The sequence below is a fragment of the Limanda limanda genome, chromosome 5 (genome assembly GCF_963576545.1).
Source record: "Limanda limanda chromosome 5, fLimLim1.1, whole genome shotgun sequence".
Lineage (NCBI taxonomy): Eukaryota > Metazoa > Chordata > Actinopteri > Pleuronectiformes > Pleuronectidae > Limanda > Limanda limanda.
Window position 1 is genome coordinate 8388131 of NC_083640.1, and position 61522 is coordinate 8449652.

Below are 61522 nucleotides of genomic sequence, written 5' to 3' on the forward strand. Positions count from 1 at the left end.
CTGACCTGGTAAACATTAAAATTGCATGGAAGTACTACACATGGCTGACAGTAAAAAAGACAGTAAGCGTACACACGCGGGCTCTCACGCTGGCATGGATATAAATTACTCACATGGCGTAAAAGCAACCAAATCTGAAAAGTGTGCTGGGATGTCATTAATAAAAAACAGGCAGGCTCCCATTTATTAGAATAGTGAAAAGTCATGTTTTCTCCAATGTGGCCTATTTTAAAAGTGCGTCTGTGGGAATAGAGGAAGCGCTCGGTGCTGGTGTCGGAGTGGGGGGGGGCACTCGGGTCCCTGCTGGGAGGAGGGACGGCTCGCGAGCAGCTGAACACACTCCTCATCCTAGTGGGACAGCGCTGGGACAAATAGCAGAGGGAATATTTTTGCAGACGCTTCGCTCCAGCTAGATTTCCTTTAAACTCTGTCTCCATTCTGCTTATCATGTAAAGATCTGGGGTTTTATTAGCCATGAAAATGTTCCGTATATTTTTATGCTTTAAGCTATAAAATGTAATGAAAGGGGAACACCCCACGGTGCATAAAAATGGTTCAGATTGTAGCACGCCACCGTAGGATCCAGCTGATACAAGGCCAAAGGGTCCATTTTTATCTTTTGATTCTTGCATTAACCTTCCATTAAAAATTATCTATGTTATCATCACCCGAGATTTAGGCTAATAAATTCCAGTTTTATGAGCCATCTTGGAGGAGAATTATCATGATGTTATAGTTTAAGCAACATATGTTCCAATTTACTGACATCTACTGGATTTGACGCGGCATCAGCCATCCATTCACATCATCATCATTTCATGGCATGAAATCCCCGGCAATAAGTCGCCTTTGGATTTTGGTGATCAAGCAGCACATGGAGCCAGAAATGAACCGGCTGCTGCCGAACCAGGAACAGGGGCCGCTGTAGATACTAATGGGCTTTTATGCTTATTATCATCATACAACATAATGTAGCCGAGTCTCTTTAAATAGGAAAAGAGACGCTGCCACTGCACTGAATAATCACCCAATTTTCTTTGTGAGAATCCAATTCATCTGTAATGCTGAATCCTTATATTTATATTTAAACTTCTTTATTGAGTGTAGCCCTATTAACAAAAAACACATTGGATTTGCAAGTGATTAATGTTGGAATAGTGTTAAAAATCCCTCCTCGTATCAGCGTTCTTTATTTCCTCTGCTGATGCATTTGGACGATGGGAGGCAAAGCACGATGTAGCCATTCATTTTGCACGAGTTGTAACTAATGGTTGAATTATAACCAGAGTCAAATATTTTCTGAGGTCACTGGAGATGTTTGAAGTCTTGAAGGTGTTTATTGCCAGGTTGACTCGAAGGAGGTCGGTAAACGCAGATGTAAATCTGATTTTTAAAGGTTAATGCTTTCGAGAGTTCAGGAGTCGTGTTCAGAAGTTTTCCTTTTTCCCTCTGCAGAGCTGATTATCTCTTCTCCATGCTTACTTGATTTTTATGAGGAAAGAAAACTGAGAAGGGATTTAATTATTGTATAACTAGTTTGAAAAGAGTCAGTAAATTTAATGACATTTGTCAAAAGAGAAATAGATTTTAAGATGAAATCAATAATTAGCCATATATCATGTGCACCCAGTGTTTAGCAATGTCCTCACCTTTCTTGCTCCGCTGAGAAATCTTACGCCCAAGTTTGATTAACTGACTGAAAAACAAGATCACAATACTCAACTTGTTTTTGAAAACACTGGAACAAAAGTCTGTATGTGTTTTTAAGTCCCTGTGTAATTAAAGTGTAAAGTGTGATTATTGGATTCTCTATTTTTGTGCTGTATTTTAAAATGTTTCTTTATTTTTACATTTTTATATTGACGCAGATCTAAGAGTCTGAAATTAACATTTACTGTACAGACGACGTTGTAGATGACATTTATAGTTTTTTTTTCTTTACAGTGCACTGACGTCGGTTCCACACTGTGCAGTCATGAGTCATACAAATGTCACAAAGTATAATTGGAGTGAAATCACTAAATGTCTCTCACCTCCACTTTCAGCAGGTCAGCTGGAGTCAGGTGGTTGAAGGGAGATGCTGGAACACAAAATTAAGCTTCCCATGGACAGAAGCTGCAATAACGTGAATAGATGTCTTCCCCTCTGCAATTAAACCCTCCCTGATTACGTCTCACCGGCTATCGATCGGAAACTTTCACTTAATAACCACTAACATGGTCTCTTATCTTAACCCCGAGGTCCGGCCTTCAAGCACTGACTGTGCAGAGATTTATGTCGGCTTCCTTAGCGACTCCTCCGGGACATTGTGTCATTTCTGTATTCCAAAGTGTGGAGAGGTCGGTTGATTACTTCTGAAATACAAGGGTATGAAATGACTCATTGTGCAATAGCACTATAACTTCCTCTCGTTGTAACCCACTATACGTTAAAGCAGAATTAAGGTCGTACGAGTGTATTACTGCACAAAATAATAACTCCAGTTAAGTATTTAAACTCCGTTGCTTCACTTATAATAGTATTTCTTTTAGTTTTGGTCATTGGTCCTGTCAGGAACTGGAGTGGCACTCAGTAGAGCTCCTCTCTGCCAAGGCCAAACACCATGCTGCATCAAATCACACAAATAGATATTTTAAAAGAATCCTGGATCTGCTCCTTGAGTCAGATTTAGGGTTGCAAAGGGCTGAAAGTTTCCGGTAAATTTATGGAATCTTTCCGGAAACTTTCCATGGGAAGTTAAGCTCGGGAATTTTGGGAATTTTGAAAAAACAAAAAAAATACGCAAATTAAACGCTGAGCAATAAAAACATCATTCAAAACTCTATCTTTAAGATGTATTGAATGCAGCACACGCTGCATTTTGAATTTCAACAGGACTAGTCAGGTAAGTTTCGATGATATTGCTGGGGAAAATATATTAGCATGCTGATTGAAGATTGTTCATCTGTTCATCTAGCCTATTTCCATTCATTTATCCATCAATTGTAAAATATGTTTCCGACGATTCCAATTGTTTGGCTAACTATTTACATCTCTGGCATTGCATTAGTGTTTTTTTACAAACTTTTTTCTCATCTTATTCTACAGAACAATGCCACGTGCACTATCTCATGTGTGGAGACATTTCACCCCATCCAATGTAGAAGGAAAGGATGTGTACATTTGCAAATACTGTGCAAAGACCTATGTTAACAATGAAAAAGATGCAGAAGCATATAGTCAAGTGCCCAAAGTTTCCTCAGGACTCAAATCAGCCTATGACAAAACAAAATGTTTATATTTATGTCTGTATATGACAAGGTAAATACAGTTAGTATAAATTACCCACAACATTTCCAGTTTATTCCCGTTAATTCCCGTATATTCCCGTTAATTCAAGTTAATTCCCCTTATTGCCATGGAAAGTTTCCAACTTTGAATATAACATGGAAATCTGTCCTGCAGTTTTTGCATAATCCTGCTAACTAACAAACACAGATGCAAACACAACCTGTGTGGCAGAGGCAACAATTACTTTGTATTTATGAAGATATTTGCTAATGAAGCAAGAGGCAAGACACACACAAGCAATTATATGATTTTAAAGTTTTTAAACAAAACCCTTACTCATGAAATAAAACTAGTTTTTAGTTAATTATTCAGTATTATTCACCCTTTTACCCAATCAAATTACTTATTTTATTTATACAGCTGTTAACATAACAATTATTCTTGTTCAGTGAAGGATTATTACCGACAGTATGAGCTGCTCAGTGCTCACATTCACCTGCAAATAAACTCTTCAGGTAAAGTATGTGGGAAATGTTCTACAGGCTTTGTTATGTAGAATAAAAAAGAGGTCAGTTAGCACAGGGTGTTAAACACAGCAGGGGGAGCAATGTCCATGTGCTCCAGATGTCAGTTATCTTTATGTGTATGTAATTGTATATTCATAAATATATTACTACAGTATTGCCCTTTAATCGCAGAGCTCCTGAAGCATCTAGCATCATTCCACTTGCCTCCATGTTGTTCTGAACTGTGTCCCAGAGTGAATGATAAACTGTGTTGCAGAACCGCTGTGCTGCAAGTTCACTTCTGGAGAAAATCCATCGGGTAAATACTGATCGGAAAATATGACTATGCGTAAAAGTAAAAATGTGTGACATAATAAAATAAATTAAAATTATTTCATTATTATTATGACACAATACCCCTCATTCATTGAGAATCCCTGCAGCGTATGAAAAGTTTCTTAGTATTGTAATGTGTTGGTCGTATCTTTTCAAAGAGTAATACACTGAAGTGATGACTTATTAACAACAACAGGGATGTCTATGAAAACTAATATATAGGCTTATATATTTATAATAAATATATAATAGAGGAGATGTTGTCTGTGTGTGAATGTAGACGGACTCCTACACAATCTGAGATCTTATCGAGAAAATTCACAGATTTCACACAACTCACATCACTGTTTAAAAACAGTCCATTTGATTTAAACCATAAAGCTCAATGCCATGATATCATTTATATATTTACTTGACATGTTGATGGATGTGTTTTTAACCAACATTTACTCTATTGACTTGAATCCCAGTGCATTACTAAAGTTACACAAGCAATGCAAAGTTCCTGTCTGTCTGTGCCATGAAACAATAGAAACCCATTCTGGCTTCGGAGAGGAACGAGTCACAATGCGTGTAAATGTTTCCTGGGACGGCTCCAAGCCGCTGTTTGCTCCAAAAGCAACATTGACTTGTATAAGAAATTCACCCTTCACAGCTCACGCCTCTGAATCATACACCTGTTTGGTTTCAGCGTGCCAGTCTTCCTCACTCGCTCTCTGCTCAGCCATGTGAACACGGCGCAGGTTGTCCACAGCACTACCCTCAGGCCCTGCAATGTGTTCACAGCCCGGCTGGCCGGCTGGCTGGCTGGGTGGGTGGATGGGTGGATGGGTGGATGGGTGGAGGTCTGGGTGGGTGGATGGGTGGATGGGTGGATGGGTGGATGGGTGGATGGGTGGAGGTCTGGGTGGGTGGATGCATGCAAGAGAAGGGAGAAGGAGGGATGGAGGACGACTTAAATAAATAATAGCATGGCCTTTCTGTGGGTGAGGAAGCAAAGAGAGAAGCTGAGTAGTCTAGTGGTAACATGGTTGCTAAATTCATTTGCCAGAGCTTATAGAGTCAGTGCTTAAACTTGTTAAGCAGCACCTCAATAAGCCTCAAACATTGTTATTTTCAGAACTGCCTCGTACCGATTCTTCCGATTCGACTGACGTAAACTATTTCAAGATCCACTCACCAAAGCCGGTACAATTAACATCTCAGTCAAGACACTAACACAAAAAAAACAATCACAAAGTCGACGTCACTCACCTAAGAAGCATCATATTAATCCACAGATCGATAACATTCCAACGAAAACAGTCTTGGTACATTGCCAAAGGTCCAGATGATCCAATCCAGTAACATAATCAGTCCAAAACACACTATTACATCAAAGAATAGCCACAGTCAGCTGTTGCGTAATCTCAGCGCAGCCAGCATCAAGATGTAAACAACATGAAAGATGCTTATTTACATTATATACAATATACATTTTAAACCATATGACCGGTTTTGCCTCCTTTATATAAAAGTATGATTTTGAGTGTAAAAGTAGCCTTTTTAGCCTAGTTGTTTACCATAGTTCCAAATGGCCTTTGTGGAAAACGCCTAGACACGCCCTTAGGAAAAAAATCTGTGAAATATTCATTTTCTGTGGTGTTGTTATCAAATTTGAACCACGGCTAGTCAAGGCTTCATGCTCGGGTCCCAGTGTGTTTTCCAGCTCATAAGTCTCAGCTAGAGTCATCTGTTTAACAAAAAATATTCAGGCGGAAATAAAAACCTTCTACTTCACTGTGTTCCAACTGCTATTACTCAATGTCAGTAGCACTAAGACTGATTCTGACTGTTGGGGGGGAAAGTTCAGAATGTTACCTTTCAAAGAGGCCAAGCTCATGCATGTACTTCAAATGGTTCAAGAACATCTTTCAATTTACTTTCGGTACTCCTCAGACAGGCATTTTAGGCGAATCTCACCCGCTGCTTAAGAGGCTACGATGATATAGTTTGTCTCACACTGTTTCCGATGCAGAAGAAGATCCACCTCAGCTACAGATGTGAATATATTGGATATTTTAAATAGGTAACAGTCATTTGTTGAACATAGTGATGCATAATCTTATGAGCTATAGATGGAATGATGGTTTTTTTTTTCCCTCTGCTCTCTCTGTTTGGTGTCTGATCCGCGGCTAACTGCTGCATTCATCAAAGGCCTAGTCAGACACACACAGACAATAGCTAATGAGTAGAAGCTCCCAGTTGGGCTGATCTGGGCTTTGGTGCTCCAGACAATGCAACAACATCTGTGCTGCCGAGTGCTGGTGTGTGCTGACAGAGGCGTCCCCAGAGAGAGAGAGGGGAGAGGGATGGAGAGAGAGAGAGAGAGAGAGAGAGAGAGAGAGAGAGAGAGAGATGGGGGTGTTTTCATTTGTCCAGGACACAGCCTTTTCTCTCCCACCCCCCCTCCATCCTAGCCCTTTCAACACCCATCTGTACAGGGTCTTGACACGCAAGAGGGGATGGGCGGCGTGCAAACCGCGATCCATTCCTCAGACCAGGTACGCCACGAAATTGCACAAAACTTGAAACCCCAACTAAAGAAGCATTTGAAACGTCAAGAGTTTTGAGTTACCACTGGCGGAGGGAGAAAGATGATTTTTTTTCCAGAGTGAGGGAAGAGGAGGGAAGAGGAGGGGAGGGTGGGTGAGGAAACAGGTGTGGACCTCCCTGTGGATAGAGCTCCTCAAGGGGAGGGTTAGCAATGACTGGGGCTGGATGGATGCCTCCCCACAGGGAGAGAGGGGCACATCATTCAGGGGAAGATGGCGCTCTCTCTCCCCCGTACACACAGAATTAGTTATGTTGAGTGGCGACAGGCCAAGCATGAACAATAGGATCCCCGTTTGCACTCGAGCGTTTTACGTTACAGTGTTTAAGGGAGTATCTCATTGTAAACATTACATTACATTACATTTAGCTGACGCTTTTATCCAAAGCGACTTACAATAAGTGCATTCAACCCCGAGGGTACAAACCAAGAACAACAAGAATCAAGAAAGTACTAGTTCTTCAAAAATAAAGCAAAACTACAAAATGCTATAAGTAAAGGCCGGCGCGTGCTTCTGCGTTTTCACGGGCCCGGAAGCGTAAGAGCCCTTCCAGGCCCCTTAAGTACTTACGTATCCCTTCTTATGTGCTTAAGTGCGTCGCCCAATTTTTTGAACTAGACGGCAAAGCTCCGCAAGCGTCACGTAGCCGGCAAGGCTGTGATTGGTCTGCTAACTACATCATTTCCGGAGTCGCATTTCCGGTCTATGCCCGAAACTACCGGCGGAAACCACGAAGATTTAGAAGAACGAATATGGACCAAATAGAAGAGCACGTGTTAGAAGAGATCCGAAACTATGACCACTAGTATAACCCGTCACTGACCGGCGGATTTGTCCGCCAGAAAAAGGCTCTGAGGAGCCGCCGTGGCGATGTAAATAAACCGCTCTTAAGAGGCGTAAATAAGAGCCGTCTTCGACAAAAAACATTACTCCGCCTAGTGTTCTGGCGGGGAATTGCATGGCAACACGCGCAACGCTTGGAAAACCATGAATGACGAGTCCTGCGTCACAACTGCTTGAAAAGCCACAGACGCCGTTCCAGAAGCATGCGCCGGCCTTAAGTGCCATTAAAGTGCTACTAAATTGTTAGTTTCAAAAATTGTTAGTGTTTTTTTTTAAATTTTTTTATTCAAGGTATAGTCTGAAGAGGTGTGTTTTTAGTTTGCGGCGGAAGATGTGTAAACTTTCTGATGTCCGGATGTCGATGGGGAGCTCATTCCACCAGCTAGGAGCCAGAACAGCAAACAGTTGTGATTTTGATGAGTGTTTCGCTCGCAGTGAAGGAGCCGGTCTGAGAACAGGCACGTCTGCCCGCTCTCTACTCCCACCAAGGCGGTGACCCATCAGGAGGACAAGGTGTACCTGGTAATTAAAATGCAATCTCTGCTGCTGCGCCCCCTGGAGTGGTGGTGGCAGCGGACTCACCCGGGAGCCTGAGGGCGAGAGGTGCCACCTGCACTGCCACGCCACCTGCGCCACCACTGCCTCCCTTCATTAAGCCTGGTATTTATACTAGTGTCTGAACCCCCCCCCCTTTCCACCACCACCTCTCTCCCTCTCCACAGCTCTGGTCTTCATGGGCCCTGGTAAGGCAGCGGCTTTATTAGAATTAATGTGGCACTTCAGAGGAGAGTGTCAGTGTGGCGCGTACCTGGGTGCCAGGAGAAAGAGTCCCCAGCTCTCCTCTGTCACATTGAATAAAGGCGGCGCGGCCGGCCCGGAGCCGAGATGAGCGTGGACAGCACATGACAGAAATGTTTTCCAGGGGCCGAGGGAAAGCAAAAAATATTCTTTATTCAATCTGGTCTCATGTTTACAGGATGAGCTATTATAGCGTACACAGAGAAGATCAAAGCCTGGAAGAGAAGGCGGCGGCGTGAGACAGAAGGCGGTGTCAAGTGTCAGACAAAAAATCGGACATTCGACAAAGCTCAACGGAGAACACGTGTGACAGTTGACGGATATTAATATCAAATGCCTCTTACACTCAGAGGGTTCAGTGGAGCCTCCCTGTCGTTCTGTTTTGAATGTTGTCACTGTCCACTGGGTCTAGATTTAATACATCATGGATTACAATTTTATTATTTTCTCACTTTACATGTTGGTTTTCATGTCTGCTACATGACCAGGACTGATGGAACACAAAATCCACACACCTTAATATGGCCAGTTATCAAAAAAGCTAAAATAATCTCAGACAAACATGATTTAATAAAGTTCTCACATGAGTCATGAGACTGTTTCCTTTGGCAGGAGCGTCTCGGACACGTCGGCACTTCCTCACGTGCCAGGAAACAAAAAAAGAACTGTGGCATTTAGATGAGAGCCTAATATCTGCATCTTGTGTTGCCACATTTAGCGGAGAGTTGGTGCGAGTGTGTTTTCAGACATTGTTAGCAGCATGTTTGGTCATTTCTGGGAGGATAGATGGAAAAGGAGGGGTGGCAACACTGATGCTACTTGTAGTCAGGCAGCAGGGGAGGGCATTAAAACCTAGTTTGCATCACTCAGCGCCTCCAATTAAACACGAATAATCAGATACAAGTTCCTGTCTTCAGATGTATTTTATGAGCCCGTGTGCAGCGGTGGGAATTCTCCAGATATACTGTACATCTCCCCGCCGTTGCCGATCTCCACTGCACGCCTCAGTTCATTAGCGTTAAAAATGGTAAGCATTTTAGAGCCAGATGTACTTTTTAAGTCTTATTAGCTTCAGATGATGTTGTTTAAGGGGCATGTGAGGCTTCCAATTAAAGTTGCAGCAAACTAAAACAGAAGTTTCTCCAATATATGTTTTTTTTTCCTAGAGTTCTGGTCCAACTTTTTCTAAGCCCTGGGCCTAACTGTTAGCACCCTCCTTATCAAAGGGAGACATCAAAGGACTTGTGCAGCTTCTGCACACACAGCCATATTAATCCTGCAGACAAAATCTCACAAGCTTGACTCTAAAAGAGAAATGAACAGTCGTCAGACATCACAGGCTGTTGATCTCGCCCGAACTCCCATACGCAAACGGGTCTTGAAGATAGCAGTGGTGTGGACATAAACAAATCTTAGCATTGGCAATACAGTAAACTATCTCAGCTTCTATTCACTAATACAAAGTTGATTTCTTTGCACACTACAGCCGCTGTCGTACAGCCGCTGAAATGTCTAATCTGAAAATTCCCTTTTGCGTGAGCTAGGTTAAAACCTGTTTAACTCAATTTGTCCGCCGGTCTTTTGGGAAAACGAATCAAACCGTTTCTTCCCCGAATACGTCCAACTTGACTTTGACCGAGACGCAGCTCTGTCTGTTTTCTAATTCCGTGTTCGGCCCAGTCTAATGAGTTCATCCTGAGCAGCGGCAGAGGCATGAACAAAGCCCTTTAGCATCTCCCAGTACGGGGAGGTGCGCCGAGGCCGGGGCCGCGCCGCACTCCCGATCCCCTCACAGTGCTGTCACTATTCATTCACCGTCTGCCCTTCCTCCTCGCGCCACAACCTCAATAGGGGCATCGCTCATGATAGAAAACAATGAGCATGATTTGTGAACTCTCGCCGTCTTTGTAATTTCATCAGTGTAATGGGATTATATTTCAAATCACCACTCCTTTGTTCATTACACATTTAAACTCCTCTGACAGACCAAAACTTAAATAAAATGTGCTTGTCAACCCTGGTTGACTTTGCCTGCTCCTGCACTTGATTAGACAAACAGTGTACCGGGGCCGTGGAACAGGGGGAAGTAATGTGCTCATTTATTCATTTTTCAGACAAGTCACAATAGATTTTTAACGACCAGTGTCTGACCTCCCTTAGGTACCTCTTGCTTAGGGGGGTTAATAAAGCCTAACGCTCTGGCGCTCAAGCAGCATGGCGAGGAGCGGGCTGAAGAGACGCCTGTGATGAAATAAAGACAGGACCGAATCAAGAGTCTCCAAATGCGCGATCCCAACCCCTGAGAGAGGAAGGGAGAGAAGGAGGGGTGGTGGGGGTGGTGTTGGCGGTGTCAAGGGGGGGGCGAGGCTGGAGAAAGAGACTGGTATTCCACTTAGACTCCAATTCCATAGGTCTCTAAGGGACAATTATACCAAGAGAGGAAGAAGTGCTCTCTTTTCTCAATGCACTGGGGCGTGCATATTAGACGCCGCAACCATGGTGATACACTCGCACACAGAGGAGTCTGCCAAGATTTAAACTGGGAAGCTTGTAAAAGCCACTCTGAAAAACTTCACGCTGACATTTTAGAACAGAGAGATCTCTCTGGATGTAGTCCCCAGATTTAAAGTGGAGCCGGGCGCAGTTAAAGGATCGTCTCTGAGTCCGGGGGGGGCCTCAAAAAGAAAAGTGTGTGTTTGCAAAGTGGGAACCTGCATAATTTCTTGAGTTTTAAATTGCATTCGCATGTACGCGGGGCTGGTGCTCGTGCATCCAGATTCCAGACGCCTTTAGATGTGGTGTTTCAGGGGGAAAATGTCAAAAGTTTGGACTCACCAAACACACACACACACACACATGCACACGCACACACACAGGGATACAGAGGGAGCCTGTGCAGATGTGCTGCCACTAGACATCCATCTTGTTTTTTCCGCTTAGCTCAGTGCTCTATTTGTCTGAATCTATGTCATTTTAGCTCACTCAGGTCAACGGCAATTCAACCTCCTCTTTCGTCTGAGGCACTTCAGAATCATAATGTGATGCATGTGGGATAGGAACCTGCTAAACACAGTCCCTGTCACTGCTCAGACATGGCTGGATATAAATGATGCACGCCCTGCACTCGCCTTCCCCGGTCGGGAGCCGCACACTACATCCTGTTTCCACCTGTCCGTGATCACTGCTCGGGCTCCGGCTCTCCCACACCTCCTCAGGTGGTGTTCGCCATGTGTCACATTATTAGTCTGTAATCACACCTCCAGAAATGACGGGAGAGGGGGGGTAGAAAACTCTTAGTGATCTGGAAGAAGAAATGGAAACAAAAGGATTTGTGCACACCAGTCTGTGTTTGGTACTTTTCTCGGGGATCAGCCTTGTTTTGCTCCTCTCAGCCGCCGCAGCTCTCTGCTGGGCGTCTCCAGGGAGCGGAGGGAAATTACATCCTACCTGATAATTAGCAAAGTTCAGAGCAAACTCAAAATCTGCCCGGCTCTCTTTGCTCCCCACCACTGGCAGCTTTCTCTTAGCAACTAATTAAGTCCGCCTCTGAGGTTTTCAGACAGCAATGGTGTTCTGGATGCTGCAACAGCAGAATTAAAAAACAGAAGGAAGAAGAAGAATGGAAATGTAGAAGGAGAGCTCCTTTTTTTATTATGTTTTTTTTTTTTTTTTTTTTTTCCTTCTCCCTGTTTCATCTTTTTCTACTGACAAATAAAATATGACAATGGTATTCCTGGAGGGAGTATTATTATTTCACACATGGATGCATTCTTCAAATAGAAATAACAGTGTTGGCCGCCATTACGCACAGTAGCAAACAGCAAAGCGCCCTCTGTCCATAATGTTCTTTAATTATTATAATGTCATCATCCATATCCGGCAATGTTGCATGAAAAAGGAGGAGCGGAGCACACCGGGTATTAAATGCAAATCACTAATGTCCCCACAGTTGAATGACATCACACTACACACACAGCGTTATTAGTGATGTTATCGTCCCCGTTGCAAATCACATTTGAGACTTCTCATATGAGACGTGTGTGGTCGCTGAACAGGCTTTGATACACGTGTTATTTATAGCTAATTTATTCATTTATGGTTTAAAAGTCAATTTATTTGACTTTTTTTTCAAGTTTTTTATTTTCCCGCGTCAGGTCATCAGAGGGATTCTAGCAAAGCAGGGAGTTAATAACAAATTCAAAAATAATAATAAAAAAAAAAAAAAAAAAGAAGAAGGGTTCAGACACTGATATTAATCTGTCATAAACTTCGACTCAGACAATACAAGTTGCTCATTAGAGACGCTTGAGCCACTGGGCCGCTGATGACTCGCAGTGTAAATGGAGTCAGCTTTAAAAAGGCAACCCGGCCGCCTCCCTGGTACGGGCGGCGGGTTGCACTGAGACTGTTTGTGATGTGCAAATCCATGAGAGACGGAGGCAGCGGGCAGGCAGACAGTCATTATTTTCTCCACAATTACCTGAAGTCCTTGATAACGAGCAAAAAAAATGCCATATAATTAGAAAAACACCAGCAACACCATTATTGTCAGGAGAACACAACAGTATAATGAAGCAATTATAAATGAGCAGCTTTGTGCTTGTCATTAATTTCTGCTTTTAAGGATGTGGAGATGAAGCATGGCTGAACGTCACAGGCGGAATAAGCTGAGAGGAGGTTTCCGGCGGGTTGGGGGGGGGTGTGCGAGCGGCGCACTCTGGGGTGTTGTGCGTGTGAGGGGCCGTGGCACAGACAGATCAGGCCTGCAGGACGGCTCATGATACGTCCACCAGGTCTCGGCGTGGACACAGCTTCCATTGGGGGATACTTTATTTTTTTTAGGAAATTCTCTTTATTTAGAAAGGCACATTTCCAAACTGCACAGAATGGGCTTTATGGGAAATAATTTATGTTGGAAATGTCAGAAGGATATAGGGACATTTTTGCATGTGATCTGGGGATGTAAGCTAGTGAACCCATTTTGGGAGAAAGTACTGGAACATGTGAGTAAATGGCTGGGGGGGGGGCGGTACCTGTATCACCAAGACTGTGTTTGTTAGGGGATCAAACAGAAACTCCAAATATATCTAAATACGATCGGGTAGTTTTAAAAGTCGGGACGGTCACAGCTGCTCGAACGATTCTTAGAGTATGGAAAAGTACAGTTGCCCCAGATGTTAAAAAATGGATGGAAATGATGTCAGAGGTTGCATCTTATGAACGCATGTTGGCTAGAATGAACAATGAAGAGGAAGATTTGAGGAGGGCCTGGGACCGTGTTTTTTTGTAGATAGGGCATATGGAAAAATTTGTAGACATGGTGCTGGATGTACATTCTGGTTGTTTCAAGAAAAAAAAAATGAAGAAAATATCGATTTGCAGGAGGCCTTTGTATATATGGTTGTATGATGGGTATACTGGCTGTTGATGCTGTTATAAATGTTGTTTTTTGAGTTTGATTGTATGTTTTTATATACATGAATAAGCAAAAAACTTTAATGACAAAAAAAAGAAAGGCACATTTCCATCACATACATTAAATACAGCTTTAGTCTGTCAAGGACATGAGAAAGGATGGATGTAGGAAGTTTGGGTGATTTTGTTCATACTTCCTTTCTGGGGTTTTGTTTTATGGACCTTAATAACTCCATGTAGGAACAATAACAGAGGTAAAGAGAACACAACCGGGGAGCGCACATCACATCAAAAAAAGGAGGATCACACAAAACACAAGTATATTCAAATAAAATCAGATCGAACTGGTTTTACATACTCAGTCCATTTGGTCCAGGTCTTATAAAAAAATGTCTTTCTCGACCTTGAAGGGAAAAAGAGATCTTTTCCATAACATAAATCATAAACACAATTTCAATCCACTCATCAATGGTGGGAGGGTCCACTTTGAACCATTTCCTCGTGACACATTTCTTACTAGCTGCCAACAGTATAGCGAGCAGTGTTTTTGTCTTTTATGTTCCACGTTTCAAACAATATATATCGCCCAAAAACAAAGTTTCACATTTGAATGGGACGTTCACATTAAATACATTGTTAATATGTTTGTGGATCTCTTCCCAGTAGGACCTCATTGCTTGGCAGTCTCTGGGGGGGACACTTTGAACACATTATAATAACCTTCGATCATGCAAGTGCAAGTTCACAGTCTGAGGCGTGTGCGGTTCCAGGTGTACACACAAGATGAGGACACGCAGTTGTCCAGGCAAAGTAGCGTTTTACGACCGACTAATTGTAAAAGAATTTTTTTCAGCATAGATCATTTGTATGAGGTGTCCAGAACAACATACTAAAAGTCCTATGAAATCGTAGTTGAGGAAATATGTTTAATTCTCATCAATGTGTGCCAATAAGGCCCGGCAACAATACACCCCAAAAAGACTATTTTTTTCCTTTACTCCAATCAAAATAAAACTTTACACAATGAAAGTAACCATGAAACGTAACATTTTTTGTATTACAAGTTTCTTTTTAAATGAATTTGACAAGCACATGAGCTCCACACTTATATGTCCTAATTTGCATAGGCAAACACCATTCATATGTATTACAAATACATACATAAATGCATTTTCAAAGAAACTTGTAATACAAAAATTTTTACGTTTCATGGCTACTTTCATTGTGTAAAGTTTCATTTTGATCAGGAGTAAAGGAAAAAAATAGTCTTTTTGGGGTGTATTGTTGCCGGGCCTTATATGCACACATTGATGAGAATTAAACATATTTCCTCAACTAGGATTTCTTAGGACTTTTAGTATGTTGTTCTGGACACCTCATAGAAATAATCTATGCTGAAAAAAATTCTTTTACAATTACTTCTATTTTTGGCTCCAAAATGGGCTACTTTTACTGGACTACAGGTTCCACCGCTGGCCACAGACGACAGAACATCATCCACACTGTTGTTTCAAGTTGCTTATTTTGTATCAAGTGGAAGATGCTTTGGTTGCCAAATGAAAGGTAATGAGGAGAAGTACATGCTGGGCTAGGAGCTTGCCCTTTTCACACATCATCACAAAGATTGATCTCTCCTTCCCTTTCCCTCTCAGTCCCAGCTCCCTCTCAATTGAGAGATACTGCATTTGAAATTCATGCATATATATAATCCTTTGAAATGTATACCGGGCTCCTGATGCAGATGCGCAATTAGGTAACATGTTGCATTTCATTAAAAAAAAAGTCGCCCCCACCTCCACCCTCCGCCCGCCCGCCCCCCCGACGACTGAGTGGATTAGATACACATATTTTTATTAATGAGCCTTTTTTCCCCCCCCTCTTTGATTTCTCCACATATTGAGATGAGTGGAGACAAGCTGAAATCCCAGTTTCCTCTTGATGCGTCGGGGGCTGAGCCGACACTCGGAGCAGTTGTTTGTTCGCCTCAAAGGCTTCAAACGGCAAAAAGGTGAACAAACGAGAGACGCAGAGTGAGTGAAGTCACTCCACTCTGTATCTATACGCCGAGAGTACAACTCCAAAGCATTGTCCTCCTCGGTTAGAGACGCCGTCTTATTAACACATCCTTCAGCTCACACTTCATCATATTGTCTCGAGAAGGCAATTGTACGGAAGGGGCAATTAGGACGGAGAAGCTGTGAGGTTGCCATTATTTTAGAATTTAATGACCACGCAATACGGAGCTAGATGTAGAAATGAGGGCTACAATACTACAATTATGCATAATCGGGGCAGATCTCACCGCACCCCCCACACTCCTCTTCCTTTTTCCCCTTGAATAAATTTACATGGAAAATGCATCCCGGGCCTAATTTATTCGGTAAAATTAGAATATACATTACAAATATTTCCATAGACGACATCAGCAACATGCGGTTATGAATTTAATGACTTATTTCTTTGTATTCATGCTTATGGATTAGGTCACCCACCACCTCCCTCCCTCCACCTACCTACCTCCCTCCCTCCCTCCTCCCCCAGGCGGGCAGGGTTTTTAAGCAAACACATAAATAATTAAGCTCAGACGTATACATTGATATTTATATTCACCTTTCATTCCCCCCCCCCCCCTTCAGCTGCCGTGCCATTCATTGTATAGGAGATGGAAGCTTTCCAGCCCATAACTCCAGAGAGAGTGAGGAAGTGTGTGTGTGTGTGTGTGTTTTTTTTTGGTGCTACTAAAAACCAAGTGTGTGTGTCACTCGTAGTGGCAAAGATGCACGAGTCTGGACACAGCCCAAAACCTGGGATTATTGACATGGACGCTCCTCCATTAATAAGCCGCCGTATCCTTTGTGTTTGGGGGTCGCCGGCGCCGCAGTTCACTCTGACTTGTCGAGTCGCTCCAGCCGCACAATGCGCACCTTGTGCATCTCCTGTCAGCAGGCATAATTCCTGGCTGCTGGCACGCCGCTGATTTCTGCATAAGTGATGCGAGCCTTCGAGCAGAGTTAGGAGCGTGAGTCTTTTGCCATTGAGAGATGTTCATCATTCTTGATCTGGCTCTGTCAAGGCCTGGTGTTTTAGTGCCTCTCACGATTAGGCAGAATTGACAGGCCAAGAAGGCAGTGAATAGCAAAAAATGTGAGGGGAACTAAGGGGGTGTGGCGTCGGCTGCAGGGTGAAGTGGAGTGTGGCCGCCATTTAATCTGCAATTTATCAGTTTAGGCTGCACCATGTAACATCAGGGAGATTACATTCCGAGGAGAAGGAGCTCTATCTCTCCTCCATTCCCCCTCCTCCTCCTCCTCCTCCTCCTCCTCCCCTATCTCCCCCTCGCACGCCTCCTAATGTGGTGTGATGGCAGAGCGCGGAGGACAAAGAGGGAGGACTGTCTTTATTGTCACCATTATTGTTCCTGAAACCCTTAATTAATATATAGCGTTGTGGACTCCTCTGTGGTGGAAGCGATGAGGTGCCAGCGACACGGAGACACGGCGTAGAAAAGGTTTGCTGCAGCGAGTCGGGCTGCGTCTTTTACAGAGGCACGTTTGTCGTGGAGGAAAAGTTGAACCAGACTTAAGATGCACAGGCACGCAGACTGCATGTGCACCCACACACACACACACACACACACAGACACACACACACACACACACGCTGCCATTGACATGTGCACATGACCTCTGACAACACTGATCACGTTGGCCCAATAAATGCTTAATTGCCATTTTTCCATCGGGCTGCTTTATTGATATCATTTCAGAAGTGATTAATATGAACTGTTAACTAGCTGTTGCACGTAGCACTGAACCCGACGGAAGTGGCACGTTGAATTATCGGGATTTCTTTGATTTTTTCTGACATTGTTCATCCGTAGAAATGAATTCGCAAACGTGTAACAATACACATTACGTTGATGTTAAACTGCGTGTCTTTGCAAATTAGAGCCAGTGTGGGGAAATTCATTCCAGGAAAAAAAAAAAAAAATTCAAATAATATTCTGTATGTGTAGTAATGCAGAGATGCCGTTTTTTAGGAAATCTAAATTTTAGCATTTTGCAATCGAATGGAGGTGCTCGTTTATTTAATATTTGCAGAAATATCGTCTTCAAGCGACTCCCAAAATATTGCCTTAACATTTGCACTGTCTGCACACATCAGCGTGGTGTTTTTAAAAGGTCCATTAACAGGGTCACTAACTGTTTTAATATACACTGGTAAAGAGGAGCAGCAGCACGCTCCCTCCATCCTCCAGGTTTTATCTCTGCTTGTGGGAGGGCAGAAACAGAAATATGAAGACACGGGCTCACAGGAAGGAAACCCGTGGCAGCCTGATATTAAAATGGTTCAGGAGTCAAGTAGAACAAGTCAAGTAGCTCCAAGGCAAACACAAGAGAAAGAGGAAGAGGAGCAGGTGAACAGATCATTCTTAAAAGCTAATGGACTGTCAATGCCCTTATTGTAATAGATCTAATATTATAAAATGTTTGCTCCATGTTGAAACCACACTATTAGTCATTGACTGGCCATTATTTAAATTAGACTATTAACTAACAGCAATGAAAACGATGATGTTGATTTGACAATTTGAGTTTATAAATGTAATATAGTGTTTTGTTTTCTAAAATATGATTTATATCTCTCACCAATCAGATTTTAACCTTTGATTTTACTTTCAGTTCCTGTTGTGTTCATATATAAAGTCCTATGAGGTATCTCTGCCTCTTTTCCTGAATCTAACCTCGGTTTTACTTTTAGCATTACTGAATACTTGGAGTAGGGAGGTAGTACATTAAAACACTAACTAGGTTGTGTAAATGCTTTGTTTGTTTTGATTGTGTTTATCTGCTCTCGCTGAGTAGTGAATGTTTATGTTTACTGATTGTGATTGAGCTGTTTATGATGAAAGCTGGAATATTGCAGCGTTGCATAACTTGGTTTGATGAAATGTGAAAAAGGAGGGAAGGACTCGATAAGCATTCACCTCTTCATAACTCTTCGGACATGATTTATTAATTTTGGACATTTCTTGTTTAAGTTCACTTGTTTGCTGCACCTTTCTCTTACATGCATAATGTATTTTTCTCTATTTTTTAAATGTTCGAACTAAACTTGCCTCCTATTCTGATTCTGAGTAGCATTTGCTTTTATTCTAATTATTCACGTGTTCATTTATGTCTTGTAAAGATAATTATTATTATATCCCTCTGTATTTGTCTACGTGTTGGTAACCTTTAGAGTCTGTGGAGAGGAGTCTGTCGGCCAGCGGCTCAGATCAGCGCTCGGCTCTGCTGCAGCTCACACTGATATCCAGCAGATGGACTCCAGCCTGAGTATCAGGCTCATACAAACCACACGTCTGTTCCTGGTCACTCAGGAAAATATCAAACTGCAAAAACTTGTGCAACAATACGCACTTCAACTCTCAAGCAGCGTGTGTTTGTACGTTTAAAATGTGGATGTTTGGACACAGGGAGCACACAAACACACACAATGGTGCAATTTATCATCTCATGATCGCCATTAAAGCGTCCTGTGTTACGTACGCCTGTATTCCTACAGTTATGTTGTAGACATTCCCAAGAGGAAGCATGAGCCGCTACACTTATCTGCACAGCCTCTCTCCAGCGACAGAGAGCTTGATCCGTCCTGAAAGGGGGATTGAACTCTCACAAGATGAAGACATGACATCTTGGGCTTACTTGATGTCAATGATAGGACAGCTCACTTGTAGATCGGGCACGTTGCCAGCCAGCTCTCCCTTGGTCCTGAGTGCCGCCGCCGAACAGAGGCCAACGACACAGACGACATCCGGGGAAAAGCCCGTCACCTGTTGCTTAAGGGACAGAATAATCAAAGTGGGTCATACCGGGACGCTGGCTGATGTGTTCATCTCAGTCATGTGTGTGTGTGTGTGTGTGTGTGTGTGTGTGTGTGTGTGTGTGTGTGTGTGTGTGTGTGTGTGTGTGTGTGTGTGTTGCCTAGAGTTATCAGGGCAGCAGCCAGAACTGAGATCCTGAAATCCACCCCAGTGACAGAGATCATCAGCATCAGCAGCAGATCTTCAGCCGGGATCATGTTCCCAGTGAGGGCCGTGCCAGCCGGGGACGCCGCTGCTCCGCGGAGTCGCACAAAAGAAAAAAAGCCGCCTACCAACACATCTCTGAACATTGATTTAGCAACATTCAAACACACAAGCAGCACCGGGCGTCTCTCCGGGCGATTACAAACAAAGGTCATTTTAATATAAACACATTACAACTTTATCGATGTACACGCATCCAGGTAAAATACATGTTATTATTGCCCTTAAGGGATTTCTCTCCCCCCCCCCCGTCGTACGATCCACTCCTGGCACTTCCCTTACAATATTGCTTAATTGCAACCTCAATGAAACACGCACGCTCAATCACAGGGGGAGTTTATTGTCGAATTTATGGAAATGTGCGAAAGAGGCCCGTGTTAGTTGCAGGGTACACCTGCACTTGTCAAGGTACTCAAGTACGCCGGGTAATTGGCTGTTGATTGCTGCCATTAACATGTGATGGCTAAGTGCATCTAATTCCTGTTCCATTTCCACGGTTCAATTTGATGTCACCACCCACTCTTTTTTCTCACAGGTGATTAGCCGAGCCTGCGAAAATTGTTCTTTTCTTTTTTTTTATGATATAAGCACAATACCAGGAAGGAGACACGTGCTGAGATTGACACTTCCTGCGTATGGTTGGGTTTGTGGAGCGCGGCATAGGAAACTGCCGTGCGTCCCAGCAGCTACTGTCTCCAGAGCCAATCTCATTGGTTTAATGTCCCAGTGAAAGTGCAAGAGGACGCATCAGGTCCACTGTGCTCTGAGACGAGGCTGCAGCCGAGACAGTTGTTAGTGTCTCCTCACACAGAGTATTTCTGTGGTTTAACATTGAGTCACAACAGCAAACACTGAACAAGAGCTGCTCTGTTATTTGTCACAAAAAAAATTAGACACAAATCTCCCCTTACGATCGTTTGTCTGTGATTGTTATTGTTGTTGCAGATTTTGAGATATAAATTATTAGAGAGACAGAGGAGGGAGGAGGGAGGAGGGGGGGGTGCTCACTATTACTATTTGCATTGATATCATATTTACAGTATCACCACCTCAGGGCACCGGGTCCTGGTGTCCCTCTGAGTTTTAATCTCCTCGTCCGCGCCTGCATCCTCGCGGCTATTTCATTTTAAGTTTTAATATTGACACCCCCCAGCCCTCCCTACACACACACACACACACACACACACACACACACACACACACACACACACACACACACACACACACACACACACACACACACACACACACACACACACACACACACACACACACACACACACACACTTAATTGAATTGACGAGCTGCTGCCTTGTGTTGTTTGTATTGTCCTTTGTGGAGATTTCCCGCCACTATCTGCGGATGAGTTCATGCAGTGGACCTGAAACATGCTGGTACCACGTGCACGTGAGCTGAGGAAACAGGACACATGCACTTTTTCACAAAATAGGAAAAAGGTCACAAGGAACTTTGCACAACAACAAACATCCTCACAGTGTAATTATTATTAAAAAAAAATAGTACTTTATTAACGTGTTTCTTGAGCTTTAAGTTTAATCTACTACTACTACTAACAATATCACTAATAATGATCATAATAATAATTTTCCTGTCCAGTGAATGCACAGTAACCAGTGGACAGACCTGGCTCCAGACTGCAGGTCCCTCTGGTCCTCTGCTGCTCTTCTTTGTCTCTCTCACATCAGCTCGGCACAGCGGCGTCAGGAATGGTGCGTCTGCCATCTGCCGGACACTAAGTGTATAACACACTCTTTGTACTAAAGATTGTAAGATAGCAGGCAGCGCTAATGTTGTTTATTCAGATGTTGCAGCTTTACTATGTGTTTAATATGAACATGGACAGACCAACAGATCCTCGGAATAAAGATGAAACAACCTCAATATTGCATTTAATGCTCTTTAGGAGGTTTATGTATTTTTTTGTGGTACATGATTGTGAACCTTTATGCATCTTATTGTACTTTATTATCTATACTTGGATTACTATACTTGTAGGATAGCTGACAGAATTATTTTTTTAATGTTTTATAATCATGGATCATTTGCTTATTGCACATGAATTTCCCATATATATTATATCGGTCACTGTATTTCCTTCAGGTTGCTTTTTATAAACTGGCGTGGGAAAACAGATGAAAATTATAAAACTCTGGCTCACTTACAGGAGTTTGCCTGTTGATTAATGAGCTCTTATAAACAAATGAAAATGAAAGAACCTTTATTTTCTTAAATCTAAAAGTGGTATGAATTTATTTTTCAGCAAGGCTCGACTGATCATTTCATTGTATCCCTATAATATCCACACTCTCCCATAATGGTTTTTCAACATGTTAAACCTGTATGAAGCCATTCTAAGGGGAATCTGTGTGTCTTCATGAGATCATTGTCTGCTTGTGATGAAGAGGAGGCCTCAGCTACATGTGGGAGGAGGGAGGCTCTCCTCCGCTGCTGCCCTACAGTCAGGAGGTACCAGACCAACAGTGTGAAGTCATGCACGAGCCCCTGGTGGACTGATCATCTGCTGTTCCGCAGCCATCTGGGTGAGAAGACCCCCAGGCCTGTTTGTATCTCCAAGCAACAGTATGGTATTAATATAAGGGTCAGATGCTACAAACAAACCATCCTCCTCCTCCTCTTCATCACTTGACCCCCCTGCACTCACGACACTAGAAGTTAAGAGCACACCTCATGTAAGTGAGCCTCGTGTTGCCTCTATTTATCAGCTGAAGCAGGTATTAGTTAATGCTTAGAGAGTACGTGCTGCGGTTTAATACAAAATCAAAACCCAGCCCCCTTGTATCTCACATCAGCAAAGTGCCACATAGTCAAAAGATCCAATCTCCAAATCTGGCCTATCTAGCCATTGGCTTACGCAACTAATTAACTTCACACACCAAAAATTTGAATTTAAATTAACGACTGGGAGATATCATCTGGGGACACAAAGCACCCCACCAAGAAGTTTATGATGAAAAAAAAAGATGAGTATTAGAGAGCAGGCGATCGGTGAAGTAAGGAGGGCTTTAGATGAGGGGATATCTCCAATTACAATCCACCGTACACTTGTCAGCAGTAATGAAATGTTTGCTGAGAGGTTGCTATTTGTGGCTGCTAGATTGGGTGATGCTGCTCCACTGCCCCCACTAACAATTATATTCCATGCATAAATTTCCCTACCATCTCTCTTATTGTGTGAACTGTCGGCCAGATATACCTACAACTGTCCGAGAAGCTGCGGAACAATGAAACGCTGGTGTGCGTGTACACCGGGCGTGACACAACTGTGGAGGAAACACTGCATAACGTGACACAGAAGAATCAAATAAAATAAAAAAGGGAAAAACTTCTGCTTCTTTTATTGTTTTTAAAGAATTACATAATGCATTAAATCACAGTAAAGACAAACCGGCTTTCCCCGCATGTCATAATTGTGCAAGCTTACAATTAAATGGAAAATTAGATGTAAGATGAAAAACTTTTTCTTTTCTTGTCTGCTGAGCCTTGAAACTGAAAATGTACAGGGAGCAGAGCATGAGAGCTCTGGACCAGCTCCTGTCTGCTCACTCCACGCCACTGTCCAGTGGTTTGCATACGATCACAGCTAAAAAAATCACAGGTGCTATATCACAGCCATATATATATATGTATATTTGTTTGTTTGTGTGTGTGTGTGTTATTTGTTGTTTTGATCAGTTCTTCACTGGGGTCGTTCGTAGCTGCTGCGACCGGCTGTTCGGGGAAACGCTGAAACATAAGCCAGGTCCAAATAATTTCATCAGATTTGTGCAGTATGTATTTCCAATTAAAGTGACATCACATAAACTTAATTAGTATAGATGCAACCTGCAACTGGATTTTCCAGTGCATGGTTTTCTCATCAAATTGATTAGAGTCTGCAAAGGAAATGTACTGCACATACGAATCTGCTGCACACGCTCCTGCAGACGGATGTATAAAATGCATTTGCTCATAAACCCGGGTGCTCATCAGCTTGAGAAAGTAACAGTCAGGTGCTTAACGTTTGCTACTCAAATGTTATTTTAATCACAATATGTTTATGTTCATGACTGTTAAGGCCAAAAGAAACGACATTTCCAAAATGCACTGCTCCCTGTCAAATCGGGAGAGCCATCTGCTTTGTGCAAAATAAAATCGAGTTCTGATATGCAAGTATCACAAAGAGAAGCTTTACGTCCTCTTGCAGGTTCAATTACTGGCCTGTGGCAGATCCTAATCCTATTCTACTGCTTATCATGACTGAGGATGTACAGACCATTCAATGACTTCATGCAAGAGGAGGCAGAGGGTGAACCAATCACGCAGTCGTCTCAAACACTCACTAGACGAAAAAAAAATAAAAAACACACTTCATGTACTACACCAACCACTTCAGCAGCAACTGCGAGTCAGTAACGAGTCCAAAGTGTTGATAACTTGCTCTTCTATCCTACTGTGTATTGTGCTGTCAGGGCATTAACCATGAAAAGAAAGGGATCATTATTGAAAACTATAATACACGTGGCACGTCCGTGCACAAAAATGAAGCAGAGGATTTCGAGAGAAAAGGAGTTTTAGTCGTTTCTGGATAATAAAAGACATGCTTCTACTATAATGGAAAGATACAATGACACTGGGATATCACAGCACGGCAAATTGGAAAAAAATAAAAATAAGTGCACATAAACACGAGTCCCTTTCTTGAACTTATGAGGAGGTAGAGCTAACATCCAATAGTTCACTAGTCTGCTCACACAGACACACGTGACATCTCAGCTAGAAGATGAGAAACGAAAACATCTTTGTTCGCTGACGAAGGCTTGTGTTCATTAAGGTGACGTGACCACAACAGGCATCACAGCAGCTCAAGATCCAACTTCTCCTTTCTTTCCCTTCATTGTTTTTACTATTTTATAACCAGTGCAAAAAAAAAAAAAAAATCCACTACTTTGTTGCCAACCAATGCAGGACAAGGTTAAAGTTTACAGACTGACATCAGGCTCGTTGGTTTCAACTGTGAGGTAAGATCCAGAAATCCAAAGGGGACAGAGGGCTGGACTAAGGTTCCTCAGTGAGACATGGTTGACCCATTGGTGTGAGAGAGAGTTTGTGTGTGTGTGTGTATGTGTGTATGTGTGTATGTGTGTGTGTGTGTGTGTGTGTGTGTGTGTGTGTGTGTGTGTGTGTGTGTGTGGGGTGGGGGGGGATAATGCCTAAGCTGGGTAAAGACAAAAACAAAAAAATTAAAAAACACCCTCATCAAAACCTGTTAAGAGTGCCCCCTACCAAAGGCACTGATTCCAGTATTCTCATAAATGCCACCACTACTCTACGCATGAATTGACCCTGTATCACGATGGCCCCCGAAGCCCCCCCCCCCGCCTGAGGGCGACTCATTGCTAAGGTGCCTTTCTTATCTCAAGCTTTTCTTGCAAGTTTATTATGACGCCGCCACAACTTGCCTCAGACATCTCGAATGGCCATAATGTGCATTTCCATTATGTTTGAAATTAGATCAACAAAGCATTAAATAGATTTACAGAAATAAATACATTTTATTTCATATAAATACGTGGGCCCTTATGTCCAAATTGTCACTGACACGTGTTTTTTGGGAATAGGATGAAGTAAACAGTTCATGAAATAAGCTGCCCTACTGTCTGATACACTAACCTGATGAGTATGGTTATTGTGAATTGATTTCAGTGTTTATGAGTCACCAAATCCCACCAGTATCACGCACTGTAAATCCCCACGTTACAAAGCATTTAATCAACATTATAATGTAATTTAATTGGAAGCCCTTCCCTCTCACTCTGGGGGGAAAAATAAGATCAGTGATCACATCAAGCAAGTCTGGTCCCTATATCCCTATATAGGATTATCTTTTATGTTGATTTAATGTCATACTGGTAACTGTGTGTATATAAAATTCCTAATACAGACCCCCAAAAGTGAAACATGACTGAAGAGAGAAAGGTAAAAGGAAAAATCCAAATCGGGTAACATCTTGCCAATTTTTTCCCCCAAGGCCATTTTTTTTTTCACCACAGCTAAAACCTGGATTTGTCCACATACATACAGTAATATATATTTTGTAATCTTTCAGTGTCTCTGGCTATGTACAAGCTATACAAATAAAGAGCAGGCTGAGGGCCAGGTTTTATAAACTGTGCAGAGGGAGCAGTTGGTTGGGAAGTCTCCCAGTCTCCCGGCTCCTTCCCCCGCAGTCTGCCCATACAGGTGGCTGTTCTGCTTCACTTGCGATCGTCGATGGTCTTAATGAATTCCACCGCCGCGGTGAACTGCATCCACCAATAGCACTCCTCCCCACTCAGCCGGCTGGCGTAGAAATTATTGATGTACTGAACGGTGGACAGCAGGCAGGGCGGGTTTGCCTGGAGGGGAGGAGACGCGGGGATGGGCCCACATTAACCGCTGAGAGAACCTCACGCAACGCCGTGCACATTGTAATCATAAATATGGAAATATGGAAAGTATAACTACACAGGTTAACAAAGAGAAGCCTTTATGGTGTTCTACAAATACAGTTGGATTGTGGATTATTCTCAATCTTCACGGAGAAGAAGTCAAAAAATGATCCATATGGAAGGTTCACATTCTTGGAAACAGTAGCAGCACAGTGTGAAGGAATGAAGTAAGAGCAGACTTACCCTTATGAGGACAAAGACGAGGACAGGGACAAAGTCGTCCGCTCCAGGGACGGAGTCTTCATTGGCCAAACTGAGGAGGTTCATGATGGTGGAGCACATGCGCAGTATACACTGGACTTTGTCCCGTGGCGTCTTGTATGCATTGATGGTCCTGATCTCAGACTGTGCAGACGGCCAGGGAGCCTCCCTCAAGTAAACCTGCCAACAGAAAAGTTAAACGCACGTGTTTTTAAACAACCTAAACTTTATAAGGATGTGTGTAATGACAAGTCACTTCCTAAATGTCTCTTTCAGTGCAAGAGGTCAAAATGTCAGATACCTCTGGGATTTGAAGAGCTTTGTGAGTGGCCGTCACTACTTTAGAGACCCGCTGGATGTGTTCATGGAGAAGCCTGTGTGAGACAAAACAACTCAGGACAGGAAATCAAGCAGAACACGGTAGAAAGCAACTTGGATTATTAGCCAAGGGAAAAAAATGTTTCCGTCATATACAGACGCAGATAGATAGAAATAACTTATTGTGGGTTAAACTGTCAACAAACAAAAGAAATTCATTGAAATTGTGTAATTGTCAAGATACAAGAGAAAATATTCTCTTAGAGTCAAGTCAAAAGAGAAGCAGTGCAAGCTGGGAAATCAGACCACCATCAGCATTGGCTGCTTTACAAATCACATTTACTCTATTTACTTTAATGATTTCTGCTAAGGGCCTCAACCATTACTGTATAATATTCAAATCTAACGTGTTATGATGACATAATTTTCAATATTTTCAATATTAACTTCCAGCATTTCTTTGTTGTCTCCACTATTTTACCAGTTCAATTCTTAATAAAGCAGCAGAGCACAGTCCAGCTCTTTGTTTGTTGCCACTCACTGGTCTCTGAGAATATCTCCATCCTGGTTGGGGTAGAAAGCCAGTTTGAAGATGCGGTTCATAACGCTGCGCTCGATGGCCATCTGGGCATCCTGCAGCTGGTCCTCGCTCGCATACTGCCAAATGGCATCACGGGCCATAGCACCGTACAAGTAGCGCAGAAAATCCTCCACGGCTGCCGTCTTGTCATCCGACGCTGTGCACCCCTGGAACGCTGAGGGGGAGGAAGAAAAACAACAGACTTAACGTCAGCTCAGGATACACAGTATACAGTAGCACTGCTTGTTTTTCTAAGTGAGGTGAGTTTTGCTTGTAAAAGACACTGTGTGTGAACACATATAATACTTGAAACAGATCTCTAATGTTGAATATGATAAAGACGACATCTTTTTGTGATTTAATGTGTTATTGCCACAGTATATTTACTCATTTTGTTTGTTTAGTAATCGCAAAACCATTATAAAATCATACATCTGCTCGGTTAGTACAACTTACGTACAAGTTAAATGAAAATGTAGACGTACCCTTTGTAAAGTCAAGCATCTTGGATTCCATGTGTTCAAGAAGGAGTCGAACACACACAGTGGTGAAGTAGCGGTTGGCCACCTCCTTGTCTCTGAGCACTCTCTGGAGGAGCCGCTCCAGATGAGCCTGAGAGGTCTGCAGGCCCTGACGACACCTGGTTAGATAAGCTATGTACGGTGCCCGCTTTCTAAAAGAAACACACAGAAGGAATTGTAATTTATCCTTGAATATGTTTTATGTTGTTATATACAAGAAAAACGTAGCAAAAATGATCCATTGGCTGTTCTAGATATTCATTTCTCCTGGCCTCCAGATTTACCTGTAATCCTCCGCGATGGCAGCCAGCAGCTTCCTGCAGGTGCGTGCATCGAAGCGGCCGACGCAGCGGGTGGTCTCCTGGATCTGGGCCATCTGGTTCTTATCCTGGAGGTTGATGGCTTCCGCGAGCTGGACCTTCAGGAAGCAGACGATGTCATTGTCTGAGAGAGGGCGACAGGGAGACAGTGTTAGATGACGACACTCGCAGCTCACCAAGGGACGCCTGGTCGCTGTAATCAGATCAACCTGCCGCCTCCACATGACAATGTGACTGATGGGCACGAAGACGGGGGTCTTAAGAGGTCTGTCTCGAGTTTGTGCAGCGTCATGGTTATATTGGCTTAAACAGGCCAATATTAATCTATGTGGTTACACAATTATTTTAAATACGTCTGACGGTTTAACAATTTAATATTTTACTGACACCATATGGACATTCTCTTTTAACAGGAGTTGCTCCTTCAACCTTGCCTTTAACCTCGGGAGGTGAAACAGAAGGTGAAGGTGGAACAGATTTGGTGTCTTGCTTAAGGACACTTTCAGGTAGTTGGATGCTTGCCAACATTAAGGTCTTGTACCGTGCTCCCCATGGAGATTTGTGACAAAGACACCTCAACTCTGGTGGATGAGCCTAAGTCGAACAGGCCAAGTACAAAGTTTTAGCACAAATGTACAAGAAACTTCTACCTTCAGAATCCATGTGATCAGGCAGCCCATTTCGTGTGGTGGCAAAAGCCATGATGGGCAGAGCCACAGAGTCTGCAGAGCACAGCGCTAACCTCAACTTCTTCTTTGCATCACTGGGAGACAGAAACAAAACAGATCTAATAAACAGCAATGGCTAGGCAGTATGTGCTAAGAACACAGGACAGTCTTGAGTGATTGTTGAAGGTGTTTGGCGGTTTCCTGCAGGATAATAAATGTTGGACCTGAAAGAGAACTTGGAGTCGTGCTGATTTGCTGACTGGCTGGCCGAGTCCGGGAGGTCATCCGTGGACATATTCTGCAATGCGTCGTCTCTTGGAGAGTCGTGAACGTTGTCTTCACCACAAAGATCTGTGGAAATATACAAAAATACAATATTAAAGGTTTTCACCTTGTCTAAAGCAAGTGCATGTAATATGCAGATGGCATTTTATTTTAAACTGACCTCCGGTACCGTCATAGGAAGCTCCAGTTGCTGCTCCTTCACTTGGGCTGGGCCTCTTGATGTTCCTGTACTTGTCGAGGATGTCTTCAGCTGCCTGTGCTTGACTGCTATGTCTGGGCAACAGCTCATCTGACAAAACCACCAACATACAGGTTCCATTAAAATTAAATCCACTGTGACGGATTAGTTTCAACTAATTGGGAATTAATGCAATTTAAGCGAGCCAGGACTGACCTTGTGAAACACGCTCCTGGACAATGTCATCCTTCTCTTGTTTGTCCCTTTTCCGAAATGCTGCGATTGGAGCTGTGGAGGAGAGGCTTGATGATTGACTGAGGCAAAGTCCCACTATATTTACTATCACGGGATGACAGGCTGATCATGAGTCAGCTGTTGACAGCCTCTTTAAATCTTTGGTTTTTTCATGGGTTTTATTGAGACTAAAAATCTCAATGTGGAATGCATGGCATCATACAAAACTGATAAAGTCGATTTGTAGAAGTTCACTGAGGGAAAAAAAGCAAATAAATAATGAAATGGTGAATGAAACCAGAATATCACAAAGATCCACTGTAGCTTATTAGAACAAGTGCAGTCTATAAGGATGTGAATAATCATACTGATGCGTATCCTGTTAACACAAGAGGGTGATAACAGAACAAACTAGAGACACACACGGTCTAAAATTTGATGATGCACACAAGAAACACTGGGTGGAGTAATTACACTGATATTCTGTATTCTCCATACAGTCAAATGAAACCGTACTATGGCGAAACAAAAAAAAAAGGGGGGTTGATCAAACAGATGCATGGGTGAGGAGTGGGGTCATGTGAGCTACACCATGATATATCACAGCTCTACCGCTCTAAGGCGACATCTACGAAGCAGCATGGGTACACAGCCGCTGGCTCCAGCAGTAAGCTAGCTCAATGAGGACAGCGCGGAAGCTTTACCTGGGACATCACTCTCAGCCGTCCAATACAGCACTGTGAGGAACACAACAGACAGGGTTGGCCTTTCACACACAGGCTGCCACTCTGCGGGACAACTGACTGCACGTCACCATGCAGAGCAACAACAACACAGTGGACTCTACACAGGTCTGGCTGGTCTTCGCGGCTAGGTTGCACACAGTCCTCCATTTTATGAATATCAATTTATTGTTTACTTAAGAAACATCATTAGCTCAAAGAGTAATAAGCCCTCATTCTGTGTGGGCACAGCTCATTATTTCCCAGACAGATGTATGAGAGATGGCTGTAGAGTAGAACTGCAACAAGAGATGTGTCATCTATCAGGGCTGATGACAGAGAGGTCTATCTAATGACCATTAGCCGCTGGCTGACAGCACTGCTGGGAGGGCTACAGCCATACAATCTACACAGCTAAAGCTCCTCTGATGACTGATTAGCTTTGAAAAGTCGATATAAATCTGCAGCCAGTGAGACGTGAGAGAAAAAGGTTCGGACACGTCTCTGGAGGAACTTCAAACAACAAGAAACATCATTTTCCAAATGGCGCATCAGCAATGGCGTGGACAACATGGATCATCATTCTCTTTCTCAGGTTATAAATTGCTTTTTCGCTCTGCTCTTTAAAGTGCGATGCTTCCTGCCAGTTGTGATTAAGATAACTTTTTTCCACCCCACAACAAAAAGTAAAGGAGCGCCGCAAACAAACAGATCACTTTTAAATGCACACAAGTTCATTTTTCAGATTTGAAGAGGTGAAATGTTTACAGTGACCAGTGCCCTGTTTCCTTACCTTTGGGAATGGCTGACACAAAACGTTTCTTCCACCAGGGTCTGTTGCGATCAGACTTCTCGTCGTCACTGTCTTTCCTGTCCTCAACCTTTGAATGGAAAGGAACTCGTCACAATTGGGCACTTGCAGATATGTTCATTAAATAAAACAGAGTTTCTCAAAAGCACCACATGTTTGTGGTACATTATTGACCCAGAGCACTACAACAGCTGGTTACCTCTCCTTTCAGGGAGTCCTTGCTGGGGGACGAGGACGGTCCTAAGGCGAAGGCCCCGGCAGGGTCGCGCTCTTCAACTGCTACCCGTCGGTTCAGGCCGGGGTCGCTGGTGGGCCGACGCCCTGGGCACACTATGTCAGAGCTGCGGCTGCGGACCAGCCTGTCAGGGAAGGAGTGGCGCTGCTTGGTGTGCTCCAGCTCAGCCTGGGCCAGGCAGTGGGGCATAAACAGAGAGTGGCGCGTCTCTGGCCCCAGGGCGCTGGCCTCGGGGATGGGGGGGTCAGGTGGAGGGTGAGCCGGCCTGGCGTAGTGCACTTTGGGCCGCACAATTGTTCCAGTGGAAGAGCCTGAGGTTAAACAAGTCATAGGCATATACAAAGATAAATTAGACATAATTTCATTACATTTTAGGGAATGAATTCGGACAATATTTAAATATCCATGGGCACTTTGTTCAAGTAGTTTTCATTATATTCTCTTAAATATTCTATGGGTCATTTACCAGCCCACAGCACACACATAACCGAGACTGAGTGACTTTTCCCCAAGTAGATACTTATATTTAAATGCTTTTAAAACCGTTTCATTAAATAAATTAATGAAATTCTACCAGTAGTTTTATTGAGAGGTAATGTTGGTCGGTACAGCAGCATCTCACCTAATCTCAACTAACATGACTGAAACTGCTGCCTAACAGTTGTAGGCGTAGTTGTAATAAATGTAGAGCAGACTGAAATATTGGAATATGGAATTTAATACAAGGAATGACAATTATATATATGTAATAGAGATATAAATTGATTAGACTTTTTGACTACTTTATTGTGCTTTTGTCCACTGTATAACCTGCATATACTATACACTGAGAAAAGGTAAATGATTGGCCAATAAAGCCAATTCTTATTGGAGACATTTCCTTTTCATTCAATTATAAAAAATAATTTATATCAATATTTATCTATTTTTTGTTAACCGTTTTGGCCTTTCCACCTTCCTCTCTATAAGCTCTGATATATTAACTATATTTGGGTGTGTGTGTTTCTATAGTAATGAGGACATTTTGTTACAACAACATTGTTTTTATGTATTTTTGTTGGTCCTCACGACTTTTAGGGGCTTTTTGGGGGTTGAGTCTTGGTTTTATTAGGTTTAGGTTAAGGTTGGAGAATTAGTTGGGGATAACCACTTAATTATGATTGTCAAGTTCTATAGAATACATGAAGTAAACTTAAGAAAAGAAAAGAATGTGCATGTGTAAGCATCAGCAGCAAGAAAGAGATAATAGTAATAATTTTAAAAGTTGTAGCCATTAAAGTAAACAATGATTAAAATATGGATGTTGCGGCAAAGAAGCTAATCTAAAAAAAAAAGGGTGGACACCAAAGATTAGTGTCAGCATTCAGTTTCCGATCAAATGTGAAATAAAGTCACTATCGCCCCCTACTACTCCTGAGATATGACGTTGAATAATGGCCAGAGAATTGTTTTTATTATTGTCGCAGTGAAGCTGACCCGTGTGTCCTTTCAATGTAAACGTAATAACGTCATCTTTTTTTCCTGTTAGAGATTGTTTAAAATGTTTTAAGTATTGCCCTCGACCTTAGACCACCAAATTCCAATGAATTCGTCCCTGAGTTCAAGATTCTGTCCCTATGTTCGCGACAATGGGATGAACAGAGAACCTGAAAACACAACACCCTCAGCCACGGCTACCGCAGGTATGAAGGCATAATAAAAACCAGTAGGAGAAAAAACAACACCTCAAAAGTGGGGAAGAGTGCTAAAGAGAGATGTTAGAGGGAGATGAGCCCTAGGTGTAGGTAGGCCACCTGTTCCAAGGGTAGACTCTCTCTCCTGAAAAGCTTCCAATGGCAGACTCGTGCCATGAGCACAGTGGGACAAAGGGACAGTGCCAAAGAGCCTGGGGTGAGGTCTTTCAACCTGTCATCCCTTCACCTTGCCACAGACACACAGCCACCACCATTGCTCTCGCAAACACCTCCACTTTCCACCTGCTCCGCAAAACTAAACACACAGAAGCAGGAACAAAGACTTTGGAGAATAAACTGCGATACTAAACGAGCCTAATCGAGAGGCGACATTTCACTTGCACTTTTAAGCTGAGGTAAGTAAGGCTCATGTGAGGGGTCCAGGCACTCTCTAGGTTAATTTTGCAGGGCTCCAGCTGTTCTGTGCGTCCATGACATTAGGGTGGGGGTTTAATGACACTCGTTTCTAGCTCTCATTGGCTGGAGAGCAGTCTGGAGGTGCAAATTACCTTCGCCAGAGGAGAGGGGATCGAACATGGCCAGTAAGGAATCGGTCTGTGAGGGTGGAGATGTCAGATGGTGCGCTCCTGCAAAAACACAAGAGGATACGAGATAATTAACAGTGATTACTAAATCAACTGTGAATACACACAGCACAGCGCTCATCGCTGTTAGTTTAAAAACTGCTTTACTTCATCGAGTTGAAAAGATAATAGCCTAGCCCTCTAATAGCGTGATTCCCACACCAGGCAGACAAAGAGTAGTTAAGGCTTCAGTATAACTTTATATAACGATTTGAAGTGTGGGGGGGGGGTAAAACAGCGATTTAGCTTGGTGCCAGCTGTAGAAGTGACAGGGACTGATCACTCTGGCTCATGTTGTTTTGACCACATAAGACACACAGGACTGATGGCGCCGCGGGCCTCGCTGGGATTTGACACTCTCCTACCGTGGCTTGACTCCTCCCCATCTGGACTGGTCACAGAGTCCTTCCCTCCAAAGTCTGAGCTGCACTCTGACCGCAAGTCCTCGATCTTGTTGGGGATGTCTTCGGAGGTTGCACTGATACCTGCGGCACAAAAAAGGATAAACAACCCAAAAACAGTTGTGCTGACATTCAGGACAAAGGCAACTTAGTATCACCTTCACAGCGAGTGTTTTAGGGAGTCAGGAAAAGGGGGAACGCATGTTCCATGTTGCTCAAACAAAAGAGGATATTTTTTCTTTAGACTATGCTGTATGTCCTCTCTCAGATGGGAGCCCAGTGGGAACTCTAAATTGGTAGCGTAAGCTCCCATGGGTTTGGGGAGAGACACAAATAAGAGTGATCATCTCACACAGACTATCCATTGGCCGGTTCCCGGGGGACGTTTTCTAGTGGGCTGAGCCAGGAACATCACCGCTGGCTTCCTAATCTAGCATACTACTTCATGCATGTCAACATTACATGTCCACCTGAGCCCAAGGAAAAGACAACCAGTATTAACCTCTGTGTCATACAGAAAAATTCCCGCTGACCCTCAGTATGCTGGTTAACAACCCTCCCAGCACCATGACCGCTCTTCACAAAAACAAGTAGACAAAGGTAGTTTTAGTACAGATATTTAACAATGCAGGTTAGGGGAGAGATGGAGAGGTTAAATTTGTACCTGAGACAACGCTGAGGCCTGGGGTGCTGGGTCTCGAGCTGACCTCTCTGACCTCTGTGTCGTCCGAGGTGCTGCCGACCCCTGAGCAGCTCTCCAGCTCCTGCAGACGCTCCTCCTGTTTCAGGTCTGGGGCCTCTGCAAACAAACCCAAAAGCCAAAAATACGTATGAAAAATCAGTGATGAGATGTCTCAGGTGTCACTTGAGGTAGAGATGAATCAGAATCTACATCCACTTTAATTTTGGCAGTTTGCTACACATGATTGTCATGTTCTCACTCCACCTCTTCCTCTGTTATGATTATTGGGAAACCAAGTCAAACAAAGCATACATTATCATGTCTTCAAACTGCCAAACTAAACCATAAAGCTTGTACGGCCAATTGTATGGCTACCCAACGGAGCTGTTGGGTCGAACCCAGAGGCTCCATACTAACAGCAGTACTCATTTGCATGCTCGTTAGTAATAATGTGTTGGTGAAGTGCTCTTCAGAGTGTAGTTTTCTGCTGCCTGGCCATGAAACAAGTGCTCCACTCGAAGCCAGCCTCCAATCGTGCTATTACAGAGCAGAACAGGGGCAGCAAACGGAACAAAAAGCAATCAAGACACTCATGCATGTCATTTCTGTATTGCACATATTGAAATGGTGTACTACTTCAATTAACATAAGGCCCAGGCTTTTCAAAGAAACACTTAACACCGTTAATAAAGCACTCTACTGATTTCCACAAAACACTAGTTTCAAACAGGGGGTTTGAGCTTGTAATCTCTTCTTAATAATATGTTTGTATTGAATGCTCAGTGTGCAAGAACAGTCAAGAAAGTATAATCAATACTTAAGCAAATGATGTTCTGACTGTTTACTGTCAAAATGTGATGTCAAAGACAAACTGTGCAGACGAGCATTGCCGTGTTAAGTCTGGACAAACAAAAAGCTGACATGTAAAGTGACTGAGGACAGCTGCTCTCCTCATGATTCCCTCCCCACTCCACCACCACAGGTGCAAACACACCTGGTGGTCCCTCTAAGGAAACCCTGAGCTGCCTTTTACTGGCACAGGCAGATCTGTCCTGAAAGACAGGCAAATGCACACAAATACGATGACAGATGTACACACACATTTTTGGTATGGAACGCAGTGCACCTGGAGTCCCAGACCCCACTATAATGAGGAAGCATAAAATGCATGCCTGCAAAGGCACATGTGCATGCAAACACACATTTGAGACTGTCGTGGAGATGAAGTACAACAATCAAGACAATAACCTGAGCAAAAGAACAGTCAAAAGGCGTCTGCATCAGCAGCACAAACCTGGCTCCCCACCTGAGTCGCTGGGCAGGACCTCCACGCTCCAGGCCTCACTTGTGGTCTCTGAGATGGTGGAGCCGTAGGGGTCCAGCAGCACTGAACCTGAGCCAGGAGGATACAGCAGGCTGCCAAGCATGTTCTCTGCAGCTGCCCCTGAGAACAGAGAGAGACAAAGAGTTAACCTATTTCAGCTGAATGAAACTGTTTTTTTTTTATCTGGCAAAGTGTCAGAGCAGCAAGAAGTCACCTCTGAAGTGGAAAAGTCATCTTGAAAGCACCTTTTAGTTCTTCACCAAAGACTCAAAGTATGTGTTGTTAAGGCTCTGCTGTTGATTCATATTCTGTAATTAGTTCTAATAAATTATTCAGATTTTAAATATGAGCCTGTGTGAACTTGAGAATGCAAGAAAAAACTGAAAAGAGGCCTTTGGTAGCATTGGTGGAAAATTGAGTCCCATGAATGTTCATTTTTAATGCTCTGCTCCAGCTGCGGGGATGCAACAAATGATTATTTTCATTATCAATTCACATTTTTTCATCAGTCTATTTGCAATTATATATAAAACAAAAGCCTGAATTTGGTTTTCATGATGAGCTGACACCAGCAAATGTATTTTTCGGAAAATATTTGCTTAATGGACGACTGAAATAAAAAATGTATTGATTTTTCTTTTCATCAATTTATCCCATAATTTTTTCAACAACATTTCTTTACAGTATTTAATGTGTTAGATCTTAATTAGAAAAAGAAACCTGTTCCATCAGTTTAAAGCCTTCAGGTCTGGCTTTCAAACAACACACTAAAAAGGTCTGACATAAGCAAAAATACTAAACGGTGCCTCTCTGCTGTTGAGATGGGGTTTCAGAGACAGTGAGCTGTGTATACAGAAACGCACAGAGTTGGAGGTCACATGTATTTCATGCTGAGACCCACAGGCACATATACCACTGTGCCAAAGGTCAGAGGTTAATGATAATATCTCACCCTGCACTGGCCCTCAGGGCCATGACTTTGCTCTGTTGATTAAGCCCAGCATTACTCACAACCAAATTACCGTTTCTCCCAACCCTCACACTAAGTCCTCAGCACAGTGTCCCTGTATCTCCAATTCGGAAGTTGTGATTTAACAAGGCGGAAGAATGCAGAGGGGGGACAGCTACCAGGTGGGAGTGGGAGTCAGTGGCTAAGGCTCAACACCAAAAAGTCGGCCTGTGGTAGCCGCACCCCCTGGTACGTCATGCTTCCACTTCAGGGCACACGCACTCCACGAGCACACACGCATGCCAGCGCTCAGGCAACAGTGTGTGCTGATGTTGGCGGGGGCCGGGCTCTCATTGGCGGCGGGAGAGCTCTACCCCGCTGTCCGTGTTTACAGTCTTCAAGGTAGGGGCGCAGAGTACTTGTCTTTCAGGTGGATGATTAAATGAGTGGCACAACAAGAAGTGAAACAATTAGAATTTCTGCCTCATTATCATGGTAATCTTATCAGTGGGATAATGAGGTATTAATGGATATTTAATGTGCATCTCATAACCCAATCCCTTGGAGAAAACACATAAGGAAATCGCTGTAAATTCACTTAATGATGGAAAAGTCCCCCAACGCCATATTCCGAAGAATGAAAAATGGTGAATGCAAATGAGAGGAACCAAGGTCAATAAGACTGCAGGGACTGAGTGAATGTCAAAGAGAGAGAGAGGCAGGGAGAGCGTGAGAGAGAGAGCGATGGGCAGAGAGAATGCTGTGAAGAAAAAGACTGAGGCAAAGGAGACTGGGTGATTGGAATCTGAATAAAGTAAAGACTCAAATATTCTCTTTAGAGCTGGTTTCCCATTAGATAAGCCTGTATTTTTTTTCTCAACAGACTGTAGAACTTGCCCTCCACAATCTACTTGAGATTTTTATCTTACATATCAGTATATAAGGTTTATAAATGTATTTATTAGCTATTGCCACTGTGGTACTACAACCCGATATCAGGATGTAAATCAGAGAAAATAATTTGTTTTGCATTACGAGTCTATTTTAAGATGTTTTCTTCTACTTAAAAAGTGTAAACTATCAATTAGAAGATTATTGCATAAACAGTTAAGTCAGTGGCAATAAAATGTACAGTATTAGTAATTGTTATCTCATCCACGAACTTAAGATTCAAGATAAACAATACCAACAGCAGAAGTATAATTACGCAACATATTAATCAAACTGAGCGATGTTTATAGTGGCAAAGAAAATCATAAAATTACATGTATTCTAAATACAAAACAGTTTAAATGCTGAAATGCAATTTAAATATTCTATTTAATAAAAGAAAAGTATAACGTGATAAAGCTTTTAGGTTCACGCATGTGTGTAAAAGAGCCAGAGCTGAACTGAAGCCCTGCTTTTTAATGCTATTTCACCCCAATACCACAAGGTGATGACATTTCCCTAAATGTATTTAATTTAGCAGTCCCTATGTGCAGGAAATTCATTTAATAAAATGTGCCATAATCTCATAGGCTTTTTAAATTAATCAATTTGCTCAGTGATGCAGGAAGTCAATGTGTACACATGTAGCTAACCGAGCTAACCCAGCCATGTCCCTACCTGCTATTTCCTGCAGCCGATCCTCATCCATGTTAGGGTCGAAGTCGCTGCCGAGCACGTCGGTGCTCCAGGTTTCGCTGACTGTCTCAGAGATGTCCCGATCGTCTGTCAGTCCCATCATGTCTCTGATCTCAAACTTGCGGAGTTTATCATCCAGGTTGTCCTGGGTCGTGGCTGAAGAGGACAGAATATTAGAAGAGCCTTCCATGTGGATAAGTTCATTTAAAAAGGTCTATCACATGAAGTTTTCAACTTAATGTTAAGCAACATTACGCCATGAATACACACACATACCCTGTTCATGCTCCAAAAGCTGCAGAGCCTCCACCCCGTTGCTGCCTGAGGGTCCAGCTCCGAGCTCAGAGACAGACTCTCCCTCCAGGTCCAGAGACGAGACTGAATTAGAACGATTGGATGGACCTGAACACAAAAGGAACATTTAGAAACATACACCAGGTAACAGAATTTAGTAAGCTCTTAGATTACAGTGATTGTAACTGACATTGTCACCTTTAAATATTTGTATTCGAGTTTAATAGTAAAAAACATTTTAAAAAATGCATTGTATATATATCTTCATAACTGTGTATGACAATATATAAAAGTAGTAGAACTATTCATAATCACAATGATGCACTTTCTTTTCACATTTTCTGATATTGCTCTGAAAATATAAAAGAAAACCCAAGCAACCATCTGTTTGCCTCATGTTTGAGACGTATGTGTCATCAGACAGCAGACTGACCCTCTGAGATGCCTTCCAAGTTGTCACTGCAGAGGGAGAAGCGCAGGGTTTTGTCTGGTTTACCATGCAGTTTGGTATCATCAGCATGACTATCTCCCTGGGCCCCATCAGCAATCTGCAGGTTCAAAACCTTGTGGGCGGTAGAGACAGGAAGGACAAGGTGAAAGAGCTGTATATAGTATATTCTGTCACTTTTGTTAGGTTGCAAACTTGCTTTACTTGTTAAAGGAAAACTCATTCAAAGCCAGGAGGAGACAATTAAATATGGAGCAAGGATTCAGTTATGCATTATATACAGTCAATAAATTAACAGAAGAGTGAAGGCCAGTAGTTTAATGTGCATGTCCTTGCTTGCACTCTCTCTCTCTCTAAATTAACGAAGAACTAAATTTATAATTTAATAAAACTTTATCAAACTCAGGGTAGAAAGTTAGGGCTGGCAGCAGTAACACTGTTGGTTATGTTAAAGCAGTTCAGTGAGGAAGCTGTCAAGCACAGGTGAGGTGAATGGTGCGGCCCAAGAATAACATCCCTTCACTGGCAGAAAAAAAAATGGCGCTCCATTTAATTACAAAATCACCTCTCCTGCAAATTAACACATTAATTCAAGTCACATTACCTCATTCTCTGACATCATCCCAGGGACCGTCTGAGGACCAGTTCCTAGTGAAATCACCAGCACCTCCTCTGGCTCCGACTCCTGAAGGGACTCTTGGGAGCTGGCCTCTGCCTCCCCCTCCTGGGCTAAGTTGGTACGGCTGCGGCTACGAGCAGCTGTTGGTTTGGTGAGATGGAGGGAATTAGTAAGGAAACACTTTTCTGATTCTTAAATTTTAAAAATAACATGCGTAAGTGTGCTTTGATCTGGTTTGGATTTAGTTTTATTCAAGCAACACATTTAGTGAGTAATTTTGTGTCAGTAAACAACCAAACAGTATTACAGCTTTAGCCAAAAACATGACACTCAACCAAAACTCTCATCTGGCATGTCACCCCAATGTGCCGCCACATTTCCTGTAACTGTTTTTCATTATTATTCAGAATTTAAGAGGCTTATAAATGTAAGTAGCAAGCTCTATTTAACAAACAAAATAGAAAAACAATCAATTGGTGTGACAATAAAGACGAGTGAACTTCTTGTTTCTACATGTTAGGTAGCAGTTAGTTAACAATAATAAAGGTTGAGCTTTCCTCAAATGTTAAAATTAAGTTTTTCAAATCTGACAATGGTATTTAAAAAGTTAGTACTCAGGAGCAGATACACACACAAAAAAATTATGGAAAACCTGGGTCATGTCTTCAGAAAACAAAAGATGCTAAAGCTGCCATATCATTTTGACTAAATAATTTTAACAACACTACAGTAAACACTGTATATATAAATAATAACATGGAACTGCATTTGAGTTCACAAATTCATTCTGCATCAGTTACATGACACACGTTTCTCTGTGCGTGTGACCGGCTGCAACTGATTGCGCAGGTCTAACAACACTGAATTACTTCAGCAGTCTGTGACTCTTTAGCTCCATCCACTGGATGCATTTTTGCATTGAATGCCTGCTCTTTTCCAATCATTTAAAGAGAAATAATGAAAATAAAAAAATGTCACACATTCATGCACATCCCACTGATTCCGGGTTAAGTGGATTTCATGAAAGATGTCTCTAACCTGCAAGTAAAAATGCAGGTTAAAAAGAATGAAACCGTGTTGATCCTTGAGCATCTTTAAGAGATCTGAATCTTTGTCTGAACATAAAGACATAATATGACTTAATAATCGTATAATGTGACATGGCTCTGGCTTACACTACACACCCGGAAGTAAGTACTTGTCAGTTACAGTACAGCACAACTGCTGTTTTGGAGCGGCAAAAAAACGGGCAAATAAATTTGCAATTTTATCTGGGGGAAACTTAAAACTTTTAAAATGTGGTATCGGATCGGTACAGAGGCACAGATTAGCCTCCTCACCAATGCCTGACTTGGCATCTTCAACATTATGAGAAGTTTTTTTGATGCTGGTATTGTTATCAAAACATCTCTTAAAATAGTAAGAGAAAAGAACAGGCCAATAGTATACTAATACTAACTACACTAGTGTCTCCATTAGGAGACTGGGAGGGGAGGTGGAAGGCAGGATAATTTCCCCACTCTACCTTGAAATGAATAGCCATATTCCGCTGAATGAGGAAGCAAAAAGGGGAAAACTTAGAAAACATAATGAGTGGAAAAACATCTTCGCACTAATAATGAGCCAAAGCACTGTGCAAAGCAAAGCAAGCATTGTGAGAGTACTAGGTAAGAGTGGCAAGGCAGCAAGGTAGTGTGGTTACTGTGCGGCTAGGAGCCTGAGCTAGATGAGTGCTGACTGGGTGAAACAGCTGATACATGGGATAAGCTCTCGCCATCTCTAAAACAACTGACCAACTACCCACCAAAAGGGGCTACTAATGGAATGTGGGCAGACAGAGTGGTGCTTGTGGGGTCCCAGGATGTTATGGCAGCTAAGTGTTGTCCTGGTCATTCATTTGCAGCACAAGAAGAAAGGAGAAGGACAGGGTAGGGAGTTGGAGAAAGAATACAGAGTACATTTCATAAGAGTGTCAAGTCAAGATCTGTGTGTATATATATATGTCACATTTCAGAGAAGCAGGCACAAGTGGTTGGTTTCTAATTAAGGGGATGTTGCTACAGCATCATTTGTCTTGGAAATGCTAATGAAGGTAGTCTATGCATCTTTTCCATCCATTCCAATTAAAATTAGCTCATTTATATTTGGCAATTTAATTGGTTGTCATTTCTGTAATTGAGCCTCAATCCAGGCCATGCTAATTATGTTCATAACAAGCTGAGAAGGCGCTCATTAGCTTCTAATAACACTCAGGACTTTGACTAGCCATCACCACTCAGCTTGTTTACTTTGCTTCTCATTAAACTAAATATTACCATTCTATTTACGAGTTCTTGCTTCAGATTTTGATATTCCTGTGAGCGAAATAGCCTTCAGATCCTCATATTGGGAAATTACAAGAGGTTGCATCACATAGACCAATCAACCCAACATCAGCCATCTATTCTGAAAACCAGAGTGGCAGAAAGGCAGAGGCTTAGACGCAGTGCAGGTAGGTACCTATGGGGAGCCTGTTCTTCTTGTTGGCAGGAGTGGTAGCCGGGGAGAGCTGGGGGGTGTTGGAGGGAGTGAGCTCCAGACTGTTGCTCTTCACAGGCCGAGACTGGGGCAGGTTGGCCAGCAGGTTCTCCAGGGCCATGTGCTCCTCCTCCCGGAGCTGGTCCCCTGCAGTCACACCGCGCACAAAGTCCACCTACGCAACAAAGGAAAGACGTTACTCTTAAGATCATCACAGTAAATCAGCTCTTGATGACACTTTGTGCTTGCCAGGCTCGTGTTCTTTATAAAAGTCAGCTATTGGCTTGTATAAAAATGTAATGCTGGTGCTATTTGTAACTGTCTGAGAGGTGTAAAGTGAATTAAAGTTAAGCTCTCAATATCAGTGTAGAAACACAGAAGAGTTACAATGTAGTTGGTCCTAAGAGAAGGATGAACAACACTGACTGGAAGACATGTGCTCAACAAGATATTTGCTCTTCTGATCTTTACCAAAACGACCTTTAACACACAGCTTATATTGTTGGGTATTTGTGTTATTCCTGGTTTGTTGAGAACCTATGGTGCAATGTTATTAATCTTACATCAGTAGCAAAAGAGCTCACCATTGATAGCAGCTGATTATGTGTAATATAGACCACAGTCCTGCTGAGGCCCTCTAGAAGGTTCATCGAGGACATGGGTGGGGTCTCGGCTGCTCTTCCTCCGATTACCACATCCAGAAAGGCAGCAACACAACTCTGGGGACAGAGAGACAGAAAGGACTAAGCATAAGGAGACATTTCAGGAAATTAAGCCAAAATTTAAAAGAAATGTACACTCGTTACACATACCTTATCAAATTTAGACAAACTGCTTTTCCGCCTTGGATCTGAATCATCATCAGCCATTGCCAACTGCTGCAAAAGCTGCCCCACCTGTGTCACAAAAAACAATGCAGTATCAGTCTTCCGGAGAATGACTGTCACATGTTCAAGAGTGAGCAAGAGAAAACTTACCTGCATTAGATTAAAGCGTGCAACTTCATTGATGGGGGCATCAGAGATTATCCCATACTGCTCCGGGTTGACGATAGCTGGACAGATGAAGCAGGTCAGCAGCAGGTCTGTACACATGGTGCGCACTTCACCTACTTCCAGACGCTCCACACATGACAACGTCTTGTACATCTGGGACACAATCCAGCGCAGGCTGTGGGGGAAGCAGTAGGTGTTTTGCTTCAAGTAACCAATAAATTTGTTGACCAGAGCCACCAGCTTGGCTTCGTTGGCCTCCACAGCTGCCTGCACCCTTTGTTTGTAGCCATCAGAGCCCTTCTCTCCGAAGCGCTCCTGCTGAGCCGGAGTGAGGCGCTCTGTCACCTTGCCCGGGTCCGTCTCCAGGTGGTCTTCATCTTCCACCAGTAGCTGCATAATGGGTTCGTGGAGGGTGGCAGTGAGGAAGAGCTTGGCTGAGTACAGGCCCTCTGAGAAGAGCTTGAAAAGGATGCTGAAGGCACATGTTCCCCGTCGCAGCAGACGGCGAGGGTTGTCACTCTCCTTCAGCTCAAACTCTACCAGGTACCGCAACACCTAGGAGTTGGAAGGACAATAAAAAACACATGTACCAGTTAAAAACATGAACATTTTGCTGAGAAGTTATAAAACTGTTTTTCTACTGTGTGACACTAGAGGGCCCCAAACCTGTAGCAAGTAGCTCTCGTCCTCCTGCATGATACAGTTGCCATATAGTGAGGTGAAGACTGTGTAGATGACCCCGGGGGTGTGCTCCTGGTTCAGCCTCTCTCCTGCCACCAGGCAGGAAGCTACCAGTCTGGGGTTCTCCCTCAACCGGGCCAAGAACTCGCCATAGATCGTCTCCTGGAAGCCGAGGGTCTTGTAGCCATCAACAAACTGTGTGTCCTCCAACATTTTGGCATGTTGGCAGCATTCGGCAGGAGAAGCCTCCACACTAGAGACAGAGGTTGTTTCATTACTAATATGCATAATGTAAAATGTATTTTACCAACAACTTATTTTTTCTACTTCACAATTCCATTTTAAATTGACATCCACCATAACACAAGAACATCACTCTACTTTCCCTTTTTGGACAAATAATCTAAACTGTTGTATCTGTGAACTTAGGTAGCCAGTTTAGCTTTTGAACTTAAAAACACAAATGGTCCTTTTTACAGATCAAACCACCAAGTTACAAGTTCTATATGCTAAACTTGATCAAGCACAGCCTGGCTGTTCACCTATCCTTCCTTTCACAACTCCATGTCTAGGCCAAAGTGAATCATGATGGTAACTCTGACCTGGTGAGAATGAGACGATCGAGGTTGATCCTCTGCTGCTTGGCGATCCATGCGGCTCTGTACAGCCTCTCAGCTGTCTTCAGCACATCACTGTTGAGCCTCTGGATTAGTTGCTTTTCCGACCCCACATACAGCCGCTCCTGCTTCAGGTGGTGGGCCAGAGTGTGGATGTCTGGCTTCACCATCTTCACCAGCTCAGGCAAGCGAGAGGTAAATAACTGGAGCACAAAGGGGACAAAGACGGAACAGAAACAGGTAAATGACATGAATATGTGGAACGCAAACATAACAAAAAGGTCATATTACCTTTTCGCAAATGTCAGTCAAGTTTCAATAGCTAGTTAAAAGTTAAAGTTTCTTAAGATAACTGTGTTAAGGGGAACTCCACCAGTTTCACATTTAAAAGTCAATTTACTTCATTGACGCTATTCATCATCTGAACAGAGTTATATAGCATCCACTGTAGCTCTGGAGAAGCTTTGTACAGTCAGACAAAATGATCCTTGTTATCTTGAATTCATAAAGTCAAAACAGAACATGGAGTTTAAAGTGAGTGGATATTTTTTCAGGAAGATAAATATATTAGCACAGATATGGGCTGTTCACAGACATCGGTATCATTGTTCATGTTTGTTGATATGTGCTGATAACATTTATATTTATGCATTTGTATGTTACACAACTACTTTCTGAATTAAAGATCTGTTTATTCAGTTGTTAAAGTGTTTTATTGGGAACAAAATAGTAAATGAAAAAAAATCACTGCCAATTTTTATATTGAACTTTTTTTCTCCCAAATATTAGCATTGGCCCCCAAAAATCTATATAAGCCAGGTACTAGGAAACATAGAACCCTGTGTTTCTGGAGACAGGAAGGAACAAAATACTAAATATATCATGCTTCAAATATGAAATCCCGGCATTTTATAAACGTGGAATACCCATTTAAGCTTCAATGAAATAAACTGCAATGTTTTTTCAGCAGGCACCACCACAAAGTCCATTATCAGTTATATAACACTCTGCCAGGAAACTGGGGACCATCAAGCAAGTGGAGTTTACCGAAACAACTAACAGCATTTGACTTCACTTGACAATACAGTAAACTTCTCTTAACACATTCTATCCCATGACACCACAGTATCAGTATTGATTCACAGTACATTTACAATAATATATTATCAAAATGAAAAACAGGAAATAGTAAAGCTCTGGCTCACACATGATGCTCACATCATGCAAGGGAAGTGATCATTTGCATTCAGCGTGTTGCACACACTGGCCTGACAACAGCAGCAAAAGCATGCTTCACAAGCAACACACAGCAGAATATGCTAATTACCCGTCCTCTTCCAGACACACGCAGCCAAGACATACAATCCAAGTTGAGTGCATGAAATTTGAATGATTTGTCAGTGAAAGTTTTACACAAACACCCCTTTGTAACTGGTCACCAACATAGCAAACACAGATTTATCTGTGGAGTTGGGGCTGTGGGAAAAGAATGAGACGACACTGAAGAAAATTTCCTCAGAAGAGGAATGACCGTAAGGCAGTGTCATTGTTCACAAGGTAACAGACAACCACAGCGTCAGAGGTGATATGCCTGACAAACCAAATTGGTCATGCAAATTCACGCATATATTGATGGTTGTAAAATAAATTCCCTCGGCAAACCAAGAATAAACAGGGATAAGTGATGTATAGATGAGTGATGGATCTTTTTTTGTTAAAAATGTTATACATATACTGCGTGGTTTGTGGATAAACATGGATTTAAATGTTTTCATCATGACGCACAACTGCTCCTCATCACATGAGAAATACAACTCTCCTGCTTCAATCACTCAATGAATAAAACAAGCAATCATCAACATTTTCTAAAAAGTTTTAAATGTGTGTAGCTATTCATCATTTCACAATATACTGCTTTTTTGTGTTTACTTGTTATGAAACTTCTGACTTGTATTCATTATTTTTCGCTTTCAAACAATTCATTTAAAAAATCTTATGTTTATATAGACTGTATAAATGCTTAATAAATGTAATAGAGGCAAAATAAATACAAGCTGAAGCACACTGTGTTAAATGGTAAATGATGATCACATGGAGTTAGTGATCAAATGCAGCTGATCGTTATCATTATCTAACAATCGGCTGATTATTTTCTGTATTATTAAACTGATTGTTAAAAGTAAAAAATGTCCACCACCAATTTCCCAAGGTAGGTGAAGGCTTCATATTGCTCTCTTCTATGAGCAAAATATTAAGTGCAAAACCACAGGAGGCTGAAAGAGGCAACAAATATTGTAAATATGTAAGAGGTTGAAAAGGGGCAAGTTTGCTATTTTCACAAACTGAAACAATTATTACACAGTGGTATAAAAAAATGATATAATACAGACAGGTAACTGGCTAAAGTACTCTCAGGATTCACTTCCACGCATGTACTCATGTTCTCCAATAAGCAAATTCCTCACATACTTGGAAAGGAAGTGAAAGCTACTAGGCCATTAAGTGGCTGGCAGAGAGGTTAACTGCTATTGCCTCCAGTGTCCATCCAGTACTCTTCTATGTGTGGCTCACACATAGAAGCTACCTGGCGAGTCAGTTATGTAGCGCTTTGAGGAACTCTAAAGCAGAAGCAAAACCAAACAGATTGTGAAGTGTTCAGACCTGTGAGCCGTGTGAGAATGGCAACACCTTCATTCAAGGTGACTGAATGTTCAACTACGGCTGGACGATACGGCCAAATATCACGATAACAATGTTCATATCAGGGAATAGTGCTAATTATAAGGATAAATGTCACATTATGGTTTAGTTCAGTAAAGACAGATTTTTGCTCCTGAGTGAAGGTTGTGGGTTTGTACTTTTCTATGTGTGTCGATAATTACAACAATAAACACTTGATAAACAACAATTTTACAAATCTGTGGTAGATAAATTATGTATACCTTCTCACTATAGGCTTGCACAATGCAGGAGCAATGTCAACTCTGGACATTTGTTATATTTCTATTAATGAAAATTATATTGTGATGATTATTGATATTGTTTCATTGCCCAGCCCTATACGTTCAAACATGGCATCCAACTTAGAACTATTAATAGAACAATAAGGTGGCAAAAATTAGAATTTCAAAATGTCAAAGCACTTCCCAAATACTTCATGAAAAAGTTTCAAAAGTTCAAAATCATTTTTTGATGTGAATGACAAAACAACACTACTCTTTAGAGGGAATGTATGTAAACTTCGCAGCACAACAGTAAAAGGTGTTTAGAACAAAGCCCACTTCTCCCACTCCAAAATCACACACTCTCTCACAGCAATGCTTTTTATAGATATTCAAAAGGATTTCACTTTCTACAGAAGGTATTCATGGTTCTGAGCCAACATCCTCTTCACGCTTCCCTTCTAGATGATTTCTTACACTGCTATCAGCAATATGCTGTCCTCCACATACGTGCGGTTCACGGGTGACACTTTCTACTCAACCTTGAGAGATAACCACTACGTTTTTGTGAAATCAGTTAATCAGTCACAAAGCCGGCATTAAATTATCTGGTTGGAGTATTCAGTAAGTTAAAGTAGAATCAAGCACTGCTCTTTCACTTTCCCCGTGCAGATCTGTCCTGACGTGACACAAGCGCACAGATCTAGCTTAAGGCCACTACTGCCTCACAGGAATGTTTAACCTGCGTCTACTGTCTGTGACACTAGAAGCTGTAGTGGTGGCAAAATGAAAAACAAACACACAACACAGTTGCTTCTTCCTAAACCCATGTTTCTAAACCTAATACAGCAGACCATTGTTGCTGGAACTAAAAAACTGTTTTTGTTATCCACCTTAATATGTAGTTAATCACTGGGTGTTACGTTAAAGACTTGTGGATAAACAGTATTTAGCAGTGACATGGAACACAGTCTACTAATTGTCTATGATGTCTTGAAGTTAAAAGTTACAGCTTGTACTTTACACCCAGGTATCGTAGAACCCAGTTTCAGTTACTGACACTTTATCAGTTGTTTTGAGGGCAACTTCCTGGAGCTGATCCAAAACTGCTTTCAGATAAGGGGCTGTTTGTGAGAACAAAAATATTATTGTCAGTTACACTGCATACTTTCTGGAACGTTTACTGCCATCCTCCATGTAAAATGTCAAAAGTCAGAGTGAGCTCATGCGAGAATACAGCAGGAAAATGTCCAGAAAATTCACAGTCAGCAAGTGGGCGTGTTGGCATGACGGAAGAAAAACCAAAGAGGATGCAAATATCTCGGAATGGAAAAGGATGTTTCATACACGTAGAAGACACTTAGAAAGAAAACGCGATTCAGAAGCTTTTGGTGAAATGGGCTGAGTCCAATGTGCTGTAAAAACCAAATGTTGCATTCAGCAATCAGCAGAAATTATCCTATTGCTGTAAACACGTATAACTCTGACAATCTCCTGCTACATTCTTCATATGTGAAAGTCAAAAAAAAGGAAAATGTCTTAAAACTGCTTTAGAGATATTTTTGACTCTGTTCAGGGCGACCAAATAATCTGAGAACAACATGCAAGGAAATAATGAAGCAATGACTTTATCAAATTGACACTAACCACCAGGTGAAGGAGAGAACAAACAGTAGATCAAAGTTTTGGCATGAATATAAAATGTTTGCATTTTCAGCCTCTTTGTCTGTTTTCTGCAAACCTTTCATTATCTTGTATCCTGACAAGAACACTGCTGGGACATATTGTAACTCTAAATGCAAAACAAAAAACAGTGGGTGACATCACACTTGAACTTAATTCCACTGAAAGAAACCTGATGTTACAGCGACAAAGTCATGTCTTTTTGACTCAGACTGAATCGCATGATTAACATTAATCATAACAAAAAATCAAGTTACAGAAATTAACTACTGACTCATACACAGACATGCAGATTACTGTCACGTAATGTGTCACTATTCGTCAACTCAGTGGGGGAGAAAATATTACTCCTTAGGGGGGTACACAGATGGAATGACTTGTAATCAAACCTCTTTTTCATTGTTTAACATTTAGATTTTGAGTTCAGTTGCTCTGTCGGTGTTTGATTAATCTGTTTAGCCAAACACCAGCAATACTTATGGTGACATCAAGTAGAGAAAACCAGCAAAGCCTCATATTTGACTTATTTTGGCCGGATTACATCAGAAATATTGGACAAAATTGATAATATTATTGCCTCTATGCTACAAGCAGTTAACAATAACACCCAGTGTTTGGACATCCACGATACTAAATGGGCTACGTTATTATATCTCAGGGCCTCCAACCGCTAGATGTGAATGCTTGGGTTGTTAGGGACAACTTGAGACATTCCTTTCAGCGGCCCCCCTGGGTGGGGTGGGGTGGGGTGGGGGGGTACATAAAGCTGAGTTTAATGTGCTGCTAATGTGCTCGGATCGTCCTTGACTGGATGGAGAAGTGTCCGGACAGGATGTCGCCCGGCGGCCAACACGTAAGAGAGGTTTGCTTAATGTCTGTTGTGGTTCGGTTGTTACCTTGAGGAGCCTCAGACGAACTGATGGTTAAATCGAATGCTCCGTGAGACCATCGCTGGGTCAGCTAAAGGCTACGATGGAAACTGACACTAGACACCCGGACGTCGTAATGGCACCAGCGAAGTGTTTGCACTGTGGTGGCACTGGTTTGAGCCCAGACAACACACTGGGGCAACTCAGCTTAACCAGCAGTTGGCTGCTAACGTTAAACCAAGTTACACCCGGCTAACGTTCGCTAGTCGAGACGGGTGAGCTAACGACAAGCTAGTTAGCTCCGTTAGCTTAGCTTCGGGGGCTGCAAGCTCCCGAGTGGCCGAACGCGGGGGAATAAAACGTGCTGAGTGGAATTCGACAACTCACCGAGCGGAGTTATCGTGCGCTGGTTGTTCTCGGGTTCTCCAAACGCAGCTGATCCGAGGATGAGTCGAGTCCCAGGGGCAGTTCGCTGGCGGCTAGCCGTCTCACTGTGGGTCCGCTGCAGGAGCTGCTGTCATCCGCTGTCATCACGAGGAGACGCGCACAACACGCATGCGCGACCGCTCCGTTAAAGGGACATTTCATCGTATTTCACGTTGTAGAAAACAGGCACGAAAATCTGTCGTAAACAATCGGTCATATTGGTTCTGTAATAATAACAATATTGAAAATTACTTTTTTTTTTTTTTTTCAAAAATTGTTTTTATTGCAGTTTTTTGTTTCTATTCAACAGACAAACAGTGTCTACAAAACTAGACACAAAACAAGCACAAAACATACATGACAGCTCTTACATGAGGGATGAACATATGGCATGATACAAGAGGTGATGAATCTCACAGTGCACGAATGTCATTCAAGTCCACAGCAGTCCTTTTAATAGGGTGGAAGAAAGGTCTAGACCGATATAATCCAAAAATGGGCGCCACACTCTGTAGAACTGATCTACACTGTGATGTATGATGTTGGTGAGATATTCTAAAGGGATCAATTCAAAAATTATTTTGCGCCAACCACAGACAGAAGGGACCTTGTCACTAATCCACTGCACAAGAATATTTTTCCTAGCTGCAAATGTTAAAATATTATACAATCTTTTGTTGACTGCTGTTTTCAAACAGTCACTTGGGAGACCTAGAATCAGGGATATGGGGTCCATTCCTATATTAATATGAAAAATTCTCTCAATTTCACTTATAACTTCAGCCCAATATCTTTGAAGTTTATAGCAAGACCAGAAACAATGAGCTAAAGTTCCCACATCGGTTTTACACTTGAGACACAGAGGGGAGAGAGAGCGGTTTTGAAAATTACTTAAGTTTTTCTGGTTTCAAATCATGCAACAGTTTTGGATGGAAAACCTCACACTCTGGCCTCTGGGGGTTTGTCAAAGTCAACTTTATTGTAAATTCTGCCATATTTACAGGAAATTGACATTTTATAATCAGACGGAACATATTAGTTTGTAAAAACAGAACAGATAAGTACATTTTTATTATTGTTATTATTACAGAATTAATATGAACGATAATTTACGACAGATTATTTACGACAGATTTTTCGGGCCTGTTTTCTACAACGTGAAATACGATTCTACAACGAGTATTTCACGTTGTAGAAAACAGGCCCAGAAAATCTGTCGTAAACAATCGGTCATATTGGTTCTGTAATAATAACAATATTGAAAATTACATACGTTTTTCTGGTTTCAAATCATGCAACAGTTTTCAATGGAAAAACCTCACACTCTGGCCTCTGGGGTTTTGTCAACTTTATTGCCAATTCTCAAATCAAAATCTGTTTATTGAAGGATTTTCAATATATATAAGTGCAATGCTGAATGGACATTACAGAGACAGGAGGTAAACATGAGTACAACACCAATGTGTCCAGACAGACATGGATTGGGCACCATAACTTCAGGAACAAACAAAAAAAAAACACACAAGGTAACAACAGAAAAAGGAAAACAGAAAAAAAAAACAAATGCAGTGTTATACAGAAAAGAAAGAAAATATATCAAATAAAATCTTCATTACTTTATTGCCAATTCTGCCATATTTACAGGAAATAGACATTTTATAATCAGACGGAAAATATAAGTTTTTAAAAACAGAACAGATAAGTACACAACCTGCTAAGCACTCAATATATACACAGTACCACATAGTAAACATAAGGCCCATGTGGATAGGATGAGAGTAGTGCTTACCCCCAGGGGGCGTGATGGTGTCGTCCGTGTTATCTGGAGTGTGTGTGTAGTGTCTGTTCAAAAACACTGTAAGTCATATTTTAATGAATAATATCTGTCTATCTGGTTTTATTATCACTATCACTATTAACAGTTCCCTTCGAAACCACATTTAAATTCACAAAATCCAGATTTTTATTTGGATCTGCATCCAATGTCACACAATCATAAAAAGAAAGCATGGATATCCTGTTTCCAAATCGCACCAAGATTGAATGTGCTCTTCCCTGACTCTTACTTCCATCAAATTTCGTGGTAATCCATCCAGTAGTTTTTGTGTAATCCTGCCATATTTACAGGAAATAGACATTTTATAATCAGACAGAAAATATAAGTTTGCAAAAACAGAACAGATAAGTACACAACCTGTTAAGCACTCAATATATAGTACACAGTACCACATAGTAAACATAAGGCCCATGAGGATAGGATTAGAGCATGGATGAGAGTAGTGCTTACCCCCAGGGGGCGTGATGGTGTCGTCCGTGTTATCTGGAGTGTGTGTAGTGTCTGTTCAAAAACGCTGTTAGTCATAGTTTACTGAATGATATCTGTCAATCTGCTTTTATTATCACTATCACTATAAACAGTTCCCTTCAAAACCACATTTAAATTCACCAAATCCAGATTTTTATTTGGATCTGCATCCAATGTCACACAATCATAAAAAAAAAAGCATGGATATCCTGTTTCCAAATCGCACCAAGATTGAATGTGCTCTTCCCTGACTCTTACTTCCATCAAATTTCGTTGTAATCCATCCAGTAGTTTTTGTATAATCCTCCCATATTTACAGGAAATAGACATTTTATAATCAGACAGAAAATATAAGTTTGCAAAAACAGAACAGATAAGTACACAACCTGTTAAGCACTCAATATATAGTACACAGTACCACATAGTAAACATAAGGCCCATGTGGATAGGATGAGAGCATGGATGAGAGTAGTGCTTACCCCCAGGGGGCGTGATGGTGTCGTCCGTGTTATCTGGAGTGTGTGTAGTGTCTGTTCAAAAACGCTGTTAGTCATAGTTTACTGAATGATATCTGTCAATCTGCTTTTATTATCATTATCACTATTAACAGTTCCCTTCGAAACCACATTTAAATTCACCAAATCCAGATTTTTATTTGGATCTGCATCCAATGTCACACAATCATAAAAAAAAAAGCATGGATATCCTGTTTCCAAATCGCACCAAGATTGAATGTGCTCTTCCCTGACTCTTACTTCCATCAAATTTCGTTGTAATCCATCCAGTAGTTTTTGTATAATCCTCCCATATTTACAGGAAATAGACATTTTATAATCAGACAGAAAATATAAGTTTGCAAAAACAGAACAGATAAGTACACAACCTGTTAAGCACTCAATATATAGTACACAGTACCACATAGTAAACATAAGGCCCATGTGGATAGGATGAGAGCATGGATGAGAGTAGTGCTTACCCCCAGGGGGCGTGATGGTGTCGTCCGTGTTATCTGGAGTGTGTGTAGTGTCTGTTCAAAAACGCTGTTAGTCATAGTTTACTGAATGATATCTGTCAATCTGCTTTTATTATCATTATCACTATTAACAGTTCCCTTCGAAACCACATTTAAATTCACCAAATCCAGATTTTTATTTGGATCTGCATCCAATGTCACACAATTATAAAAAGAAAGCACCACTTGGTGCGATTTGTTAATCGCACCAAGATTAAATGTGTTCCTCCCTGACTCTTACTTCCATCAAATTTCGTGGCAATCCATTCAGTAGTTTTTGTGTAATCCTGCTAATTTACAGACAAACGGATGCTGACGATAGGAGGTAATCAATGCTTTATTTATTGTTTGCAAAACATTTCTAATGATCTGTTTCAAGTTCTTATGCTAAGTTCTGTCAACATGTTTAAAAAAAAATTGAAATAACACATTTTTGTCTTGATGGTCATCTAGCAGCATGTTCCATATTTTGTTAGATTTTTGTATCCAAATTCTGTATATATCTGAACATCTGGATTCTGTTTGACAATCATTGGCACTGAATATTTAATTTAAGCTATTTGTAAAGATAAATCCTGATGTACTAATCCCACTTGAATATGCATGAAATAACTGGCGACCATTCTAGTAACTCCGGGCCTCATATACCCTCACACATTTATATTGAGAACTCAGACATGTTGCTGCAAACCACTCTAAGCTGATCAACAATAAATGCTTCTGAGATAAAGCAGAGCAGGGGCCCACATGGCATAGTGGAACCCAGAAAAGCACAATATCTGCTCACCTCTCTGGATTTTACATCTAATTTGTTTTAACATAATTTTGTCTTTGTCTTTGTATGTGTGGGTGTGGGTGTGGGTGTGTGTGTGTGAAACTATTTGAGCTGTTCAAGATAAATAATAACCATGCTGCCTTTGAGGGCAACAGTCTGACACAGTGATAATATGATGATGCGTAAAATGCTGATGAGAATACGTGATGATTGTTGGATAGAGCAAACTTTTTTATGAAGGTGCACTGTATATCTTGATCTATAGTAATTCATAAACAACACTGCAGTTGAAATACTTTTACCTGAACTTCATCCCCTGGCACTGCACTTAATACTTAATATGACTGAATAACAGGTAAAACAAAAAGCCATAAGCCTTCAATTAGATATTTTGAAAGGAAAGTTTAATAGACAGTAGAATGCAGATAGATTGAAGACCTATAATGTAATGAACACAAAAAAAAAAAAAATTATGTTTCACATAATTTATGCATTATTCCACTAGGTGGTGGTCTAATAGCATGGAAGAATGAGGCAACCCTTCAGAGAGCAGAACAGAACAGAAGATTCACAACAAGAAAGGGATGAGGGAATCTCAACATGTCAGTGTCTCAGAGAAAACAATGAGAAGAAATTTGAGGATGAGGTTATAATTCAAGATTTTATTAAGCAAAAACTAATATTTTGACAGACAGCATATCTTCATCAGAGCAGATTTACCAATGCAAATGTACAGTTGCTGGTTGAAACATCAGTTGCCACATATTATTAAAAACATGAACAATAATAGTGTGCTGTACACCTCGTCCCCCATTCTAATCTTAAACCTGTAATTACTGTAAAATGTAATGAATGTAAATAGGTATTATATGCACAATGCAAACAAAAGGTTTTCTTATCCATTTCATGCATTCTTGTGCTATCACCGGCAGTCATTATAGGAAAATCAAGAGAAGATCATTTATAGTAATGGAACAGCAACAAAGTAGATTATTTCTGAATACATGAGGGACGGGGTATTTCAACATTGAACAGGCCAGTCCTTCATGTGTGTCAATAAACAGAGAGAGATCTAATACCCCAGTGAAGAGCAAAAACGATTTATAACCAATGTCAATGTGCAAGTCTATCATGCCGATTGGAAGATTATTTTAACCTCCCTTCAAAAACTGGATAGGGATTACTCTGGTGGAGAAATGCAAAGCCACAAGGTCACTCATTAAATTCCATTTATTATATATCTATATATAGGTTATAAACATCACAAAATAGAAACTTGTGGAAGGTCTTGCACAAAGATATATGTATATAACCGAGTAAAAGAGCAACCTTAGATTAGTCAACAATGGCAAAGGAAGCAAGCATATCATCTGGGTTCAGTGGTGCAGCTATGTTAGGAACATTCTCGTTTCATAATTTATGTTTTAGTGCAAACAAAGTCTTTGCAGCTCTTGGCTCCAAGGAATTACTCAATATTAATATTAAAATAGGGTTTACTATATAGATGTTAAGGTTGCTCTTTTATTGCATATTGTTTAAGAACATACTGCGGTATTAGTTACAATAAGGTCTCAAGGTCATGATGTTCAAATTATCTAATACTCAATATATATTATATACCTCTTACATGTCATAGCATCAAATTGTATCTCATTAACATGAAACAATTAACTATTAGCAATATAAATATTAAAATACTTGATATAAATAACATGCTTTGAGCAAAATAATTCTTCTTTTACAATTGTAATTCAAACAACCTAAGTCAAGAGCTGTCAAGCCTTTAGAAATAGATAAACCTATACATTGCTTCGTGTCAAATGCTTTTTTTTCCCGTCTGAAGGCCACTTTCAAACAAAGCAATTTTTAAAAGGATGACATCAAGTCTTATCACAGGATGAAGTAAGACCCAACAAAAAGTATAAATGAGGTGGAAAAAACTGTTTGATTGTACGTCTTTGTCAAACTATCAAATAATAACTAATATAGCAATAATAACAAATACCCACACAACTACAGTATACTTAGGAAACAATACTTAAATACTAATAAAAAGTTGTAATCTTACAACCAACAAGGTATAATATAAATTGCTGCTATAACATTAGTCAAACTAAATCAAAAGTGGGTGTTACAACATGATACCTGGCTTTGTCCACTATAATGTGGAGGCAATGAGATGTGTACTTCTTAAATATGATGTGCTTCATACATAGTCTGCAGAAACTGCACAGATCAAACATATTCACACCTTAAACACCTGGATAACTGTTTTTGTGCCTAATCTACATGCAGGCTATTAACTCTTCTGAGTGCAACAGGATCAAAACAAGCCAAAAACAATATAGGGAAACTTTTAAAAGTGAGTGTACACTGTAGTGTATATGTGTGTGTATATGAGAGTGTTAGTGTTTATGTGTGGCAATAAAGAGAAAAAGAAAGAGCAAGAGAGAGAGAGAGAGAGAGATTCCACACAAATACACACATATTTCTGTATCAGTGTTCAATTTGCTTACACCTTGTATTTACAGTATGTACATACTGTGTACTGACATCATTACCATTACTATTCAGTGATATATTATATTATATCATCCAAGAGATGAGGGGTACCCAACCAGTCCAGTGTTCTTGGCTCAGATGCAGCCATGATCATGCACATAAACTGTTTCCCTGTTCTCTTGTCTATTGGGTAAATCGTGGTAGGAGTGAATCTTTTGTTGCTCTCCACAAACTCACACAGCTGATTATAGATCTTGGGATTCTCGTGACGAAGGAAGACTCCCCTGGTCCTCAGCTCACGCTGGATGTTGACAAAGCAAACCTCTCTGGCTTTTCTTCCTGCCTCCCCCTCCTTGTCAATATCTGGTGTGCCTGGAGGTGGAGTGAGGATGAGCGTTTCCATTTCACTGTCCTTCTTAATTATCTTTTTGTCAGGACTTGAGGAGGCCAAGGACACCTTTGCATATTTTCGAACTGTTGGTGCTTGGACTCTTGGTGAAGGTCTATTCGGCACTAGTTCACCAACAGCTATGGATACATTCAGAAGGAAACATTCATTGGGGTCATAGTCATTCCCTGCCTGCAGCAGTTCCTTGCAGTATTCACCAAGGTTGTCCTTGAATCCATCCAGCTCTCTGAGAGACAAGTACGTGGGAGACATGAGGAGGCTCTCCAGCCCAACTTGCAGGAAGTTGTCAGCTGTGTCTGGATTAGCAAAACCCAGAAAGAGAACGCCTCTCCCTCTGGAGAGGTAGCCAGCTTTTGCCACACGAGAAAAGGCTTTGTGGATATCTGAGCTCTCTCTGCAGAACTTAAGAATGTGTCGGCACACACTGCTGACACGACCATAAAGGCAGGTTTCCTTGTGGTTCTCCCAGTTGTCCCTGCGGCAGTTTCGTGAGCAATAAAAGGTGTAGCAACTGTGACATGACTTGTAGTACAAGCAAGCATTGAACATACTCTCGATCCGGTTGCATTTCTTGTTAGCACACACCATAGTGTCATCGTCATCTGTGCTGTGGTCTGGAGAACATTCTTCTGCACTCCTTTGTAAAGCATCAAACCCACTGTCAGGGTCTTTGATTGTGTCAGGGCTTGATTTAGAGGACTGCTGTGTGTTCAGACAGCCTAAGTTTTCAAGTCCAGAAGATTCTCTGTCTTTGTCATCATCTACATTAATGAGATGTTTTAGCTGGTCCAAAAGGTCTACACTTGCTTTTCTGCAAGTTGGTGGTTTGTAATCAACAACCAAATCTGCTAGTAGTTCGTCCAGCTGCTCTAGACTCTGCTGGAGGGAGAAGTTGTTGTTTTTCCTGTCTTTGGTTATGTCTGGTGTGGTGGACGGCTGCTTCTGATGCAGTATTCTCGAAGATGATGTCTTTTCAGCATCCGGCATATCCCAACGGACAGAGTGCACATCACGTCGCTTGCTGTTAGCTGCAGAGATGTCATTGTCTGTTATGGTAATCTCAGGCGTTACAAACCAGTTCCCACTCTTGATATTCCTCCACGGACTGCTTGACCCCCTCTCTAACGAGTTTTCGGATACTGAGAGTGCAGCATAACGTCTTGGCGAACTGGAGAGGTTAAGTATAACAGGTTGAGATGTAACATCAGTGGATGCTCCATGCTTTGTTTGGTAAAACAGATTCTCATAGCTTCGTCCACGAGGTACTGTCTGCTCTCTGTCTTGCCGTGGATATAGAATATTGTCCCAAGACTTGGAATGGTTTTTGACCTCCGCTCCTAGTCTACTTGTGTCTACATAGCTGCTAGTAAACCATGGGGGTATACTGGGGTCTTGTCTTACACTTGGTGGTGTGTGCAGAGAAGACCGGTTAGAATAACCAGATATACTTGAGCGATACCAGTCATCTGAAAATGCCTGGGACATTCGTGGGCGTTGACGACCCTCTGTATGATATGGCCTTGAGTGAAAGTACTGCTCCTCAGGAGAGCTAAACTGTTTGGGATAGTACAACCTTGGGTTACTCATATGGTATGGATTGAACTGGCTGTCCTCGCCATAGTAAGATCTTGACAATGGAGTTTGAGAAAAGTAGGACCCTGCCTCACTCGTGGAGTAAGGCCTATTATATGCAGAGTGTGCTGGCTCTCTGTTGGACAGGCGCTCTGTGTAATATGGCCTGACTGGAAGGGTATGCACCAATCTAGTCCTTGGATCATACTGACATGTCATTGTACTACCATGGCTGGTTAAACTAGAGCGATCATCCTGAAACTGTGCTCTAGAATAGGGATGGCCTGGGTACCGAACAGGGTCCTCTGTGTAGAAAAACTTGGTGGGTATATTCGGATTTGAGTAAGCTCTTTGCTCTTGACTTAGATATGGTGCTGTTGGTGACGGCATTCTGTGCGTGTCTAGATGCTGGTAGGAGATTGGAGACATGCTGGTGGTGTAGTGGTATCCTTGTCTAAAATCTCCACTATAGCATTCGCTTGGTGTGGGTGTTGGCGAGGAGACAATCTGCCGTGGTACATACAAACCTCGACTGCTACTAGCCTGGGAGTATCTCTGCCAAAGGTGCTCAGTCCGTACATTAGGAACCTGCCTAGATGTGTGTTGCAGTACAGAAGCATCTGGTTTAATGTCCACACGGCACCTGACGTGAGGGGTTACAGCTGGTTTTTCTGGTTTCTCCTCCTCAAAACAGTCCGACACATAGAGGGGAGAGTGAGGCTGAAGTTTGATAGGATGCACCTCATTCAAAAAAGCCCTGTTTGATGTGTAGGATTCTCTTGGTGTTTCAGAAGTCCTCAAGGTATCTGATGCAGCCTGAGGTACATCCCTGCCCTTCCTGGCTCCTGGAGGAGACACTGAGATGGGCACAGGAGTTAGGGTTGACTTCACCCTTGGAGCACTTTTAGATCTTGTTCTCTTTTTAGAGTCCGACCATGTAAGATGGCTGTTTTTTTCATGGCTGTTCTGCTGCTGGAACTGCCGGGTATTAAACAGATCCGGAGACGAAAAGCGAAGATGTCCCTGTTGATCAAGTCCATTCCACATGACATCTTTGTTTAATGTCTGATGCTCAGCTCTCTTGTACGGGTACTCCATTGAGGATGAAAAAGACTGTGGATCATCCAGTGACTCAATGAAGTCAAAGCTACGGCAGTGCCTTTTGTTAATGATTTCTGGTTTGTCTATCATTTTCAAGTCACATTGCTTGGAGTAGTCGAGAGAAAAAGAGTGGTCGTTGATAGGATTTGAATTAATGTCCAGATACAAAGTCGATGCCAGTATATCAGGGGGATGTGTCCGTGTCATCTTAAAGTAACTTCAGTGGTCTCCATTAGAGGGCCTTCAAGATCAACACAGCCTGTGGGGAGGGATAAAACAAAAACAACTGAATGCACTGTATGGGCTTCAATCAAAGTTTCAAGAAAAAGACAATAAGTTGTACAAAGGACATATCTACTTAGTCTGTGATTCAAACCATGTGCTGAAATCATTTCAGTACATTAAAACTACAAGCAAATATAGACAACAATATCTGTTTTGGTCTGATTCCTGTAAAGATGACCAATGACAGATTTAAAGACTTATTTACAACCCAAAGTTGATTTCTTGCCAGCAGCCACAATACAATATCTTACCAACTTGACAACCAGTCATTCCCTTAAAACCTTGAGTTAATATAACATATTTGAGGTGGCAGCATGTATAACCTCAAACAGTAATAGCATATAGAAAGCATATATTTTATACTAAAATCAGATACAAATCTTTTGATTAAAAAAATATCAAATTTAACATACACTATAAACACACCAAACTGCCATTTACTAAGGAATCTAACTTTTAACTGAACTTGATTCAAAGTTACTAAACATGGTTGTAGACATGTTTATTTTGAATTTACTTTATTACTGCAGCAAATATTGGGATACCAGTAAATAAGTTATCTATAATTATATATTAGTAAGCTTACAATGTTAACGAAGTTGATATGAAAGATTTGTTTGATTTTCATTAGAGGATTAGAGCATCGAACATTTAAAAATAAGCAGCACAACAAAACACTTGTCCTCTGCAGTTTTAATTATTCACATCTCAACAACTTCTCTCTGACATAACAAAAATA

General features: G+C 41.8%; 2 protein-coding genes across 3 annotated transcripts; both read right to left on the bottom strand.

The window, feature by feature from the left end:
- Positions 1–25399: 25399 nt before the first annotated feature.
- On the bottom strand, positions 25400–50927 carry gapvd1 (GTPase activating protein and VPS9 domains 1). 2 transcript variants are annotated; one of them, XM_061070914.1, is made up of 27 exons: positions 50784–50927; positions 44888–45105; positions 44271–44538; positions 43587–44159; positions 43422–43505; positions 43194–43328; positions 42592–42784; positions 40078–40232; positions 39459–39588; positions 39008–39133; positions 38714–38887; positions 36139–36276; positions 34815–34949; positions 34115–34234; positions 33675–33752; positions 31397–31743; positions 31180–31267; positions 29647–29718; positions 29413–29541; positions 29192–29318; positions 28950–29062; positions 28264–28423; positions 27944–28131; positions 27420–27633; positions 26862–26934; positions 26543–26740; positions 25400–26266 (listed from the first exon to the last, which is right to left on the bottom strand). In XM_061070914.1, the coding sequence occupies exons 2-27, from the start codon at positions 45070–45072 to the stop codon at positions 26126–26128; spliced, it is 4344 nt and encodes a 1447-aa protein (XP_060926897.1). In that variant the 5' UTR covers positions 45073–45105; positions 50784–50927; the 3' UTR covers positions 25400–26125. The 2 variants fall into 2 exon arrangements, with proteins under 2 accessions (XP_060926897.1, XP_060926896.1); XM_061070913.1 differs by having other exon boundaries at positions 36127–36276.
- A 6568-nt stretch (positions 50928–57495) lies between these two features.
- Positions 57496–60705, bottom strand: unm_hu7912 (un-named hu7912). Its single transcript, XM_061072380.1, has one exon. It carries the CDS (start codon positions 60703–60705, stop codon positions 57496–57498), a length of 3210 nt encoding a protein of 1069 aa, XP_060928363.1.
- Between the last annotated feature and the right edge of the window lie 817 nt (positions 60706–61522).

Excerpts from the sequence above, each read along its gene's own strand:
- unm_hu7912 (XM_061072380.1), bottom strand. The coding sequence starts at position 60,705 with ATGACACGGACACATCCCCCTGATATACTGGCATCGACTTTGTATCTG.
- gapvd1 (XM_061070913.1), bottom strand. The coding sequence starts at position 45,072 with ATGGTGAAGCCAGACATCCACACTCTGGCCCACCACCTGAAGCAGGAG. Across the intron at positions 44,160-44,270 it reads ACGAGAGCTACTTGCTACAG|GTGTTGCGGTACCTGGTAGA; the intron begins GTTTGGGGCCCT and ends TCCAACTCCTAG. Across the intron at positions 29,063-29,191 it reads GACTCCAAGTTCTCTTTCAG|TGATGCAAAGAAGAAGTTGA; the intron begins GTCCAACATTTA and ends TCTGTCTCCCAG.